The sequence below is a fragment of the Salvelinus namaycush genome, chromosome 21 (assembly GCF_016432855.1).
Source record: "Salvelinus namaycush isolate Seneca chromosome 21, SaNama_1.0, whole genome shotgun sequence".
NCBI lineage: Eukaryota > Metazoa > Chordata > Actinopteri > Salmoniformes > Salmonidae > Salvelinus > Salvelinus namaycush.
Window position 1 is genome coordinate 9,374,790 of NC_052327.1, and position 72,089 is coordinate 9,446,878.

General features: G+C 42.1%; 2 protein-coding genes and 1 long non-coding RNA gene across 6 annotated transcripts; 2 read left to right on the forward strand and 1 right to left on the reverse strand.

The window, feature by feature from the left end:
* Window positions 1-3,074: 3,074 nt before the first annotated feature.
* On the forward strand, window positions 3,075-25,247 carry psma4 (proteasome 20S subunit alpha 4). 4 transcript variants are annotated; one of them, XM_039017147.1, is made up of 9 exons: window positions 3,075-3,147; window positions 3,740-3,764; window positions 3,880-3,922; window positions 7,233-7,395; window positions 7,526-7,603; window positions 12,251-12,339; window positions 12,650-12,780; window positions 19,424-19,547; window positions 24,990-25,247. In XM_039017147.1, the coding sequence occupies exons 2-9, from the start codon at window positions 3,762-3,764 to the stop codon at window positions 25,142-25,144; spliced, it is 786 nt and encodes a 261-aa protein (XP_038873075.1). In that variant the 5' UTR covers window positions 3,075-3,147; window positions 3,740-3,761; the 3' UTR covers window positions 25,145-25,247. The 4 variants fall into 4 exon arrangements, with proteins under 4 accessions (XP_038873075.1, XP_038873076.1, XP_038873074.1 ...); XM_039017148.1 differs by having other exon boundaries at window positions 3,090-3,184; XM_039017146.1 differs by having other exon boundaries at window positions 3,115-3,184; window positions 3,856-3,922.
* Window positions 25,248-27,263: 2,016 nt separating this feature from the next.
* On the reverse strand, window positions 27,264-55,646 carry oaz2a (ornithine decarboxylase antizyme 2a). Its single transcript, XM_039017150.1, is given in 6 exon segments — window positions 27,264-30,360; window positions 32,497-32,582; window positions 35,259-35,431; window positions 46,131-46,211; window positions 46,213-46,279; window positions 55,446-55,646. Coding segments are annotated over 6 exon segments (648 nt in total). The 5' UTR covers window positions 55,556-55,646; the 3' UTR covers window positions 27,264-30,229.
* Window positions 39,564-40,868, forward strand: LOC120066063. Its single transcript, XR_005478728.1, has 3 exons — window positions 39,564-39,808; window positions 40,057-40,185; window positions 40,287-40,868. It is a non-coding gene; the product is annotated as an uncharacterized LOC120066063 (long non-coding RNA).
* Window positions 55,647-72,089: the final 16,443 nt, after the last annotated feature.

The following is a 72,089-nucleotide window of genomic DNA, read 5'->3' on the forward strand; positions in this document are numbered from 1 at the left end:
GGCTAATAGGACCGATGGTAAAGGCAGATTACACACTCGCCGTCAGATCCTTACAAGGCACCCCGACCTACGTCCCCGAAAACTCCATCTCTTTCTCCTGCGAATGTCAGGGAAGTTGGCCTTGTCGGGTGTCGGAAGTAAATCCTTCGCGTCCGACTCGTTAAATGAAAAGATCTTTGTCCAGTACAAGGGGAGTAATCGATGTCCTGATATCCAGAAGCTATTTTTGATCATAAGAGACAGTGGCAGAAACATTATGTACAAAATAAGTTACAAATAATGTGAAAAAACACACACAATAGCACAATTGGTTAAGAGCCCGTAAAACGGCAGCCATCTCCTCCGGCACCTATTATGGCCATTGCACTACTGACGTCATGAACTGCAGTAAGAAATCCATCGCCATTTGCGCCCATTCAACATAGCCTATGTTTATGTTTTATTTACTTCTAAATAAAATAACTTTTTGGGGTTCTCATATGCTTTCACTGATGTTTTGATTTTTGCTTGAACAGTCCCTAAGATTATATTTGGTTGTGATCTTTGCAAAATAATTATTTTGGATGCAGCAGTTGTTAGCTAGAATGCTAACTTGCATAACCTAGGACCTAGGTGCATTACTATCAGAGGTCATAGAGGGGGCGGAGGATACGGACTGTACCTCTCAAAGGACTAAAATAACAAGGGTTACATAAGCATAACTCAGGAAGTGTAGCGGAAATGTTGTTTCCTCAGATGGAGGCACCATAGCAGTAAATGTATATTTTCTATTTGAAGGATTCTTTCTCGATGATGAAAGATAAGGGCCATATGTTTCGAAAGCCGTGTCGCAAGCGATGATTATTGATGTTTCTAAACGTTAAAACATAGCATTGGGATTTTAGTTCACATGAGTCAATCGTGAGCGTAGCCAGTGGTGTAAAGTACTGAAGTAAAAATACTTGAAAGTACTACTTAAGTAGTTTTTTTGGTGTATCTGTACTGTACTTTACTATTTATATTTTTGACAACTTTTACTTCACTACATTCCTAAAGAAAATTATGTACTTTTTACTCCATACATTTTCCCTGACAACCAAAAGTACTCCTACATTTTGAATGCTTAGCAGGAAAAGGGTCCAATTCACACACTAAGAGAACATCCCTGGTCATCCCTACTACATCTTATTTGGCAGACTCAGGAAACACAATTGGTTCGTTTGTAAATGATGTCTTAGTGTTGGAGCATGCCCCTGGCTATCTATAATAATAATAATTATGTCATCTAGTTTTCTCAATATAAGGAATTTTAAATGATTTATACTTTTGATACCTAAGTATATTTAAAAGCAAATACTTTTAGACTTACTCAAGTAGTATTCTATTGGATGACTTTCACTTTTACTTGAGTACTTTTCTATGAAGGTATCTTTACTTTTACTCAAGTATGACAATTGGCTAATGGCTGAAAACTAGGTAGAAGGCAGAATGCCCCTGAGTTTGAGAGCTATGTTCAAAGCAAAGATCTTGAAAATGTAATGTCCAGGGCCCAGTTTTCTATTTTATTTTCTATAGCTATCTATCTGGATTTCGGTTATTGGATGGGATTAAATGCATAGAAATAGAATGAATAGAACGAGAGTCCCCATTAAACTCGATTATTTGTATTTCTATGCACTTAATCCTATCCAATAGGTGAAATCTAGAAATCCAGATAGATAACTTTTGAAAAACTGGGCTCTGGGGTGCGAAACACGTGCCAAGTCCTCCACAACAGTAGGTGGCATAGCCGAGGCAGTTGTTTTTATTATTATTATATTTTTATTTATTTCACCTTTATTTAACCAGTTAGGCCAGTTGAGAACAAGTTCTCATTTACAACTGCGACCTGGACAAGATAAAGCAAAGCAGTGCGACACAAACAACACAGTTACACATGGGATAAACAAACGTACAGTCAATAACACAAAAGAAAAGTCTATATACGGTGTGTGCAAATGAAGTAAGATTAGGGAGGTAAGGCAATAAATAGGCCATAGTGGCGAAATAATTACAATTTAGCATTAACACTGGAGTGATAGATGTGCAGAAGATGAATGTGCAAGTAGAGATACTGGGGTACAACGGAGCAAAAAAAATAAAACAATATGGGGATGTTGGGTGGGCTATTTACAGATGGGCTGTGTACAGGTGCAATGATCAGTAAGCTGCTCTGACAGCTGATGCTTAAAGTTAGTGAGGGAGATATGAGTCTCCAGCTTCAGTGATTAAAAAATATATATATATTATTATTTGTTATTTTTTTTGCATTCGTTCCAATCATTGGCGGCAGAGAACTGGAAGGAAAGGCGGCCAAAGTAGGAGTTGGCTTTGGGGATGACCAGTGAAATATACCTGCTGGAGCGCGTGCCTCGGGTGGGTGCTGCTATGGTGACCAGTGAGCTGAGATAAGGCGGGGCTTTACCTATCAAAGACTTATAGATGACCTGAAGCCACTGGGTTTGGTGACGAATATGAAGCGAGGGCCAGCCAACGAGAGCATACAGGTCGCAGTGGTGGGTGGTATATGGAGCTTTGGTGACAAAACGGATGGCACTGTGATAGACTACATCCAGTTTGCTGAGTAGAGTGTTGGAGGCTATTTTGTAAATGACATCGCCGAAGTCAAGGATCGGTAGGATAGTCAGTTTTACGAGGGTATGTTTGGCACCATGAGTGAAGCATGCTTTGTTGAGAAATAGGAAGCCAATTCTAGATGCTTAATGTGAGTCTGGAAGGAGAGTTTACAGTCTAACCAGACACCTAGGTATTTGTAGTTGTCCACATATTCTAAGTCAGAACCATCCAGAGTAGTGATGCTAGGTGGGTGGGCGGGATCTGTCTAAAGTCAGAGTGGCCGGTCTTTAAGATTGTTGAGTCAATGGGCTGGTAACAACACAACCAAATCACAGATAGAACAATAAAGGAAAGGGAATTTTATGTACGTAGCCCGTGACTGGCTTCATACTCCAGTACAGTAGGTGGCGGTGTATGCACCTTAAATTGGATGCTATCCTCCAACCTAATCCCGAAGAAGAAGTGGAAGGGGGGGGGGGAAGTAGAACAAGGAAATATCTTTGACACAGTCTTCGTTCACGCCGGCTACGTTAGGTCACAACGCAAGAGAAGGTGTATGACAATTTGCGTTGTATATTTAAGCTTTTAGGTATCCCTTTAAAAAATAATCAAAACACGCTTATTGCTTTGCACAGTAATGATATTGTAATTCATGTCATTAGCTAGCTAGCTATTTCTTTTAACATCTGTAATGGTGGATGGAGTGGGGACTGGGAGCTAAAAGTTGCTGCTTCATGGTAGCTCGAGAGCTAGCAGTTAGCTAGCAAGCATCCTAATTGATAGAGCTTGCGCTAGTACAAAAGTTGTAACTTCTATTTCTGCCATAGTTAACTAGCTAGTTCACGTTAACTTGCAATGAATCATTCCATATTGGTGTGTACATATGTTGTCCTTATAGCGAATTATTACCAATTCCTCAGGTACTACTGCACTTTCAGTTTCACTCTGCTGGCGTCCGTACTAGCGCAGGCAAACTAGCTAACGTTAGCCATAGCTATGACAAGCAAGCGCTGTAGAACTAGAATACCGGCACTGATACATTTCAATCTGGCAGAATGAGTTGACTAAGCCTTTAGCAACTTGCTTATCACATAGTGGAGTTGATTAATTTGTTATCTGAACATTATTTGTTTAACCTCCACAGCATTTTAAAGGAAACTACTAAGATGGTGAGTATCAAATCAACCTGAGATTTAAGTTTTTGTAATGGAAGCCAAAGAAACTGATGGAAGCACAACAGCAATTTATGATAGTTTGTAGTGTGATATTGTTGACCTTTTACAGTCTCGTCGATATGATTCAAGAACAACCATCTTCTCGCCTGAAGGTAAGATTGAGCCTCTCAATTTATAGGCAGTAAAGTTATTGACAACTGATGGACATTCATGTTGGAATACTTTTGAATGTATCCTTCATTTGCTCCTTGAAATAAGATGGATCAAATGCAATCGGATAGGTGAAAGCTTATATCCTACTGCAAAGTTTTACAAATCCAATCATGTCAGATCAGTTATTTCTGAATCTTGGGCCAGCCCGCTCATTAGGCAGGCCTAGGTGGCTGCCAGGTGGCAGATTGACAAGGGTGGTATTTTCTGAGCTTAACTGATCAAGACGCACCTCCAAATAACACAAATTCTCACAATTCTACCCCAAAACAATGACAATTTGTCAGCTAGTGTCATATGGGCTATTTAGGTGAGCTTTGATGCCACCCTGTGATAAGCAGTGCCCACTTTGTCAAAGGCAGGGACGCAAATGATTTATATTGTCCATTCAAAGCACGCCTCTCCAGGCTGCTGTTGGAGAGTCACCTCCACCAACATTCTGTCAACAAAAATTATCAAACATAAATCATGTAGCAAATATAGCATATGGTAGAGTATGTGGTCTTCTCTGTAGCCTACAGGCTGGAGATAAATGTATGACAATGTAATGAGACAGAAACCTTTCACATCATGCAGGTTTCTCTGATCATTTAGCCTAACCTAAATTGCGCCCAATCAAAAAAATAAATAAAAATGTGCTGACCTGTTGAACAACATATCCTAAAAACAGGACAGAACAGTCCAAAGTAAAATGTAGAATGTGGAACGGACAATCAGGCTACTCCATGAGTTTCATGGACAGCAGTTGTCATGATCAGTGATTTCAAGTTTTTAACTCAATCTTTTAGGGGCTGATCATAGCGAAAAAGAAAATACTTCTGCATTTCCCGCTGTGTTAACATATTGCAAATAGGTTTAGGAGAACTCCTGATAAAGTTGGGTATCTGATATTCGGAGCTTAAATAGCCACGTCGATTAGTGACAGAAAAGAGGACTAATAAAGCCAATGCAACGGCCTGTTTTAGAAACGGTGGGCCTACCACATAGATGGGCGTTCCTAAAATTACATTTCAGGCGACACTGTAGGCTATACCTCAGTAAGCACGGACCGCCGCTGACGCCTATTGGACATATTTTTTTGGTCCGGATGTCTTTTTTTGGTGCAGTTCGGACCGGCCTTGATTTCCATATCCACGGACTTTGCTTTTTGGTCCGGACCAAATCCGAACCAATCATAGACGTCTAATGTTTGGTTCAGATTTTGTCCGGTCTGTACAGGCCTTGATTTGGCCCAAACATAGGTGTCTTTAAATTATGTATTTTCACCATTCATATCATAACTTCAATGTCTGGTAAATAGGTATTTTCAACATCATTTTGCTTACTGTTCTGGTTCTGTGGGGGAAGGCAATTTTAGTGTCTAGCGTAGGGTGTCAGAACGGCCAGGACCGGCCCTGTCTAAAAGGAAGGGTGCATTTATAAACTCAGTAAAAAAAGAAACGTCCTCTCACAGTCAACCGCGCTTATTTTCAGCAAACTTAACATGTGTAAATTATTTGTATGAACATAACAAGATTCAACAACTGAGACATAAACTGAACAAGTTCCACAGACATGTGACTAACAGAAATGGAATAATGTGTCCCTGAACAAAGGGTGAGGTCAAAATCAAAAGTAAGTCAGTATCTGGTGTGGCCATTAGCTGCATTAAGTACTGCAGTGCATCTCCTCCTAATGGACTTCACCAGATTTGCCAGTTCTTGCTGTGAGATGTTACCCCACTCTTCCACCAAGGCACCTGCAAGTTCCAAGACAAATGGCCCTAGCCCTCACCCTCCGATCCATCAGGTTCCAGACGTGCTCAATGGGATTGAGATCCGGGCTCTTCACCGCACAGAACAAGCAGTATGGCTGGTGGCATTGTCATGCTGGAGGGTCATGTCAGGATGAGCCTGTAGGAAGGATACCAATGAGGGAGGAGGATGTCTTCCCTGTAACGCACAGCGTTGAGATTGAGCTTGTTGTCATTGCAGGCAATCTGATGATACTGTGACACACCGCCCCAGACCATGACGGGCCCTCCACCTCAATCAATCCGGCTCCAGAGTACAGGCCTCGGTGTAGAGCTCATTCCTTCGACGATAAACGTGAATCTGACCATCACCCCCGGTGAGACTAAACCGCGACTCGTAAGTGAAGAGTACTTTTTGCCAGTCCTGTCTGGTCCAGCAACATTGGGTTTGTGCCCATAGGCGACGGTGTTGCCGGTGATGTTACAACAGGCCTACAAGCCCTCAGTCCAGCCTCTCTCAGCCTATTGCGGACAGTCTGAGCACTGATGGCGGGATTGTGCTTTCCTGGTGTAACTCTGACAGTTGTTGTTGCCATCCTGTACCTGTCTCGCAGGTGTGATGTTCGGATGTACCGATCCTGTGCAGGTGTTACACGTGGTCTGCCACTGCGAGGACGATCAGCTGTCTGTCCTGTCTCCCTGTAGCGCTGTCTTAGTCGTCTCACAGTACGGACATTGCAATTTATTGCCCTGGCCACATCTGCAGTCCTCATGCCTCCTTGCAGCATGCCTAAGGCACGTTCGCGCAGATGAGCAGGGACCCTGGGCATCTTTCTTTTGGTGTTTTTCAGAGTCAGTAGAAAGGCCTCTTTAGTGTCCTAAGTTTTCATAACTGTGACCTTAAATTACCTACAGTCTGTAAGCTGTTAGTGTCTTAACGACAGTTTCACAGGTGCATGTTAATTAATTGTTTATGGTTCATTGAACAAGCATGGGGAACAGTGCTTAAACCCTTCACAGTGAAGATCTGTGAAGTTATTTGGATTTTTACGAATTGCCTTTGAAAGACAGGGTCCTGAAAAGGGGACGTTTCTTTTTTTTGCTGAGTTTAGTTGTGCTGAGACACACAGGCAATTCCATGGTAACGGAGTTACTCAGCGACTCAGATTTTTTCACAGTAATGTATACCAAACAAAAACAATGATTTCACAGTTTAACAAACCATAGATCTCTATGCACAAGGACTACTTTTAACAATTTCCACTGACAATTTTACAAAAACACATTTACAGGAACTGTGGAGATGCAGTATTTGGTCAAAATTAAACTGAAGGAGATTTTACCTTTTGTTTACAAACTTTGCATCTGCTCAGTTATTCCAGGAAAGTTTTGTTTTTGTTTCTTACTGTGTAAATTGTTCAAAGTAGTCATTGTGCATGGAGTTATATGGTTTGTTAAACTTTGACATTCCGTTATCATGGAATTGCCCACACTTATCATTTGCCATCTGTCATTGGCAGGCCGCCTATACCAGGTAGAGTATGCCATGGAGGCCATTGGTCATGCTGGCACTTGTCTGGGGATTTTGGCCAACGACGGTGTGCTGCTGGCGGCTGAGAGGAGGAACATCCACAAGCTATTGGACGAGGTGTTTTTCTCAGAAAAGATCTACAAGCTGAATGAGTAAGTTGCTGCATCCTTCTGTGTTTATCTTCAGATAAAAAACCTAGGTACATCATCTAGTGGCAAGCAGAAGTGCCCTTCCATTGCCTCTACTGGCTTGTGTGACATTTCCTCTTGTCTTGTGTTGCAGGGATATAGCGTGTAGCGTGGCTGGAATCACATCAGATGCCAACGTACTGACCAATGAGCTGAGACTAATAGCACAGAGGTGAGCAGGGGACCACCTAACAGATGATTAGAGGGTGGCGCTGGGTGGGCAGAGCTGCGTGTCAATCAAGCACTGATAGAGATATATGATTGATGCGCTTCATAGCTATGATGAAGCATAATAATAAATTAGGGAAACATTTCGGAGAACCGAAAAGACAATTGTTTTCCTTACCAATGACAAATGTCACTGTTCCATTTTACTGTCAGTGACATCTGAAATGCCTCTCTGTGTTCACTTCACACAAGGGTTCGCGCAAGATGCTTAAAGTACTTGAATTTGGCACTCTGAAATTCAAGTACTGGAATACCTTGAAAATCAGACATTTTCTTAAGTTAGCGCTTGAATTGCAATGAGAAATTGCAACAGAAAATTATCAAATATGTTAATATGAAAAATGTATTGGTTTTAAAATGATTTCCTGGCAGACTGACAAGTTTTATTTCATTGTGTGTTTTGTGTTCTGGTTGCCAACCGAGCTCACTCATTCCACCCACAGTGCCACTCAGCCAAGCAGGTACAGAACTGACTGATTAGGCGGTGGAAAACGTCACATCGATAGGTAAAATGACTGGCAAATGTAGATTAAATCCTGCCTTTTGTCCGTATGAAACATTTCTGGGATCTTTTATATCTGCTCATGAAACATGGGACCAACACTTTACATTTTGCGTTTTATATTTTTGTTCAGTGTAGTTTACCCACTTTTTAATATTATTTTTTTTACCTCTATCACTGGACCCAACCAACCCACACCGTGTATGGTGCAAAAAATGCATCAGACTTTGACATTGCGAGCATGGGCGAATCGCCCCTGAAGGGGGAAAGACCCAGTGCTGCATCCATCCTCTTTATGCGACTTTTTTTCTCTCCAGAGATTTTTTGCCTCTTTCAAAGGGGTGCCCGTGATATTACACTTTATCAAGCGTAAGCTCCTGCCGTTCTGGTGGCCGTTCATCTGCCGTTTTCCTCGCACAGCCCACCCGCCCTTCTCCTGACCGGTGATATTAAAGCTGCCAGTCTGATGCAAGATGCTTTTTCGTAGCTATTAAGTAGTAGATTCCCAAATGCCCAATAAAAATACAATACAGTCATTAACCTGGAATTGTGTTGTAATGCCAATAGGAAATGTGTGTTCACCAGTACGCATGTCTCAACTCTGCTCATTACTACTCAAATTACAGTACTGACTTACCACTCATGTATGTATTGAAAGGTAGCGATGAATAGTATGTATATTTTTTCATTAGGTTGTTGAGCTATACTGGCGTCTGGTGGCGACTAGAAACAATAGAAAATAAATATTAGTGCTTAAACTCCTTGAAAGTCCTTGAATTTGACTTGCCACTGTCTGTACGAACCTTGATTAACACTGATAAAGGGCACATATCCCTGTATGAACCGGATCCTGGATCGTTTGGGACCCTGATCCGCACTGAATCAAATGTGAGCTTATTCCACATTTTGTTGTTACAGCCTGAATAAAAAATTGATACAAATAGATTTATTTTCTACCCATCTACTCACAATACCCTGTAATAACATGTTTAGACTTTTTAAATGTCTTGAAAAGGAAATACACTATATGGAAATGCACAATATATACAAAAGTATGTGTACATCCATTCAAATGAGTGGATTCAGCTATTTCAGCCACACCTGTTGCTGACAAGTGTATAAAATCGCGGCCACATCCATGCAATCTCTATAGGGAACATTGGCAGTACAATGGCCTTACTGACGAGCTCGGTGACTTTCAACATGGCACCGTCATAGGATGCCACCTTTCCAACAAGTCAGTTCATCAAATTTCTGCCCTGCTAGAGCTGCCCTGGTCAACTAAGTGCTGTTCTTGTGAATTGGAAACGTCTCGGAGCAACAACGGCTCAGCCGCGAAGTGGTAGGTCACACAAGCTCACAGAACGGCACCGCCGAGTGCTGAAGCGCGAAAAAAATTGTCTGTCCTCGGTTGCAACACTCACTACAGAGTTCTAAGCTGACTCTGGAAGCAACGTCAGCACAATAACTATTCGTCAGGAGCTTCATGAAATGGTTTTCTGTGGCCGAGCAGCCGCACACAAGCATAAGATCACCATGCGCAATGCCAAGGATCAGCTGAAGTTGGTGTAAAGCTTGCCACCATTGGACTCTGGAGCAGTGGAAACACGTTCTCTGGTGTGATAAATCACGCTTCACCATCTGGCATTCCAACGTACAAATCTGGGTTTGGCAGATGCCAGGAGAACGATACCTGCCCGACTGCATAATGCCAACTGTAAAGTTTGGTGGAGGAGGAATAATGGTCTGGGGCTGTTTTTCATGGTTTGGGCTAGGCCCCTTAGTTCCAGTGAAGGGATATCTTAACGCTACAGCATACAATGACATTCTAGACGATTCTGTGCTTCCAACTTTTGGGGCAGGCCCTTTCCTGTTTTCAGATGTTTGAGCAGGTGTCCACATACACTACCTGAGCAAAAGTATCTCATTTACATAAGTATTCACACCCCTGAGGCAATACGTGTTAGAATCACATTTTGGTAGGGCCTCCTGAGTGGCGCAGCGGTCTAAGACACTGCATCGCAGTGCTTGATGCGTCCCTACAGACCCGGGTTCGATCCCGGGCTGTCACAGCCAGCCGCGACCGGAAGACCCATGAGGCGGCGCACAATTGGCCCAGCGTCGTCTGGGTTAGGGGAGGGTTTGGCCGGCCGGGATGTCCTTGCCCCATCGCGCTCTAGTGACTCCTTGTGGCGGGCCAGGTGCATGCACGCTGACACGGTCGCCAGTTGAATGGTGTTTCCTCCAACACATTTGTGCGGCTGGCAACCGGGTTAAGCGCACAGTGTTTCAAGAAGCAGTGCGGCTTGGCAGGGTCGTGTTTCCGAGGACGCATGGCTCTCGACCTTCGCCTCTCCGTACGGGAGTTGCAGCGATGAGACAAGACTGTAACTACCAATTGGCTATCATGAGAATTTGGGAGAAAAAAGGGTTAAAAAGTACAAAATAAGAATAACCTTTAGCAGTGACTACAGCAGTGAGTCTTTCTAGAGAAGTCGAAGAGCTTTGCACACTTTATTATTTTCTAAATTCTCCAAATTGGTTGTTGACCATTGCTAGTCTTGCCCTAGATTTAAAAGCAGATTTAAGTCAAAACTGTAACTCGGCCACTCGAACTTTCACTCTCTTCTTGGTAAGCAACTCAATGTAGATCTGGCCTTTTTTATTTTCGGTTATTGTCCTGCTGAAAGGTGAGTTCATCGCCCAGTGTCTGGTGGAAAGTAGACTGAACCAGGTTTTCCTTTTAGGATTTTGCCTGTGCTTAGCTCCATTCCATTTATTTTGTATCCTGACCAACTCCCCAGTCGTGAATGATTACAAGCGTACCCATAACATGATGCAGCCACCACTATGGTTGAAAATATGGAGAGTGGTATTTGGTAATGTATTGGATTTGACCCAAACATAGCCCTTTGTATTCAGGAAAAAATGTGAATTGCTTTTCCACATTTTTTGCAGTATTACTTTAGTGCGTTGTTGCAAACAGGATGCATGTTTTGGAATATTTTTTATTCTGTACAGTCTTCCTTTACACTCTGTCAATTAGGTTAGTATTGTGCAGTAACTACACTGAACAAAAATATAAATGCAACATGCAACAATTTCAACGATTTTACTGAGTTACATTTCATGGAAGGAAATCAGTCAATTGGAGAAAAAAATATTAGGCCTTATCTATGGATTTCACGTGATGGGGTGCAGCCATCTGTGGCTCTGGGAGTGCATAGGCCCACCCACTTGGGAGCCAGGACCTGCCAATCAGAATGAGTTTTTCAGAAATACTCATCAGTTTCATCAACTGTCTGGGTGGCTGGTCACAGATAATCCACAGGTGGCGGTCCTGGGCTGGTGAGGTTACATGTTGTGAGGCCGGTTGGACGTACTACCAAATTCTCTAAAATGACGTTGGAGGCGGCTTATGGTAGAAAAATGTACATTAAATTCTCTGGCAACAGCTCTGGTGGACATTCCTGCAATCAGCATGTCAATTGCACGCTCCCTCAATTTGAGACATCTGTGGCATTATGTTGTGTGACACAACTGCAGATTTTAGTATCCTTTTGTTGTCGCCACCACATGGTGCACCTGTGTAATGATCATGTTTAATCAGCTACTTGATATGCCACACCTATCAGGTGGATGGATTATCTTGACAAAGGCTAAAATGCTCACTAACAGGGAAGTGCTCAAAACAGGGAAGTGCTCAAAGCTAACAGGGAAGTGCTCAAAGCTTTTTAATGCGATTGAAACATTTCTGGTATCTTTTATTTCAGCTCATGAAACATGGACCCAACGCTTAACATGTTGCATTTTATATTTTTGTTCAGTGTGTTTGCCTGTTCTAAATAAGCTAGCTAGCTAACGTCATGTAGAATGTGTGTCTTGCTAATCGCACCCTGAAAAGTTTTCTGTAAAGTCTCACACGCTCCAGGAATCCAAACCAGAGTAATGCGTTTCATATGTGAAAATGCCCTAAAGGTAGCCTAAATGCCGGTCTGTGCCTTTTTGTTGCTCCTAAATAGTTTATTGAAGCTAGTGATGAAGCAACATTGTGGATACATATGGAATTCCTCTTCTCCCTTCTCACAGATACCTACTGCAGTACCAGGAGCCTATCCCCTGTGAGCAGCTGGTTACAGCTCTGTGTGACATCAAACAGGCCTACACACAGTTTGGAGGTCAGTTGCTGTCTACACCAGATGAGGCTTTATTCAGTAGTACTCTCCAATGAAACGAGAGTCCACCTGCAGGTCACTGTAAGCAACTAGAGGGCAGTGTCAATTGGAAGGCCATTATGTTTAGCTCACTGCTCCTCAATACTGTAATTTCAAGTGTGAAGTTGTAAGTGGCTGGTCCGGCCACCTTCAGTGTAAAAAGCAGTGTCTTCTGAATTCATGATTGCCTTTCATTCTCTGAGGTTGTTCAAAAAGCAAAGTTGACATTATAGATAAAATTCTTTACATTTCTGTTTGTGCGGTTTGACCACAGGGAAAAGGCCCTTCGGCGTGTCTCTGCTGTACATGGGTTGGGACAAACACTATGGTTTCCAGCTCTACCAGAGTGACCCCAGCGGCAACTACGGAGGCTGGAAGGCCACCTGTATCGGCAACAATAGTGCCGTAAGTCCCTCTTAACATTGGATGTGTTTACGTGCTGCATTCTTCATCTGCTGTGGCAAATCACCAGAGATGAACCACGGGTCGACTATGGACTTCAACCACAAATTACCCGTTTTTGTTTTTTTGTCAGCCCTAAATCCCCTTTATATAAAGCAGCCTGTTTCTGTGGTAGATTCTCAGATGACCTGTAGTATACTTTGAGATATGTGTAGGTTATGGAGACATGAACGGTACCATAATACTGGTTCCTACATAACTACCACACCTGATTTCACTTAGTCCACCAAAAGACCACTCATGGCTGCACCTGATTCTCCTGCCCCTCTTTGTCCGTATGCTGTCCTGCAATTAACTGAATGATGAAACTATGCAACGCTTGGGCACCAGAGGGCGGCAGCTGTGCTTCTGAAGGTCTCTGCATGTTGGAAAGGCGCTCACCATTGAACAGATTAAAAGAGTAAACTCAAATGTTTCACCACCCAGGATTGTTGTAGAGGAAGTGTCACCATGATGGCTCAGTCTTTGACTAACCTGAATATCAAGGACATGTTTGCTTAGCCAGATTGTGTGTGCATAAGAGCTCTTAAAGGTACACTATGGAAATGTAGTTGCTTATTGTTTTCCTGAAAATGTTGATTGTGTTGGCTGTATGATTCATACACTTAAAATGGAATGGCATCAAGCACATAGAAGCCATGTGTTTGATACCATTCCACTAATTTTGCTCCAGCCATTACGACGAGCCCGTCCAATTAAGGTGCCACCAACCTCCTGTGCTATACAGTCCCTTCGGAAAAGTATTCAGACCCCTTGACTTTCTAAATCAAAGTTTATTTGTCATGTGCGCTGAATACAACCGGTGTAGTAGACCTTACAGTGAAATGCTTACTTACAGGCTCTAACCAATAGAGCAAAAATGGTATTAGGTGAACAATGGGTAGGTAAAGAAATAAAACAACAGTAAAAAGACAGGCTATATATAGTAGCGAGGCTACATACAGACACCGGTTAGTCAGGCTGATTGAGGTAGTATGTACATGTAGATATGGTTAAAGTGACTATACATATATGATGAAAAGAGAGTAGCAGTAGCGTAAAAGAGGGGTTGGCGGGTGGTGGGTGGGACACAATGCAGATAGCCCGGTTAGCCAATGTGCGGGAGCACTGGTTGGTCGACCCAATTTTGTTACGTTACAGCCTTATTCTAAAAATAGATTAAATAAAACATTTTCCTCAGGAATCTACACACAATACCCCATAATGAAAAAGTGAAAACAGGTTTTTAGAATGGTTTTTCCAAATGTATTAAAATGAAAAAGCATTTACCTTATTTACCGTAATTTCCGGACTATAAGCCGCTACTTTTTTCCCACGCTATGAACCTCGCGCTTTATACAATGACGCGGCTAATTTATGGATTTTTCCCGCTTTCACAAATTCATGCCGCCAAAAAACTGAGCACCGTCACATAATGTGACGTAAATCGAGCGCGCTCAAACTTCCCATCATTCTGATTACGGTAGTCATTTTGTCACCCTCATCATGGCAAAGACACAGAGAAATGCATATGATGCAGCTTTCAAGTTGAAGGCGATCGATCTGGCTGTTGGAAAGGGAAATAGAGCTGCTGCACGGGAGCTTGGCCTTAATGAGTCTATGATAAGACGTTGGAAACAGCAGCATGAGCAACTGACTCAGTGCAGAAAGACAACAAAAGCTTTCAGAGGGAAGAAAAGCAGATGGCCCGAACTAGAAAATGAGCTTGAAGACTGGGTCAACACACAGAGAGCAGACGGCCGAGGTGTTTCAACTGTGCAGATCCGACTGAAAGCCAAAACAATCGCCACCGCAATGAAGTTTGAGGATTTTAGAGGTGGACCATCGTGGTGTCTAAGATTTATGAGACGTAAAGGCCTGTCCATCAGGGTACGGACGAGTCTGTGTCAGCAGCTCCCTCCCGACTACGAGGAAAAAGTTTCAAACTTCCGTAAATTCACTGATGCAAAGATAGCGGAGCATTCCATCGGCCCGCACGACATCATAAATATGGACGAGGTTCCTCTGACGTTTGACCTGCCTCTCACTCGGACTGTCAACAGGAAAGGCGAATCATCCATCACGCTGAAAACAACTGGGCATGAAAAAACGCACTTCACCTGTGTTCTGAGCTGCACGGCATCGGGAGAAAAGCTTCCACCGATGTTGATTTTCAAACGCATGACGATGCCAAAAGAAAACTTCCCGAGAGGAATTGTTGTGAAAGTCAACAAGAAAGGATGGATGACGGAAAGCCTAATGCATGAATGGCATACGGAGTGTTACGGCAAGCGACCGGGAGGATTCTTTCACAAGAACAAGGCATTGCTCGTGTTGGACAGCATGAGGGCCCACGTAACAGATTCTGTGAAAGAAGCCATCAAGAGGCAAACTCAATTCCAGCTGTGATTCCTGGGGGCACAACAAAGTATTTGCAGCCACTCGACATCAGTGTAAATCGTGCATTTAAGGTGGCGCTCCGTGTTCAGTGGGAGGCTTGGATGACAAGTGGGGAGAAATCCTTCACTAAAACAGGCCGCATGCGAAGAGCAACTTATGGTCAAGTCTGCCAGTGGGTCCTGACAGCGTGGAGCATTGTCAAAAGATCCACTATCATCAACGGGTTTCGAAAGGCTGGACTGCTGCGTGTTGAAGAGGGCAGCATGAGCTCAGCGGGGAATTTGCCTCCGGATGAAAGTGACGAGAGCGACAATGAAAACGATCCAACATCGGATGAAGCAATTCTGAGGCTCTTCAACTCCGACACCGAAGGAGATGACTTCAGTGGTTTCAGTGCACAGGAGGAGGAAGATAGTGACCAATGACTTTCTTGGTAGGCTACTGTTTACTGCTATTTTTTTAATTTTTGTTACAAGCCGTGTTTCGTTAAAGCCTATTTATTTTTGTTACAAGCCGTGTTTCGTTTAAAGGCTGTGTAAAGTTCATTTGTTTCAATGTACCGGTAGGCACCTGCGGCTTATAGACACGTGCGGCTTATTTATGTACAAAATACATATTTTTGAAAAATTCAGTGGGTGCGGCTTATATTCAGGTGCGCTTAATAGTCCAGCAATTACGGTAAATAACTATTCAGACCCTTTGCTATGTTACTCGAAATTGAGCTCAGGTGCATCCTGTTTCCATTGATCATCCTTGATGATTCTACAACTTGATTGAAGTCCACGTGTGGTAAATTCAATTGATTGGACAGGATTTGGAAAGGCACACAGCTGTCTATATAAGGTCCCACAGTCGACCAGTGCATGTCAGAACAAAAACCAAGCCATGAGGTCGAAGGAATTGTCCGTAGAGCGCTGAGACAGGATTGTATCGAGGCTCAGATCTTGGGAAGTGTACCAAAAAATGTCTTCAGCATTGAAGGTCCCCAAGAACACAGTGGCTTCCATCATTCTTAAATTGAAGAAGTTTGGAACCACCAAGACTGTACCTAGAGCTGGCTGCCCGGCCAAACTGAGCAATTGGGGGAGAAGGGCCTTGGTCAGGGAGTTGACCAAGAACCTGATAGTCACCGACAGCTCTAGAGTTCCTCTGTGGAGATGGGAGAACCTTCCAGAAGGACAACCATCTCTGCAGCACTCCAACAATCAGGCCTTTATGGTACAGTGACCAGACGGAACCACTCGTCAGTAAAAGACACATGACAGCCGGCTAGGAGCTTGCCTAAAGGCACCTAAAGACTCAGACCATGAGAAACGACATTCTCTGATGAAACCAAGATTGAACTATTTGTCCTGAATGCCAAGCGTCATGTCTGGAGGAAACCTGGCATCATCTCTACATTGTAGCATGGTGGTGGCAAAATTATGCTGTCAGGATGTTTTTCCGTGGCAGGGACTGGGAGACTAGTCAGGATCAAGGGTAAGATTAACGGCGCAAAGTACAGAGATCCTTGTGCTCAGGACCTCAGACTGGGGCGAAGGTTCACCTTCCAACAGGACAATGACCATAAGCACACAGCCAAGACAACGCAGGGGTGGCTTCGGGACAAGTCTCTGAATATTCTTGAGTAACATTTTAATTGAGAAGGTTTTGGGGAAAGTATTTGTATTTTACTATATACTGGTGTTGATGGACGGACTAGGCTGGGTTTTTACTTTACCTTCTGTAACGGCATTTGAATGTTGGTTTGTTAAATGTGATACACCGTGTGTAACATCCATTTTTATAGTTGACTTTGTTACTTGAGTCATCTCTCTCTGCCACTTTCTACACAGACCTAGCCCCGACCCCTGCCACTCAAGGAGGTCAATTTGTTGTTCCTCGAACATGAGACAGAGACACTTGCATTCAGTCTGCATGGTCAATGCGGTACATGCAACAATGCTTCTTACTATAAATCCACTAGTGTTCTATACTGAACAAAAATATAAACACAACATGCAACAATTTCTAAGATTTTACTGCGTTAGTTCATAGACGGAAATCACTCAATTGAAATACATTCATTAGGCCCTGCTGTTTAATCAGCTTCTTGATATGCTACGACTGTCAGGTGGATGGATTATCTTGGCAAAGGAGAAATGCTCACTAACAAGGATGTAAAAAAATATGTGCACAATTTGAGAGAAATAAGCTTTTTGTGTGTATCCTGACTTCTGTCTCGCATGGAAATTCCTAACTTTATTCTGTCATCCATAGGTTGCATTATCAAAAAGCACATCTTTCAACCTATGAATGCCAAAATACCGCCACATTTCACCCTCTTTGCGCTGTCTCGTACTTTCTGCCCGTACGAGAGCTTCGGCAGAGAATGTGAGATCAATCTTGGTATTTTACCTACACTTAACAAAAAATATTAAAGCAACATGTAAAGTGTTGGTCCCATGTTTCATGAGTTGAAATAACTTTCCTTATGCAAAAAAAGCTTATTTCTCTTAAGATTTTGTTTACATCCCTGTTAGTGAGCATTTCTCCTTTGACAAGATAATCCATCCACCTGACAGGTGTCATATCAAGAAGCTGATTAAACAGCATGATCTTTACACAGTTGGACCTTGTGCTGGGGACAATAAAAGGCCACTCTAAAATGTGTAGTTTTGTCACACAACACCACAGACATCTCAAGTTTGAGGGAGTGTGCAATTGTCATGCTGACTGCAGGAATGTCCACCAGAGCTGTTGCCAGAGAATTGAATGTTTATTTCAATTCCTTAAGCCGCCTCATTGACGTTTTAGAGAATTTGGCAGTACGTCCAACCGGCCTCACAACCGTGTATGGCAAGCGATTTGCTGACGTCAGCGTTGTGAACAGAGTGCCCCATAGTGGCGGTGGAGTTAAGGCATGGGCAGGCATAAGCTATGGATGTTTTATTGATGTCAATTTGAATGTACAGAGATCCTGAGGCCCATTGTCATGCCATTCATCCTCTGCCATCACCTCATGTTTCATCATGATAATGCATGACCCCGTGTTTCAAGGATCTGTACACAATTTCTTGAAGTCCCAGTTCTTCCATGGCCTGCATACTCACAAGACATGTCACCCATTGAGCATGTTTTGGATGCTCTGGATCAACGTGCACGACAGCGTGTTCCAGTTCCCGACAATATCCACGAACTTCGCACAGCCATTGAAGAGGAGTTTGACAACATTCCACTGGCCACAATCAACAGCCTGATCAACTCAATGCGAAGTAGATGTGTCGTGCTGCATGAGGCAAATGGTGGTCACACCAGATACCGACTGGTTTTCTGATCCATGTCACAATTTTTTTTATACGTATCTGTGACCAACAAATGCATATTTGTATTCCCAGTCATTTAGAATCCATAGATTAGGGCCTAATGAATTTATTTCAATTGACCGATTTCCTTATGAACTGTAACTCAGTAAAATCTTTGAAATTGTTGCATGTTGTGTTTTTTATATTTTTGTTCAGTATATTTCCACTGTTCATTAACACAATTTTGCCAAATATAGGAGATATTCTGTCATTCGTTGAAGGTTCTCTAGCAAGCTTAGCAACTTTGGTCATTTGACTTTTGTTTGACTGCCGTTACAAAGTTTGTATGATTCGACAGCGCTATACTCTAGGTGCGCTCGGTGCGTCCTGAGAACTCTGTGTCGAGAGAGCCAACTGCTGAATTAAGCAACATGATAACGCTCAGAATTTTTGAACGGCCTGTTTCGTAATTAACAACGTCATTGGCGATCCGGTGGCGCAGCCAAACTCTTATTTGAGGAGAACCCTGGCATAGTGATCATCTCTTGGCTTTAAACACTTTAAATGGGCACTTCTGATTTTTGCGGTATTTCCCGGGAATCTCTGATAAATATGAATGATTACCTGTATTAAAACTTGGTAGATTTTTAGGAAAATATTCATCCCCAGTGCAGTGCATGTGTAATTCTTGATATAGGCCTATTTATTGATGTTATTTCATGAAACCACACAATTCTTTTGTAATATTGTATTTTTCTCACAGGTGTGTGGGGTTGTCTGGACAATATTTCTGGCAATTTAGGGGACTCTTTTTGTCTCACCAGCACCCCCAGTGTCTTCAGTAATATAACTTTAAAGTGTGTTTTTTTTCTTCTCAGTGTTGTGTTTAAGATGTTAAGTGTCTTGTTTGTGTCCTCTCCAAGGCGGCCGTGTCCATGCTGAAGCAGGACTTCAAAGAAGGAGAGATGTCTCTGTCCTCTGCCCTGGCTCTGGCCGTCAAAGTGCTCAACAAGACTATGGACGTCAGCAAGCTGTCTGCTGAGAAAGGTGTGTGTTAGTGAAAGATTGCCTGTGTGTATGAGAGAGCTCTTGAGACCCAATCAGAATGGAATATTACTCAAACGGAGTGTTAATGGACCTTTTTAACTTAAGCCATGTTGACATTGGTAGTTTGAAGTGACTCAGATATTTCAGGCCACATTTCAAACCACCTTCGTAGGTTGTTTTAAACTCTGATTCCTGCCCTAGGGCTGGGTAGGATACCGTATTTTACTATATACTGGTGTTGATGGACGGACTAGGCTGGGTTTTTACTTTACCTTCTGTAACGGCCTTTGAATGTCGGTTTGTTAAATGTGATACTGTGTGTAACATCCATTTTTATAGTTGACTTTGTTACTTGAGTCATCTCTCTCTATGCCACTTTCTACACAGACCTAGCCCCGACCCCTGCCACTCAAGGAGGTCAATTTGTTGTTCCTCGAACATGAGACAGAGACACTTGCATTCAGTCTGCATGGTCAATGCGGTACATGCAACAATGCTTCTTACTATAAATCCACTAGTGTTCTATACTGAACAAAAATATAAACACAACATGCAACAATTTCTAAGATTTTACTGCGTTAGTTCATAGAAGGAAATCACTCAATTGAAATACATTCATTAGGCCCTAATCTATGGATTTAACATGACTGGGGCCCACCCACTGAGGAGGCAGGCCCAACCAATCAGAAATACTTTTTCTCCACAAAAATAAATTCTCCTCAGCACCCCCCCCTTCTCAGACGATCCCGCAGGTAAAGAAGCTGGATGTGGAGGTCCTGGGCTGGCGTGGTTACACGTGGTCTGCGGTTGTGAGGCCAGTTGGACGTACTGCCAAATTATTTAAAATTACGTTAGAGGCGGCTTATGGTAGAGAAATTAACATTAAATTCTCTGTTGACATTACTGCAATCAGCATGCCAATTGCACGCTCCATCAAGACTTGAGATATCTGTGGCCTTGTGTTGTGTGAAAACTGCACATTTGAGTGGCCTTTTTGTTCCCAGCACAAGGTGCACTTATGTAATTATCATGCTGTTTAACTTCTCTGCGCTACGCATCCCTAGTACGGGATCACTTTCCTAAACAACCGCTAAATTGCAGGGCGCCAAATGCATAAATATTACTAAAAATATTTATAATCATGCAATCACAAGTGAAATATACCAAAACACAGCTTAGCTTGTTGTTAATCCACCTATGTCAGATTTTGAAAATATATTTTACAGCGAAAGAAATCCAAGCTTTTGTGAGTGTAGCTTTCAATGCTACATTAGCTTAGCCTTATATTAGCTTGGTTAGCTTGGTCACGAAAGTAAGAAAAGCAATAAAATGAATCGCTTACCTTTGATAATCTTCGGGTGTTTCCACTCACGAGACTCCCAGTTACACAAATCTTCTTTTTGTTCGATAAATATTACTTTTATCACAAAAAAACGCCATTTGGGTTGCGCATTATTTTGAGAGAACAAAAGCTGTGTTTCGTTCGACGTATCCGAAATGTTCGTAGAAACATTTCAAATGTTTTTTAAAATCAATCCTCAGGTTGTCTTTAACAAACAAAATCGATAATATTTCAACCGGACCATAACCTATTCTTTAAGAGAGAAACGGAAAATGGGGAGCCCCTCTCTCGCGCGCAGGAACTATTCCCAGGACACTTGACTAGTTTTTTCAAAACTAGTCAAGTCGGTCAGGCGAGGGGAAAAAACATCACCCAGATAGGCCAGTCGTGTGAGAAACTCGTCATCATGCAAGCAGTCAGACAAGTGAAAATTATGGTCAGTAAGAACTTTAAGCTCGTCTCTCAATTTAATAAAAAAACGTGTCAATACTTTTCCCTTTGATAATCAGCGCACTCTGTATGTTGTAAAAGCATTACATGGCCGCTGCTCATATTGCATAATGCAGAAAATACACGAGAGTTCAGGGGCCTTGCTTTAATAAAGTTAAAGTCCAAAACGTCTTTCAAGCTGTCAGGCATTCCCTTGGCAGCAAGAGCCTCTCGGTAGATGCTGCAGTGTACCCAAGTGGCGTCGGGAGCAACTGCTTGCATGCGCGTTACCAATCCACTAGGTCTCCTTGTCATGGCTTTTGCGCCATCAGTACATATACCAACACATCTTGACCACAAGTCCATATGATATCACAAAGCTGTCCAGTACTTTTTGCAGAAGAGGATGTCTTCCTTAATTGACCCCCATAAACATTTCGGACATATACCAGGAGCTGTGCCAGACCCCCCCCCCCCCCCCCTCCCATCCATGTCTGGCTCATCCAGCTGTAACACACACAATTCACTGGCTTGTATGCGAAGCAGTAATTGTTTCAAAATAGTGTTTGATGAAGGCATTGTCTATAGTTTTTTTGGGCCTTTTCCCCCAGCATTGTCCCAGCCATATCCGCGGCAGCAGGAAGAATTAAGTCGGTAGCTCACCATATAAGACTCTTCTAGCTTCTTCTTATTAATGGTATCTGTTGCTTTTATACATGTCTTACTACTGAAAAGTAGTCTTTATTCTCGCTCAATAAACTCCTGTGGCTTATTTTTCAAATTGTCATATTTCAAAATGTCTGCGCAAGAGTGAAGGTTTCCCACAAGAAAGTAACGGTTAATGTGATTGGATGTTAATTATTTGACTAGGCTACCTGTATTTGACATAGTGTTGTTATTTTGCTGAACACTAGATGGTTTAATTGTATTTTTGGCAGTGAAATGAGGTTCCTCAGGCGAGGGCAAAAAAACTCACCCAAATGTATAGCCCCGTTGGAAAATATAAATGTACTGTTTGAAAATGTGAAGGAAAAAAATATGAATCACATTTTTATTTAGCGTACCCCGACGGCATTGCGCGTACCCCTGAGGAATATGCAAGGCATGAATGGTAGCTACCTGAAGTAGCTAAGAGAAATGATTCCACGTAGCCAAAGATTATAGGGTCACCTAGGAAACACTTTATCAACACTTTGGTTCCTACCCTGTCACAACTTTTATTATTCGACAACATAAAATACTGTCATATTGTCAATTTATTTTCCAATACTGTGATATATTTTGGCCATATCCAGCCCTATCCTGCACATGTGACATCTGAATTAGAGGTCGACCGACTATGATTTTTCAACGCCGATACCGATTATTTGAGGACAAAAAAAAGCCGATACCGATTAATCGGCTTTTTAAATTATTATTATTATTTTTTAAATTTGTAATAATGAAAATTACTGAAAATGAAAATATTGAATGAACAGTTATTTTAACTTAATATAATACATCAATAAAATCAATTTAGCCTCAAATAAATAATGAAACATGTTCAATTTGGTTTAAATAATGCGTTGGAGAAGAAAGTAAAAGTGCAATATGTGCCATGTAAGAAAGCTAACGTTTAAGTTCCTTGCTCAGAACATGAGAACATATGAAAGCTGGTGGTTCCTTTTAACATGAGTCTTCAATATTCCCAGGTAAGAAGTTTTAGGTTGTAGTTATTATAGGACTATTTCTCTCTATACCATTTCTATTTCATTAACCTTTGACTATCGGATGTTCTTATAGGCACTTTAGTATTGCCAGTGTAACAGTATAGCTTCCACCCCTCTCCTCGCTCCTACCTGGGCTCGAACCAGGAACACAACGACAACAGCCACCCTCGAAGCAGCGTTACCCATGCAGAGCAAGGGGAATAACTACTCCAAGTCTCAGCGAATTACGTTTGAAACACTATTAGCGCGCACCCCGCTAACTAGCTAGCCATTTCACATCGGTTACACCAGCCTAATCTCGGGAGTTGATAGGCTTGAAGCACAGCGAAGAGCTTCTGGTAAAACGCAGGAAAGTGCTGTTTGAATGAATGCTTACGAGCCTGCTGCTGCCTACCACCGCTCAGTCAGACTGCTCTATCAAATCATAGACTTAATTATAACATAACACACAGAAATACGAGCCTTAGGTCATATATATACTCAAATCCGGAAACTATCACCTCAAATAAGACGTTTATTCTTTCAGTGAAATACGGAACCGTTACGTATTTTATCGAAGGGGTGGCATCCATAAGTCTAAATATTGATGTTACATTGCACAACCTTCAATGTTATGTCATAATTATGTAAAATTCTGGCAAATTAGCCAAACTGTTGCATATACACTGACTGCGTGCAATGAACGCAAGAGAAGTGACACAATTTCACCTGGATAATATTGCCTGCTAACCTCGATTTCTTTTAGCTAAATATGCAGGTTTAAAAATATATACTTCTGTGTATTGATTTTAAGAAAGGCATTGATGTTTATGGTTAGGTACACATTGGAGCAACGATACGCACCGCATCGATTATATGCAACGCAGGACACGCTAGATAAACTAGTAATATCATCAACCATGTGTAGTTAACTATTGATTATGATTGAGTGATTGTTTTTTATTATATAAGTTTAATGCTAGCTAGCAACTTACCTTGGCTTCTACTGCATTCGCGTAACAGGCAGGCTCCTCGTGGAGTGCAATGTAATCAGGTGGTTGGACTAGTTAACTGTAAGGTTGCAAGATTGAATCCTCTGAGCTGACAAGGTAAAAATCTGTCGTTCTGCCCCTGAACGAGGCAGTTAACCCACCGTTCCTAGACCGCCATTGAAAATAAGAATGTGTTCTTAACTGACTTGCCTAGTTAAATAAAGGTGTAAAAAATTTTTTTTAAACGGCCAAATCGGTGTCCAAAAATACCGATTTCCGATTGTTATGAAAACTTGAAATCGGCCCTAATTAATCGTCCATTCCAATTAATCGGTCGACCTCAAGTCTGGTCAAATCTGATTTATTTGCCCTCAAGTGGTTTTTATATTGTTGATTGCTAGCTACTCTGTTTGACAAGAACATGGTAGCTAACTAGCTTGTTAATTGTTTACAAACAAATTGGTGATTGTGCTAGAAAGCCAAAAAGGTCTAGTTATGAAAGTTATCCTTTTGAGGCTTTAATAGTGTTCTTATCCTATGATTTTGAACATTCAAAGGAAATGGAAAATGTCCATGGCAGGCATTGTCACCTTAGCTTGCTACTTAACTTCTGAGGAATGGGAAACAAGCACCATCATCAATCAGCCTACACACTGCACACACACTGTTGTTACTATGACAACTAGCATAGACTTGTCAGCAAATGACTGCTGTCTGAAAACACACACACCCATTTTGGTCACTTGTAACTTGCTGTTTGGACAGTCCAGTAGTCCAAAATGGATTTGAAAAACTGATTTGAGCATTAAGGCCTGCTGTATGAACAAGGCTTTATTTGTATATGCATGTCTGTTGTATTGCGTTCCTCATTTTCCCCCTTCCAACCACTTAAGTGAAAAATATTCCCCCCAAAAGTTATGTTACTGGTGTACATGCTGGGTGGTAGCCTCCTTTTTGTAACCCTATGTGTCTCCGCTTTGGTGTTATCTAGTGGAGATCGCCACTCTGACCAGAGAGAACGGAAAGACTTGCATCAAGGTGCTGAAACAGAAGGAAGTGGATGAGCTGATCAAGAAACATGAGGCGGAGGAGGCCAAAGCGGAGAAAGAAAAGAAGGAAAAAGAGCAGAAGGAGAAAGACAAATGAGTGGCCCACATTGTTACTTTTCTGTAAAATAAAATAGTTCAGGTTTTCTAAATTGTTCTTTGACTATCTGTTGTATTTCTTTAAATAAAGGCTAAATACTATACATGTCTGGCATCTGCTGAATGATGTTAATTCAGAAAGCTAGGGCTGACCGTGTTGTTACACAGAAAATTTGAGATGTGACAACTCTGTACAAAACTCAAAGCCTCTGCACAGTCTATTTGTCACACCACGTGTGTAGTGTGTCATATATTAAACATATGAGGCATCAAATGAGAACACAGTATGTTTGAGAGGAAATATGTGACTTATGCTGTAAGCAAAATGCTGAGCCATCAGTGCTGAGGAAATGTTCATGAATAGTGTTCTGATCATGTAATGTGGAGAACATTGAAATTCCCTAAATGTGCTTACGCAACATCCATATTCCATGTGCTTTTCTGGTGGAATTAGCAGTTATCAGATGCGATGTAAAAGATGAGTCAGGTCATTTTTAGAAGGGATTAGTCATTGACTCTAGCTTGCTTTAATTCTGCTGACCTGATCCTCGAACCCTGATAGCTGTACATGCAGAAAAGGGACTTCTGCAAAATGCCGTGACTGACATCCATGCGGTAACAGCGTCAATCTGAAGGCTTGTTATGTAAAGTAAAGTGAAGATTAAGGTCAGAAGGGACTGACTGTCTTTTTTTGCCCCGCCAGGGATTAGTGGTGGGAGCCAGAATGGCAGCTGGGTTTCTGCTGTGTCAAAGTCATGTTGCATAAAACATTTTGTGTGGAAAAACTCATTGAAAATGTGTTGTACTGTACATCAGCCTTACAACCTGAGTGTGCACAAGGCCTAAAATACACCTTGTAACCCAGCAACAAAATAGGCCCACATTCAGACTAAATAAATAGCATGTCTAAATGTCTGAGACCATAGTGATTGTGGGACTACATAGATGAATAGGAGTTTTAAAGTCTGTTTCAAGCCATGCTGCTGCTATGAAACCCAGAACAGATGCCTTGGGGGAAGCCTAGGCTAAACAAGTTACTTTCCACTTAGCAGTAAACAGGCCTAACTCTGTCATCTGCACACAACGCCTGTAATGAGGTCAGAGGTCAAGCTCTGTCCTTCGCGCTGCCTTGACACTGGACTGGAAAATGCCTAGGTGAAGTGGACCATAAGGCACAGCACCTTTACTGGCCTGACACCGGAAATAGATGGAAAGATCAACCAATTTGGGACAAAGTGGGCTTGGCAGAACATCAGGAGTGTCGGGACAGTTTCCCGGAAACAGCTTGAAGATTATTGGTTGAATCGGCAAGAGAGCCCAGTGGGAGAAGAGTGTTTTATAGCCTTTGGCCTACTCATTCTGATAAACAACTCTGCATTTGACTCACCTATTCCATTAATCCCAACATCTTTGTCTCTCACATGCACTAGGTTACTGTTTTGTAGATACCTTTTTGAGGTTTTGTAAAGCCTTGTCTAAATAAGGTTGAGGGGGTAGTTCACAATCACACACACAAGTGTAGGCCTACAGACAGCAGACCCTACATGTATTTGTGCTACATCTGAGATAAAGGGAAGGCCCACACATGGTGTATTGCTGTTCCCGATTGTATCATATCATACTGCAGCAATAAAGCAAAGGTTTGACTTCACAGAAGTCTTTGTCAGGGCCAGACCACTGAAGTCTAAATGGTGCAGGAAATGGGGATGATGGAGACTTCTGTGAAATCAACACGTATAATATCATAGTGCAGGAATAACACAGTGCACTTTTTTCTACAATCTACAATTTACTTTTTGTCTCACGTTTTTTATGTTTAGGAGGTGGATATGACCGACCCTATTTAGCGTCACTACTACATCGTCCTAATTACTGCCAATTACAGAAGATTAAATGCTAAATTCGACAACCTGTTTGATGGACCGTTGTCAGTACAGGGTCTGTCTGGCTGTCAAATAATGGTGCTCATGAGTTGGTTATTACCGTTTATTATATTCCTTTTTTTGGTGCCAAAACCCGGGATCAAACCCAGGGACATAAATTCTTACTCAAACACATTCTCTCTCAATTGTCAGCAACTATGCACACACATCCCGATGGATAAACAAACACAAGCCAGATAGATTAAAACAATTTTATTTTTTTTCCGCACAGAAGAAGTTAAAAGGTATACAAGTATGGATTACCATTTCATGATTCTCTGTATGCCACTGTAAACAAAACAACTAAACTAGGCTATAAGAAACAATCAACAAAGAAAGATACATCAAAATATAACTCTGAAGATGAATAGACATTTTTCGTCACTGCTCATTCAACAGCTATAGACGGGTTGGTTGTTTAGCAACACAACTGACGCGTGCGCAACTATGGGGCAAAACTGACTGGGTTGACTTGTAAACTATATTTCTTCAATGTTTATTGAAATCATAAATGCATTTGCATGATGAACACTTGTCTCTCAAATACATCTTTACAGTTGTTGGTTGGTTAGCTAGCTAGCAAAATTTTGCCATAAGCATTGACATGAAATCAGTCAAAACAAGACATAGTATCAAGAACATGATGAAACTAGCTAAAATGAGTCATTTACGATTCCCCACATGGCAGATTCTTGTCATTGTTGGTAGATATCTGTCCAATCAGAATCACAACTCATGGACTTCTGCCCCATTTTGAAGTGTGTGTATAGTTTTCGTGACATCATCTAACCCATCTATGAAGACATCTACACACATGCAAAAATGAAAGCGCCCTGCACATAGGATCCCAAGCACAGATCTCTCTTGACCATGTTCCTCTGAGACAAAATGCTATTGGTAGGGGAATATATTTGTATACTGCTTTCCTGAACAAACCAGGTCACCCTAGCACTGTTTTAGGGATCTTGTTAGTGAGAGAGAGAAAATTAAGCCAGTGTCCTATAGGATTACTGTTGACTGGAACTTTTTAACTATTTCTTTGGCAATTCTGTCTGGTTTGCACGGCAAAACAAAATAGAAGGCGCTGGCCACATCTCCGTAATGGACCCTAATGCAGTTCCACTCGATTTTACGTGTCTACCAAAAGTGCTTGTGTTGTGACTTTTCCCTTCATGGGTTGGTTTCCTTTTTGCCACATTGCTTTGGGTAGCTAGGGATGAATGTGGGAAATGGGGAACATTATACAGTAAGACTGAAGTGTAAAACAGAACATTGCACTCTTTTCTTAGGCGGAAAAGGCCCCACCACAACCCTCTCAAAATAGTTTCAACTGCGCAGAGGTGTTGTTGGGGGTGGTACTACTAGTACAAAAGGGCTCTGGTTGATCAAATGAATATCTTCGTATACAGTTCTAACTGGGATTGAAACCAGGAAAAGCTGTCTCAGCCCATTCTTATATCGCTTCAATGTATTTGCAAAATGATGAGGGCTAAGTCTAGCCATGTCTATGTGGTGACTTATGTTGAGGGCTAAGTCTAGCCATGTCTATGTGGTGACTTATGTTGAGGGCTAAGTCTAGCCATGTCTATGTGGTGACTTATGTTGAGGGCTAAGTCTAGCCATGTCTATGTGGTGACTTATGTTGAGGGCTAAGTCTAGCCATGTCTATGTGGTGACTTATGTTGAGGGCTAAGTCTAGCCATGTCTATGTGGTGACTTATGTTGAGGGCTAAGTCTAGCCATGTCTATGTGGTGACTTATGTTGAGGGCTAAGTCTAGCCATGTCTATGTGGTGACTTATGTTGAGGGCTAAGTCTAGCCATGTCTATGTGGTGACTTATGTTGAGGGCTAAGTCTAGCCATGTCTATGTGGTGACTTATGTTGAGGGCTAAGTCTAGCCATGTCTATGTGGTGACTTATGTTGAGGGCTAAGTCTAGCCATGTCTATGTGGTGACTTATGTTGAGGGCTAAGTCTAGCCATGTCTATGTGGTGACTTATGTTGAGGGCTAAGTCTAGCCATGTCTATGTGGTGACTTATGTTGAGGGCTAAGTCTAGCCATGTCTATGTGGTGACTTATGTTGAGGGCTAAGTCTAGCCATGTCTATGTGGTGACTTATGTGCCGAGTGAGAATGGATTACAACATTTATGTTTAATGCTCTTCCACTCTTCTCGATGTACCTCTACTGGCTCAATAATTCAGGTGTTGTTAGTTTCACAGGCTCATTGCGTAGCTGAGCGACCTCAAGTGAGGGGAACGCACGTCATTGCTGCAGAGAGCTGTGAACTAGATTGCCCTGACCCAACATTCAAAACAACAACCTTCGCTCAGCTTTCAAATATCAGACGAGACTAACATCACGCTAACTATAATCTGATAAGAAAATAAGAAAACCGTAAGCTGAAAGATCATAGCTAGTGACGCAAAAGTAGGAATGATGACTTAATATACCCAAAAGTTTGAGAAAAAATATATATGTTATAGAATGAATGCAATTGTAACCGAAAGATCAGTGTTATACTTGTCCCTATCATAGAAAAAATACAAGCAGAACAATTAATTAATTCATGTTGACCCAACCATACACAGGCAAATATCCCCTTAAGATAATTCCCTTATGCTACCCATTACATTGCTGTCCCTACTAAACAAGCCCTGCTTTGTATAGAAACTGCTGTACATTAAAAGACCCAAGTCAGGCTCTTTGATATTCCGTGCAAGCTGTCAGAGTATAGATATGCTTTTTCTTCCAGCCAAAAAGTCACCCTGTTGGATTGTTGTGGGCAGGCATGTAAAGCCTGGCATGGAGTGGAGCCCATCGGTGGGGCGATTAGTAAAATCTGAACCAATCGGGTGATGACTCGGTCCAAGCTCCGCCCTTCCATGCTCCACCGCTGTGCTCATCAGGGGAAGATGTATCACCACAGAGATCTTAGCATCCCCAAGCAGCACACCCCTCTTATAATAGAGTCTACAAAAGTGTGACAACCCAATCAATGAGAAGGGTAGAGGTTTGGGTGGAAGAGTATCTTTGGGGTTAGGGAGGGGGCACACAGTTTGAGGATGGGGGACAGGGATGAAGGCAGCTGGCGGGAGGGGTTCTGTGGGGGTCATGGGTGGGCTAGGGAGCGGCAGGGTGGTCCGGTGTTACAATGTTTCATTCACTCCTCATCGGAGCTGCTGTTTTCCAGAGAGTAGACCATGAAGATGAGGTCTGTCCGAGCCGGCACCAGAGGGTTGCCGGGTTTCACCACCTCAAAGCCCATGTAGTGGAAAGTCTTTATGATGGATACTGTTCAGAGAGAAAGAGAGACCATACAGAGAAGTTAGTGAACCTAGCAGGACCAGGACAGGATTAACCAGTGTTGTGGCCATTCTGTCTTGGGTAGCAGATTAGAAGCACTATCTAAGCTTAACTTCGCTAGAACATCACTGCCACTTCTAATCAAGATACTTTTGGTCATGTAGTGTATGTGGACACCTGCTCATCGAACATCTTATTCCAAATTCATAGGCATTAATATGGAGTTGGTCTCCCCTTTGCTGCTAGAAGAGCCTCCACTTTCTTGGAAAGCTTTCCACTAGATGGTGGGGTGGCAGGTAGGCTAGTGGTTAGAGCGTTGAACTAGTAACCGAAAGGTTGCAAGATCGAATCCCCGAGCTGACAAGGTAAAAATCTGTTGTTCTGCCCCTGAACAAGGCAGTTAACCCACTGTTCCTAGGCCGTCATTGAAAATAAGAATTTGTTCTTAACTGACTTGCCTGGTTAAATAAAGGTAAATTTAAAAAAAATGGTGGAACATTGCTGCGAGAACTTGCTTCCATTCAGTCACGAGCATTAGTGAGGTTGGGCATTGAAGTTGGGTGATTAGGCATGGTTCACAGTCGGCGTTCCATTCTACCTCAAAGGTGTTTGATGGGTTTGAGGTCAGGGCTTTGTGTAGGCCAGTCAAGTTCTTCTACGCCGATCTCGACAAACCATTTCTGTATGGACCTCGCTTTGTGCATGGGAGCATTGTCATGCTGAAAACAGGAAAAGGCTTTCCCCAAACTGTTGCCACAAAGTTGGAAGCACAGAATCGTCTAGAATGTCATTGTATGCTGTAGCGTACAATGATATCCCTTTACAGGAACTAAGAGGCTTAGCCCGAACCATGAAAAACAGCCCCAGACCATTGTTCCTCCTCTACCAAACTTTACAATTGGGACTAGGCATTCGGACGGTTAGCGTTCCCCTGGCATCCGCCAAACCCAGAATCGTCCGTCGGACTGCCAGATGGTGAATCGTGATTCATCACTCCAGAGAACGCGTTTCCACTGCTCCAGAGTCCAATGGCGGCGAGCTTTGCGCCGACCCTTGGCGTTGCGCATGGTGATCTTAGGCTTGTGTGCGGCTCCTCGGACATGGAACCCCATTTCATGAAGCTCCCGACAAACAGTTCTTGTGCTGACGTTGCTTCCAGAGGCTGTTTGGAACTCAGTAGTGAGTGTTGCAACCGAGGACAGACAATTTTTACGCATTCTGTGAGTTTGTGTGGCCTACCACTTCGCGGCTGAGCCGTTGTTGCTCCTAGATGTTTCCAATTCACAAGAACAGCACTTAGTTGACCGGGGCAGCTCTAGCAGGGCAGAAATTAGACGAACTGACTTGTTGTCAAGGTGGCATCCTATGACGGTGCCAAGTGGAAAGTCACTGAGCTGTTCAGTAAGGCCATTCTACAGCCAATGTTTATCTATGGAGATTGCATGGCTGTGTGCTCGATTTTATACACCGGTCAACAACGGGTGTGGTTCATTTGAAGGGGTGTCCACATACTTTGTATGTATAGTGTACTTATAAGCTATGGTCGTTTGATTTCATGGACGTTATTAATATACAAAAGGATAGCTCAATCAAATGTCATTATCCATTCAATGTTTTTTTTCTCCAATGAAATGTTCTACAGTTGGAAAGGAACTGCAACCCTTGCTTTCCAATGTGTATCATAGTCTAAACATCTAACTGGGACAGTCCAAGTACATTATATGGACTTGAATTAGCATGCTAATGCTAACCACCAATTATGTGCCCATTAAAGCTAGAACTGGCAGTTGCTTCATCCATTTATGACTTATACATTAATGATATATAGCCATTGATTCTTTAAGAATATAACTTATAAATGCCCCATGAGCCTAGTTTAAATGTCATACCTCATCAAAATATAAGATTGTTTACAAGATTAGAGTAACACAATGTAAATGTAAACAAACAGTGTATAGCCTCAACATGTTTAAAACTATACTTTTGATATCATGGATGGTCAGTCCTTGCATCCATCCAGAACTTTTCACCAAAACAGAGGCGGGGTGACATTTTTTTTGTTTCAAATAAGAATTCTAGCTGCACTCCTCTTTTGAATCCAGCACTAAATAGTGGAGCGCTTACATCGATCCTCTCTGGCTCTATCGAACCACAAGAACACGTAGTTGACTTTCAGCTTCTCCTCAGCAAACTCCAGCAGGCTGGTGAGCCTGGGGAGAAAGAGAAGGGGGAGAGAATGAGATGATGCACTGTTTTTACATAAGAGAGTAGACTTACATAATAATGCAGTGGCAGCTGCAGTGCCCCTTAGAATTAGCTCGTTAGCTGAGACGGTGCTGGCACTGTGCCATGGCCGTGCCAAGAGGATATTGACATGACACTGATGACATATTACATGAGGACGCAGCGTAAATGGCTCATTTCTATTCATAAGAGGAGTGGACTAGAGCAGTGTTCCCCAACCCCATTCCTCGAGTACCCCCAACAGTACATATTTTTGTAGTGGCCCTGTTGACAAGTAGAAACATACCTGATTCAACTATTGATCAAACCCTTGACAAGTTGAATGAATCAGGTGTTTTTGTTCTGGACTACAACAAAAATGTGTGCTATTAGGGGTACTCGAGGACCGGAGTTGGGAAACACTGGACTAGCGAGAGAGAATAGCCTCCCTGAAATGCATTGTTTCAAGTTTTATTAGTCATATGTAAGGGACATGCATGCAGGGCCGGATTACCGAACAAGCACACAGGGAATGTGCCCATCGTGACAAAATGTGTAGAATAGCGTTATAAACTGCACATTTTTCTCTTCGCACCATAGCAAAATGCTGTAAATCAGATTTCTTCCGCCGAATATCTTCAGGAGCATTAGGAAGTAGAGGCGCTGTTGCACCCTCTTGACTACTGGTGATGTTGTTGGTCCATGTCAAGTCCTCGGTGATGTGGACTCCGAGGAACTTAAAACTACTGACTATTGGAAGTCCCGTTCATGTGGATCGGCGCAAGTCAACAATCAAATATTTCGTTTTGCTGACATTGAGGGAGAGGTTGTTGTACTGGCACCTCAATACCAGTTCACTTACCTCCTCCCTTTTAGGTTCACTCGTCGTTGTAGATTATCAGGCCTACAACCGTTGAGTTGTTAGCAAACTTGATGATGGAGTTGGTGTCATGCAAAGCCACGCAGTTGTAGGTGAACAGGGAGTACAGCAGAGGGCTGAGGACACACCCCTGGGGGGCCCCTTTGTTAAGAGTCAGTGTGGTGGAGGTGTTGTTGCCAATCCTCACAGCCTATGGTCTGCCCGTCAGGAAGTGCAGGATCCAGTTGCAGAGGGTGGTGTCCAGACCCAGGGCTCTGAGCTTGGTGCCGATCTTGGAGGGAACAATAGTGTTGAATGCTGAACTGTAGTCTATTAACAGAATTCTCACAAAGGTGTTCCTCTGGTCCAGATCAGAGTATGTGAGTGGAGTTGCGAGGTCGGAAATCCCGCTCATTGCTCATGGAGCGGTGGCTTGCACACCACTCTGGCGCTCCACGTCCTTTCCAACTGCTCCGCTAAAAACCGCTCCTCGCCCAAAGGGAAATAAAACTGCTGCTCCAAATTCACTCCATTCATTCAAATCACAATTTAACCAACACACATCTATTCTTTTTGACTACCTGGACCTACCATTTGGTTTTGAATTATTGAAACCAAATCTCCCGAGTGGCGCAGCAGTCTAAGGCACTGCATCTCAGTGCAAGAGGCGTCACTACAGTCTGTAGAGGCTGTATCACATCTGGCCGTGATTGAGAATCCCGTCGGGCGGCGCACAATTGGCCCAGCGTCATCCGGGTTTGGCCGGGGTAGGCCATCATTGTAAATAAGAATTTGTTCTTAACTGACTTGCCGAGTTAAATAAAATATGATTTGAATGAAAAGTATTTCAATAAATAACAGGAAAAAGTGACTGTAAGAAGTGCTTATAATTTCAAGTAGGCTACATGTCATACAGTATTAAACAGCATATAAAACACTCTAAATAGGTCAGGAGCCAGACAGGTAACCGAAGAAGGAACGATTAATTTATTATTTATTATTTAGGTTATATTATTTAAATTATTTCAAGGCTATAGCCTTCAAATAAATAAATAGTGAAGCATTTGAATGTGTGACACACTAGGCAGGGACATGAAGCGCTCAGAATTTAAACATTTAGTTGTATTAAATAATTATAGTTTATAAATTGCACATCAGCTGTGACTTACTTAGAATTAAATATACATTTAAAAAATGCCTTATTAGGCTCAGTCTTATGTGCCTTTTGAATTCATTTTTAGAAACATGAGTTTGGCCAGAGTCTGGTCCCTGGAGAGCAGGCCAGCAGAGGAGAATACCCTCTCAGCGCTTGCAGAGCCACTGGGGACGCTTAACACTCTTTGTGCCACTCTTGCCATGCTGTGCAGGGATGTGTATTTTTTTTCTGTAGGTAGGCCTAAAGGATTTTAGATAAAATAATCCTATCAAAACTGAAAGCTCCTTGAAAGAGGTAATATGCCAGGCCTATTGGGCTAAAATCAAGCATTGCCTATTGTATAGATAATAGAACGAAAATTAGATCAGATTATTTGTTGATAAATACTTTGCTACAATGACAGACTTAGCTAGCTATCCACCTCGTCCTTTCTGTTAGCATGTGCACACTCCATTGTCCTTATACTATAAATGTTGTCAGAGTATAACTTGCATGTGAAATTAGTAACCTAACAGGTCATCCAACATTTCTGTAATGGGTGTCTGCAGGCAAGCTGGTAGGTCTTAACAAGGGGTATGTGTCTCAAAGCTGTATGTAACACCCTGCCTGTCCGTCCGTCTGCCTGTCTGCGTGTGTGCCTATGCTTACCCCTCTTTGCTGCCCTCCGCCAGCGCCCCAGCGGGGATCTCCAGAAAGAGGCTGTCCGAGGAGAGGGCTGTTTCCCAGCAGGCCGTGCGGCACTCGCTCAGTTGGTAGTGGAAGTGCAGGATGGCTGGTGTCCCATTGACAGGAGCTGCCCGCGTCACCGTAAGCCTCTCGTCCTTTAGTGGAGAGGAAGGGAGGACAGACGAAAAGGTACATTTCCTGAAGATAATTTGTGTGCTTGCGTCATACAAACTGTTCACACAGCACTCTGACACCTAGCTCATTTAAGACAACGACAGTGGCCATGGCGTTTTTCAAAAGAGTGGGAATGGGGATTAGAGTATTATATATAAATTCTCTAAACCTTGAAAGAATGCAGATTTTTTTTCTATTGACTGTATTAAATCTCATGAGTTTCCCATGGAATATTTGAGGTAAAACCAACGAAGTACAGTATATAAACCCTGGATTGCTGATGCTATGTATTGGCCAATGAGAAGCTTAAAAGCCACCAGTCAGCCACATTGGTATTCCCCAGTAGGAGCAGTCCTCCATAGGAATGAATGGAATTCTACAGTATTTCAATTAAATGTTTCAAGAACAAAATGACATCTATTTAAAGACTGACTGACACTAAAAAAACAATTAATCCCTTTGAAAACAGCCCATGTGGCATCGATATGAGTCAGAAACATAGATTTGTGTGTCAAAATTTACTACAAAGTGTAAATAGGATCATTTTGGTCATAAAGTCGGTCTATAACTGGTCTATAACTGAGTTTGGAACCTCAGTGCGTCACAACGAGGTTGGGTTTGGATTACAATTATGTCTATTGTGGGTGAAAAGAGACAATGAGATGAATGCGTACTGTCGCCTATCATTGAACATCTGACTGACATGTCGTGACAGCTGCGTCTTAGAAAATAGCATTGAGCTATATTGTTCATCTGCAGGCTATTATAATACCCTAAGCCTCAACTGTGAGAGGGTCTACTCATACAATTTTGAATAGATTGTCTTTTAGGTTCAAAAGATTCGTGTCCTCTTACATGGTAAGCCTACTGCTGGTAACTTTAGACTATATTGTGCTGTTTTATGTAATTATTATCCCAGCATCACTCCCGTAGTGCAGTTTCTCTGGACCACCGCAAGGTCAGAGTCCAGACAGGCTTATTTTAGGAAACTTTCTGAATGGACATAAAGAGAATTAGCAAGCTGATACACACACACACACACACTTAAAAGGACCCATCAACCAAAGCCACCTGCAGCGCATCTCACTCACACATAAGCGAATCAATTTCTCCTTTCCCCAAAAACCTTGCCCTAGCTTTAAATCCTTTCTGTAGGATATCAAAAACTAGTCTACATTATAGGATAATGCTAAATCAATGTAGCCTATCATGTAAATTGAGGGGGAAAGTTAAAATCAAATTGTATTTGTCACATGCGCCGAATACCAACAGGTGTAGACCTTACCGTGAAAAGCTTACAAGCCCTTAACCAACAATGCAGTTTTAAGGGGAAGATCGAGACAGCTGTGATATACAATGCCTTCCGAAAGTATTCACACCCATTGACTTTTTCCACATTTTGTTATGTTACAAAATTGGGATTATAATGGATTTAATTGTATTTTTTCTTGACGATCTACACAAAATACTCCAAAGTGAAAGAGAAATTCTAACACTTTTAAAGATGAATGAAAAATAAAACACTAATATATCTTGATTAGATATACTGTAGTCAATATATGTTAGAATCACCTTTGGCAGCGATTACAGCTGTGAGTATTTTGGGGTAAGTCTCTAAGAGCTTTGGACACCTGGATTGTACAATATTTGCCCATTTAATTTTTTTAAACTCTTCAAGCACTGTCTAGTCGGTTGTTGATCATTGCTCGAAATCCATTTGAAAGTTCTGCCATAGATTTCCAAGCCGGTTTAAATCAAAACTTTAATTAGGTCACTCGATGTTCAATGTCGTCTTGGTAAGCAACTCCTGTGTATATTTGGCCTTGAGTTTTAGGTTATTGTCCTGCTGAAAGGTGATTTGTCTCCCAGGGTCTGTTGGAAAGCAGACTGAACCAGGTTTTCCTCTAGGATTTTGCCTGTGCTTACAGCTGTATTCTGTTTCTTTTTATATATAAAAAAAACTCCATAGTCCTTGCAGTTGACAAGCATTCCCATATGATGCAGCCACCACTATGCTTGAAAATATGAATTGGTACTCAGTGATGTGTTGGATTTGCCCCAAACAACAATGCTTTGTATTCAGGATAAAAATGTTTATTTATTAGCCAGACTATACTGAAAATTATTAGCTCTGGTGTGATGTGATCCCATGGGCTAAATTCATACATTGTCGCAATGATGCATTGCAAAAAAAACATTCATTCACACAACGAACCCACAGACCTGTCAGCGGCAGACTGTCAGTGGCTGGCTATATAGCCTTCCCTGTATTTTTTGTTGTCTTAAAAAGATTCTGACAAAGTCTCCAGTCATATAAAATGTAAATTTTTGCCAGGCAGAGAAAGGAGGAGAAATGTCTCTCTATTTGCCATTTCTAACATAGGCATTGGAAACATTCCATGCAGCTCTCACGCAGTAACGTACGCTACATATACCTACAATAAAGCAATGTTTTGTAAAGTTCTATATAGGCCTATATGCGTTTCTTCAAACAAATTATAAAAACAGGATCATCGAATAGTTTAATTAATTCAGTGCCTGTGTTTGTAGCCATGCGTTCAATGTTAGGCTAGGCTATATGTTGTTTGAGATCAATTGTTTTGTATTGTTTAAACAAAGTTTTACAATATCATGGAAACAAAAATATATACTAAACAAAAATATAAACCCAGCATGTAAAGTGTTGGTCCCATGTTTCATAAGCTGAAATAAAAGATCCCTGAAAATGTCCATATGCACAAAAAGCTTATTTCTCTCAAAAGGTGAGCATTTCTCCTTTGCCAAGATAATTCACGTTTTGAGGGACCGTGCATTTGGTATGCTTACTGCAGGAATGCCCACCAGAGCTGTTGCCAGAGGATTGAATGTTAATCTCTCCACCATAAGTCGCCTATGTCATTTTAGAGAATTTGGCTGTATGTCCAACCGGCCTCACAACCGTAGACCACGTGTAACCACGCCAGCCCAGGACCTCCACATCGTGCTTCTTCACCTGCGAGATCGTCTGAGACAAGCCACCCGGACAGCTGATGAAACGGAGAAGTATTTCTGACTGTAATAAAGCCTTTTTGTGGAGAAAAACGTATTATGATTGGCTGGGCCTGGCTCCCCAGTGGGTGGGCCTATGCCACACACATGGCTTCACCCCTGCCCAATCATGTGAAATCCATAGATTAGGGCCTAATACATTTATTTCAATTGACTGATTTCCTTATACGAACTGTATCTCAGTAAAATTAGTGACATTGTTCCATGTTGCATTTATATTTTTGTTCAGTATAGTTTAAGCAGGGCTCCCCACCCAAGTTCCTGGAGAGCGTCCTGTAGGTTTTGCCTCCAACCCTAATCTAGCACACCTGATTCTAATAATTAGCTGAGTCAGGTTGGTTATAAACTGGGAAAGAAACTAAATCATTGAATAATGTCCTGGACCATAGGCAATATGATAATAGCGAAGCCCAATGTTCAGCAATAATAATATGAGGGCAGCATCACTGCCATAGCCACGGAAAATAAGGGTGCTGAGGGTGCTGCAGCCCCTGAAAAATCTGGAATATATACAGTACCAGTCAAAAGTTTGGACACACCTACTTATTCAAGGGTTTTTCTTTATTTTTACTATTTTCTACATTGTAGAATAATAGTGAAGATATCAAACCGATGAAATAACATATCGAACCATGTAGTAACCCAAAAATGTTTAACAAATCTAAATATATTTTAGATTCCTCAAAGTAGCCACCCTTTGCCTTGATGACAGCTTTGTACACTCTTGGCATTCTCTCAACCAGCTATTAGATTACTCTGCTAATGAAAAACGTATAAATCAACATGTAGATGTGTGTAATGCGTTCATGGTGACGTCTATAATAATAACTACTTACACATCACGTGTCAGTTTATCTTTTGATAAAGCGAGGCAGGCTAGCTAACGTTAGCTAGTGAGGCAGGCTAGCTTACGTTTTTTGCTAAAATTAGCGTAGTTCGCTAGCTAGTTAACTAGCTAGCTAGCTACCTCATTACAACTTAGGTCGTAGCTCATACAAGTTTGTGTATTTTCATTTTGGTTGTGAAGTGCAATTTCAAAATATGTTGTCCTTTCTTTATAACAAAATGCAATTGACCACTTGGCTGTCTATTGGTTCAACTTGTCACAGGCCCTCCCAGTCAACACCACCTCATAAGATGAGGAAGTACATTGTTTATGAGGATTGCCTGCTGCAGTTGTTCGAAAGATGTCCAGTTTGCAGCCGAACATGCAACATAGAGAAGACCAACGCAGGGACCCTCAGCATTACACAGACATGGCCTCGCTGTGAGCATTCCTATACATTAAACGGGGAGGACACTTGAATCAGGTTAGTGACATCTGACCTGGTCAAAACAGTTTTGAGTTTTGTCCCAATTCACCTTCATAACCTAAGCTGGTGGAATCAGCCTGATTGCTGTGTTTTCCCATTCTATTTCACTTCACATATCATGATATCTGAAGGGAAATAGAAAGAAAGGTGAATGCAGCGATCAGGTTGGTTCTACCATGCTAATCATAACCACCATTGATAATGTAATCAGTGCTTTGTGTGTGTGTTTGTGTGTGACTGACCAGTTTCTTTGATGAGTGGCCAGGAGCCGATCTATGCTGCCATGCCCATCAATGGGGCCCTGGCAAAGACCTTACCTCCTGCTTCACCTCTTGCCTGCTCACCAACGTCGTCGATGGGGAGACCAGAATTAGGTAGGTCTAGTCTGACCTGTTCAACATAGTATATGTTTGTCAGATATCACCTATCCTAACTGCCATCGGTAATTGAACAGTGACTGTGAATGTGTTCATAGATGCATCTATGGAGCCGGCAATTGGGAGACTTGCAAGATGATGTGATGGAGTCCTGACCGGCAGACAGGCTTGATTCTGACGTCTCTGAATGGAGAGAGACCTGGCACTTAACACATCCACAATGTGGGACTGAAGGTGATTACTAATAATACAGTACAGCAAATGTCTAGTATTTGCAACACCCTTTTCATTATTTTAATTCCATTGGAAACACCAGTTAGTCCTCTCACTCAAACCCTTGTCATTTTTGTTGTCTTATGTTTCACCTACCACACATTTTCCAGGAATATTCTTATAATGTTCCTGAATGTATCCAGAGTATTTTCAGATTTCGTTGCTGCGAAAAGTACAGTAAATGTAAAATTCACAAAATCAAGCGGAATGTTTGGATTCATTCTTGTGTCAGGTGAGCTGTTGTGTCCTCACCTTTGGTCTAATCATTTTCCCATAATCTCGAAACTGGTCCCTTTCAATTGCTTCCATGCTTATGCTTTTCATATTTCTTCCTTCTATGCCAATTCCCATGAGTGTAAAGGGTTAAGGAAAATGTTTTTATTTGTATGTTTAGCTCACATAATACAATGTAAAAGCATGGCTTCAAGAAAGCGTTTCCTGTCAGTCATCGAGTGTGTATATATATATATATATATATATATATATATATATATATATAAAAATTCACTGGGTAAAACTAATTTCAACGTCAGTCAATTCAGAAATTGAACTGGACACAGTATCCAATACGACCCCACCTCTGTTTTTGTTATTAAATGTGTTTAATGTTGACCCCCCACCTCTCTTTTGCTCTTCTCATTGGTGGTACCTAATAAAACAGTGGGTAACAGTAGAGCTGCGAGCTTTCTGCTGTCAATGAAAGGGCTCTTTCTTTCATACGCGAGGCAAGGATGTTGATATCACAGGTGTGACTGATCTGTTTAAGCCTAACCCTCTTAGCCCACTCTGAGACAGTCACATGTCTGGGGCAAGGACACACGTGTGTGTGTGCAAGTGTGTGCAAAGAGAAGGAGGGTAGAGCAGATTCAGGTGCGAATACACTTGCAAAGAGACTCAAATGTGTGTGCTTGGGGCCTCCCGAGTGGCGCAGTGGTCTAAGGCACTGCGTCGCTGTGCCACTAGAGGTCCTGGTTCGAGTCCAGGCTCTGTCGCAGCCGGCCGCGACCGGGAGACCCATGGGGTGGCGCACAATTGGGTTAGGGGAGGGTTTGGCCGGCAGGGATGTTCTTGTCCCATCGCGCTCTAGCGACTCCTGTGGTGGGCCGGGCGCAATGCATGCTGACGGTCGCCAGGTGTATGGTGTTTCCTCCGACACATTGGTGTGGCTGGCTTCGGGGTTAAGCGGGCATTGTGTCAAATGCGGCTTGGTTGGGTTGTGTTTCGGAGGACGCACGGCTCTCGACCGTCGCCTCTCCCGAATCCGTACGGGAGTTGCACCGATGAGACAAGACTAACTACCAATTGGATACCACGAAAAGTAAAAAATAATAAATATATAAAATGTGTGTGTTCAACATCCACAGTAGCACAGATGGTTATTAAGAACCTAAAGGATATTGTGGTAGAGAGCTTCAAGTTCCTCTGTGTCCAAATCACTAAGGACGTATCATGGTCCAAACAAACCAACACAGTCGTGAAGAGAGCACACCTCTTCCCCCTCAGGAGACTGAAAAGATTTGGCATGAGCCCTCAGATCCTCAAAAAGTTCTAAAGCTGCACTATTGAGAGCATCTTTACTGGCTGCATCACAGCTTGGTATGGCAACTGCTTGGCATCTGACCGTAAGGCGCTACAGAGGGTAGGGCGTATGGCCCAGTACATCACTGGGGCCGAGGTCCCTGCCATCCAGGACCTCTATACCAGGCTGTCAGAGGAAGGCCCAAAACATTGTCACAGACTCCAGCCACCAAAGACAGACTGTTCTTTCTGCTACCACATGGCAATCGGTACCGGATCGCCAAATCTGGGACCAAAAGGCTCCTGAATAGCTTCTACCCCCAAGCCATAAGACTGTTGAACAGTTAATCAAATCACAGATAGACACACTTTCACACACTTCACATACGTTGCTGCTACTCTGTTTATTATCTATTCTGATTGCCTAGTCACTTTTACCCCTACTTACATGTACATACAGTGCATTCGGAAAAGTATTGAGACCTTGACTTTTTCCACATTTTGTTACCTTACAGCCTTATTCTAAAATTTATACAATTAAACATTTCTCATCACTCTACACACAATACCCCATAATGACAAAGTGAAAATGTTTTTGAAATTTTCGCACATTTATAAAAAAACATACATAAATACCTTAATTACATAGTGGGGATAACAAGTATTTGATAACCTGCAAAATCGGCAGTGTTTCCTACTTACAAAGCATGTAGAGGTCTGTCATTTTTATCATAGGTACACTTCAACTGTGAGAGACGGAATCTAAAACAAAAATCCAGAAAATCACATTGTATGATTTTTAAGTAATTCATTTGCATTTTATTGCATGCCATAAGTATTTGATACATCAGAAAAGCAGAACTTAATATTTGGTACAGAAACCTTTGTTTGCAATTACAGAGATCATACGTTTCCTGTAGTTCTTGACCAGGTTTGCACACACTGCAGCAGGGATTTTGGCCCACTCCTCCATACAGACCTTCTCCAGATCCTTCAGGTTTCGGGGCTGTCGCTGGGCAATACGGACTTTCAGCTCCCTCCAAAGATTTCCTATTGGGTTCAGGTCTGGAGACTGGCTAGGCCACTCCAGGACCTTGAGATGCTTCTTACGGAGCCACTCCTTAGTTGCCCTGGCTGTGTGTTTCGGGTCGTTGTCATGCTGGAAGACCCAGCCATGACCCATCTTCAATGCTCTTACTGAGGGAAGGAGGTTGTTGGCCAAGATCTCGCGATACATGGCCCCATCCATCCTCCCCTCAATACGGTGCAGTTGTCCTGTCCCCTATGCAGAAAAGCATCCCCAAGGAATGATGTTTCCACCTCCATGCTTCACGGTTGGGATGGTGTTCTTGGGGTTGTACTCATCCTTCTTCTTCCTCCAAACACGGCGAGTGGAGTTTAGACCAAAAAGCTCTATTTTTGTCTCATCAGACCACATGACCTTCTCCCATTCCTCCTCTGGATCATCCAGATGGTCATTGGCAAACTTCAGACGGGCCTGGGCATGCGCTGGCTTGAGCAGGGGGACCTTGCGTGCGCTGCAGGATTTTAATCCATGACGGCGTAGTGTGTTACTAATGGTTTTCTTTGAGACTGTGGTCCCAGCTCTCTACAGGTCATTGACCAGGTCCTGCCGTGTAGTTCTGGGCTGATCCCTCACCTTCCTCATGATCATTGATGCCCCATGAGGTGAGATCTTGCATGGAGCCCCAGACCGAGGGTGATTGACCGTCATCTTGAACTTCTTCCATTTTCGAATAATTGCGCCAACAGTTGTTGCCTTCTCACCAAGCTGCTTGCCTATTGTCCTGTAGCCCATCCCAGCCTTGTGCAGGTCTACAATTTTATCCCTGATGTCCTTACACAGCTCTCTGGTCTTGGCCATTGTGGAGAGGTTGGAGTCTGTTTGATTGAGTGTGTGGACAGGTGTCTTTTATACAGGTAACGAGTTCAAACAGGTGCAGTTAATACAGGCAATGAGTGGAGAACAGGAGGGCTTCTTAAAGAAAAACTAACAGGTCTGTGAGAGCCGGAATTCTTACTGGTTGGTAGGTGATCAAATACTTATGTCATGCAATAAAATGCAAATGAATTACTTAAAAATCATACAATGTGATTTTCTGGATTTTTGTTTTTGATTCCGTCTCTCACAGTTGAAGTGTACCTATGATAAAAATTACAGACCTCTACATGCTTTGTAAGTAGGAAAACCTGCAAAATCGGCAGTATATCAAATATATACTGTTGTTGTTGTTCTCCCCACTGTAACTATTCAGAGCCTTTGTTTTGAAACTCAAAATTGAGCTCAGGTGCATCCTGTTTCCATTGATCATCTTTGAGATGTTTCTACAACTTGATTGGAGTCCATCTGTGGTAAATTCAATTGATTTGACACGATTTGTAAAAGCACACACCTGTCTATATAAGGTCCCACAATTGACAGTGCGTGTCCGTAGAGCTCGAGACAGGATTGTGTAGAGGCACAGATCTGGGGAAGGGTACCAAAACATTTCTGCAGCATTGAAGGTCCCCAAGAACACAATTGCCTCCATCATTCTTAAATGGAAGATGTTTGGAACCACCAAGCCTCTTCTTAGAGCTGGCCGCCTGGCCAAAGTGAGCAATCGGGGCAGAAGGGCCTTGGTCAGGGATGTGACCAAGAACCCGGTGGACACACTGACAAAGCTCCAGAGTTCCTCTGTGGAGATGGGATAACCTTCCAGAAGGACAACCATCTTTGCAGCACTCTACCAATCAGGCCTTTATGGTAGAATGGCCAGACGGAAGCCATTCCTCAGTAAAAGGCACATGACAGCCCGCTTAGACTCTCAGACCATGAGAAACAAGATTCTCTGGTCTGATGAAACCAAGATTGAACACTTTGGCCTGAATGCCAAGTGTCACATCTGGAGGAAACCTGGCACCATCCCTATGGTGAAGCATGGTGGTGGCAGCATCATGCTGTCACAATGTTTTTCAGCGGCAGGGACTGGGAGACTAGTCTGGATTGAGGGAAAGATGAACGGAGCAAAGTACAGAGATAAACTTGAGTGCTCTGGGCCAGCAAGACCTCAGACTAGGGTGAAGGTTCACCTACTAACAGGATAACGACCCTAAGCACACAGACAAGACAACACAGGACTTGAACCCGATCTAACATCTCTGAAGAGACCTGAAAATAGCTGTGCAGCGACGCTCCCATCCAACCTGACCGAGCTTGGGAGGATCTGCAGAGAGGAATGGTAGAAACTCCCCAAATACAGGTCTGCCAAGCTTGTAGCATCATAGCCAAGAAGACTTGAGGCTGTAATCGCTGCCAAAGGCGCTTCAACAAATTACTGAGTAAAGGGTCTGAATACTTATGTAAACGTGATATTTACATTTTTCAGAAGAACAGTTTTTGCTTTGTCATTATGGAGTATTGTGTGTAGATTGATTTTAGAATAAGGCTGTAACCTAACAAAATGTGGAAAAAGTCAAGGGGCCTGAATACTTTCCGAATGCACTGTATTACCTCAATCACCTACACATTGACTCTGTACCATAGTCCTTGTATATAGTCTCATTATTGTTATTTTATTGTGTTACCATTTTTTTATTGTACTTATTACTCTGCATTGTTGGGAAAGGGCTCGTAAGTAAGCATTTCACTAAATGTCTACACCTTTTGTATTCGGCGTATGTGACATAACATTTGATTTGACTTGATAGTAACTCTTGGACAATGCACACTTTCTAGATCACCATGTACAGAGTCTATGGTTGATAACCTTTCTCAGTTATTTTGACTGCCTCTGTTCAAACCATATATGGCTTCAATATTGTCTGCCAGAGCTATAGATCAGCAGCATTTTCATGTACCATAATTGTACATAAGACACCTTTTTATCAGGTTATTACTTTGACAGTACAATGTGTACATTATACATGCTGACATGGGGTGATCAGGGCAAAATAGGAAGTGCATGTAGGATTCCTGTGTTGTCTCAGCATAAAGAGCATAAATCATTCAATGATATTCAGCTTTTCAGGGCATTCATTTGAGCCCGGCAAGGCTCAGACTCATTTATCATGACCACTTAAGGACTATTTACGGGTTGATGTGATTTGTTGATCAGTGACTGCAATGAAGTTGCCTCTGGGGTTCTCACCTTGTGTAGTAACAGGCCGAGAGAGTGATCCCTGCCAGTCCCTCGCCCACCCGGGATCTTCAAGTGTGGGTGAGGGGCATCAGGAGCACCACAGAGGCCCCGGAGCCTGGTGCCTGGAGCAGTGGAACCTGGAGCCCACTAACAAAGAACTGCAGAGAGGGGATGGAAGGAAAAAGAGAGAGATAGATGAATGACTATGCCACAGGATTCATGAAAGAGACATGAAAAGCAGGAGCACTTGACTGATTAAGGTTCAGGTTTAGATTTGTCGGTTTTTGGAGGTTTGGGGCAAGGTTTGGGATATATACGATTTGCCTAGTCTCATTCACCAGCCTTGTAACTGTTGGCAGCTATTAACTTGATACAATGTTGGCGGAGATACTATTTCCGTAAAACCATTGATTCAGTGTTTCAACATAGGACCAGGATCAATAAGTAGTTAAAAGGGCCCAGGGTATTTCATCTTCTTTCCTAGAGGTACCAGTTCTGTCCCAAATGGCACCCTATTCCCTACATAGTGCACTACTTTTGACCAGAGCCCTATGGATCCTGGTCAAAAGTAGCACACTATACAGGGAATAAGGTGCCATTTGGGATGCAAGCACCGTTACAATAACACTAAGTGGTGCACTGCCATGTCATAAAGTCAACCCACATACTTCCCGTTGCTACTCAACTTGGACATTTATGATTTTAATACAATTAATGGAAGTGGATGGCTAATGGGAACCAAGCACCCAAGTAATAAAAGTGCCCAGTTTGCATTAGATTGATGTCTTTCTTTGGTTGTGTTCAATTTGCCAGCTTGTTGCGTCACTGGCACTATGACAGTCCTACCTTAGTGTTAATCAAGTGCTGTTCCACAAATAGCACCAAATAACAGCACCTCGGTAACAACACCTCTTTGCTCCTGCATATGCCAAAGGCAAAGTAATATAGTTAGGTGTTGAGAAGTCGCAGTGTGCCATCTGCACTGCATCTAATCTCGGCAACCTCAACCTTAACTGTGGCAGGCGATGTCATAGAGAACAAATGGACTTTTACAATAACAACCTGCTGAAGTTAAGTGTTAGCGCTGCCTCTGTCAATGCCTGCCCCCTCTGTGTTATTCATGGTTCACCTCACTGCAGTCCTTGGCTGGAACAGCTTGCCCTATTTTTCCAGAGTCATGTCTAATCAGGGCCTGAAGAATAGTGCATTATACCATGACATGCTGTGCTGTACTTGTCATTGTCTGCTCTCATAAGACGTCTTGTAAACATCCCATAAGACTAAAGCAGCCGCCAAGCCTCTTATCAGATGCAGGTAGTACTGAATGTACAAAATCAGTGGCTTTCACCTTGAGCTTTAAGGCAGGCTGGACAGGCATGACTGGTTTTAACTTTCTCTCTGGGGCAGACAAGTAAACAAGTATGTGTAAACAACTCTTTGGCCTCAGGGCCTATCGACTAGTAATAAATAATACTAACCCAACCTAAACCATAAACAAAGTAAATAATCAAAATGTCAGGGGTGGCCAACTCTGGTCTCCGGTCCTGCAAATATTGTTATGGAACAAATGTGCGCATACACTGTAGCTACTCAGGAAGGGGGTTGTCTATGCTACCCATTGTTGCAATATGGGGAAAAAAATACAAACCGATTTTATTTTCAAAGCTATGAAATTATCAGCACTTAAATCGAAAAGTCACACTACACTGTGGTTTGACTTGAGAGGCTGCTAAGTCTTGTACCAGCAGCAGAGGAACTGCTGTGATGTGAAGAGAAAGGCTCTGGCTTGTGGTGGAAAGGCATGCATCACAAACAAGCGCATGATCTGTAAACACCTCTGCAAATAGCCTCATCGGGGCCCAGGAACACACATCTCGGTCGTTTGGAGTTACGGGGCCTAGTTTCAGGCCAGTAGTAAGAATAGCCCGATGCTCCCGAGGGAGCTTACAAAAACATTGCATGGGCCAGTATTTCCATTAAGAAAATGTGCCGCCGCACATTTGACCGGCAGCATTTTCATTTACCAAAAATTAACCGGACCCATACGCATTGGGTGCATAACCCGATTAGGGCATCCAACCACAGTGCTCAGAATGACAAATCACATTTAGATTATGGTAGTTCATCTTAACAGACCATGCAAGTCGAGGACGCAACAACATGGAATTCTTAACCGAATTCCGATGTGTACTTTGAAGATTTTAGAATAATGCCCCATTCACATTAACCATAACTAGTCCATTACGTTGCCATGGAGGTAATTCATTTGAATGGGGACCGTCCACAACGGAGTGGAATCACAACGCCCCCTTACGGTTGAAGGCTCAGTTCATCAGTAGGTCGAAGAACAGGAAGTTGCCGAACCACTGAAGAAGAAAAAAATATGTGGTTTTGGACGATGGATTTATGGGATAGCTAGCAACTTGTAAACAATTACACATTCCTATAAGTGAGTACTATTTTAATAGTATGTTAAATAATACAAATTTACTGTTATGCCAATTATACTTCATAACTGTTGCCTCCCGTTTTAGTTTGTGATGGTAATGACGTTTGTTTTTTATGATAATTATTAGGTGGAGGTCGCTAGCTACAGTATAGCCTAGATTTTAGCTAGCTAACTGCTCTGTAAGCTAGCTTGACTTGCTATAAAGTTATAGAAACAAGTTCAGGAAAAAGTAAACAAAACATGTTTTATTATCAACTGAAACAATATGTTTCCACCTGTCTTGAATAAAAAGGTCATATTTGACAATCTCACAAAATAAATGCGATCCCTGACAAGACACTAGGCTCTCCTCCATCTTATCTTGCATTGTGAAAACCTCCTTAAACTCTCCGTCCAGTAGCTGAACAAGATTGCATGAAGATGACGTATGGCATAATGAAACACGTTACGATGTAAATGAGGCATAACTGTCCACATTTACTTTTCCACAGCCAACAAGACAAGTAACAAACAGCAAAATCACTAGCCTATGTCAATCTACTATACCCCAAAGTAGAAAAGTTGACCTATTCTATTCGTCACCTTGTAGATAAAGAAATAGCCTATTCCTAACAGACTGTGGGACGATAGATTCCAAATTCATACAACCAGTAGGCCTGGGCTACATAAAACAACTTTAAAAGGCAATGAGGCTGATGCAACAGATTAGAATGTTTAGCTTTACATGTTGATAAACTATTATTTCTTCACATTGTAAGCGCAGCAATGCGCACAAGGTAGCAGGCTACGCGAAAATGTTCATTCCATGATGCAATTAGCACAAAAACACTTGTCAAAAGCGCACCGCACATGCGAGCGGTTCCATGTGACCAAGATGAAAATATCCATTCGAAATTTAGAAAGAGGGAAGATCTAAAGATGCAACGCGATTTAGAATTGTTGCGCAATGATTGGGTTTATAAAAGCACATTTCACTCCAGCAGCAACGAAAGAGCTGTTTGAGGAGCTGAAGCAGCAGATTTTCTGTTCAAAGGTTCTGTATCTGCATGCTGGGTGCATGTGATGAATAAGATACATAACGAATATACACACGCCAATTTATTTCCACAGAATTATGCAAATTAACCGCATAATGTATTTCCATCGATTAATAGGCAAAAAAACGTTATTTCGCAATGGGATTTTTGGTCCTTTTCCCGGACAATTGGCCGTTGCCAATTTTATTAATCTGCTTTTAAAAATAAAATAAAAAAAGATATCGGCCAAAAGCCGGCTATTACTGGCTAACGGAAACCCTGGCATTGGGTCACATTTACTCTGGGGAGTGTCTATGTCTCGCCCGCAGCCAGTGTGGACTGGTGGTTAGCCACGTAAGTTCAGAGGCTTTTCAAATAAATTATTATTTGTCACATGCGCCGAATACAATGGGTGTAGACTTTACGGTGAAATGCTTGCTTACGAGCCCTTCCCAATGATGCAGAGTTAAACACCCTCTGTAGTGCTTTACGGTCGAGGGCGGTGCATTTACCATACCAAGTGGTGATGCAGCCAGTCAAGATGCTATCTATGGTGCAGCTGTAGAACTTTGAGGATTCAAGGGCCCATGACAAATCTTTTCAGCCTCCTGAGAGCATCTTCTCGTGTCCGCTTCACGACTGTTTGGGTGTGTGTGGACCATGTTAAGCCCTTAGTGATATGGACGCCAAGGAACTTGAAGCTCTTGACCCGCTACACTACAGCCCTGTTGATGTGGATGGTGGCGTGCTCTCCCCTCTTTCTCCTGTAATCCACGATCAGCTCCTTGGTCTTACTGATGTTGAGGAAGAGGCTGTTGTCCTGGCACCACACTGCCAAGTCTCTGACCTCCTCCCTGTAGGCTGTCTCATTGCTGTCGGTGATCAGGCCTACCACCTCTGTGACGACAGCAAAATTGATGATGATGTTGGAGTTGTGTGTGGCCACGCAATTGTGGGTGAACAAGTACAGGACGGGACTAAGCACACACACCCGAGGGGCCTCTGTGTTGAGGGTCAGCGTGGCAGTGGTGTTGTTGCCTACCCTCACCACCTGCGACCGGCCCGTCAGGAAGTCCAGGATCCAGTTGCAGAGGGAGGTGTTCAGTCCCAGGGTCCCGAGCTTGGCGACGAGCTTGGAGGGGACTATGGTGTTGAAGGCTGAACTGTAGTCTATGAACAGCATTCTCACATAGTTATGTCCCCTCTTGTCCAGGTGGGAGAGGGCAGTGTGAAGTGCAATTGAGATTTTGTCATCTGTGGCTTTGTTGGGGCGGTATGAGACTTGGAGTGGGTCCAGGGTGTCTGGGATGATGGTGTCATGACCAGCCTTTCAAAGCACTTCATAATTACAGATGAGAGTGCTACAGGTCGATAGTCAGAGGCAGGTTACCTTTGAGTTCCTGGGAACAGGGACAATGGTGGTCAGCCTGAAACATGTTTGGATTATAGACTGGGACAAGGAGAGATTGAAAATGTCTGTGAAGACACTTGCCAGCTGGTCTGTGCATGCTCTGAGAACGCGCCATGGTATTCCGTCTGGCCCGGCTGCCTCACGAGTGTTAACCTGTTAAAAGGTTTTACCTACATCAGCCACAGAGAGCGAGATCACGCAGTCATCTGGAACAACAGGGGCTTTCATACAAGACTGTGTGTTGTTTTCCTCTAAGTGAGCATAAAAGGCATTTAGCTCATTTGGAAGTTCTTCGTCACTCACGGGTGGGTTTCCCATTTTAGTCTGTTTATCGTCTGCAAGCCCTGCCACATATAACGAGCATCGGCGCCGGTGTAAATAGGATTCCACTTCCTATGTCGTTTTTCATTTTTTTATGTCTCGGAGTTCATAGTTGGCTTTTATGTGTCCATATCTGTGTCCCGTTCCTTGTAAGCGGTAGCTCTAGCCTAGTGCGTAAATGTATTGATGAAGTCCGTGATGGATGTGTAAACTCCTCAATGCTATCAGATGAATCCCAGAACATATCCCAGGCTTGTACTAGCAAAACAGTCTTGTAGCCTCGTGTCTGCTTCATCAGACCACGTCCGTATTGAGCATGTCACTGGTACTTCCTGTTTGAGCTTTTGTTTGTAAGCAGGAACCAGGAGGATAGAGTCGTGGTCTGATTTACTGAAGGGAGGACGAGGGAGGGCCTTCTATGTGTTTCTGTGGGTAGAAAAAAATGGTCTAGCATTTTAGCGCCCCTATTGGCGCAGGAGACGTGTTGGTAGAAGTGAGGTAGCACGCTTTTAAGTCTCCCTTTGTTAAAGTCTCCGCCCACCAGAAATGCTGCCTCTGGGTGTGCGGTTTTTTGTTTGTTTATAGCCCCATACAGTTCGTAATTCAATCAAAAGTGGTTTCTAGGAGTTACCTTGGAAAGGCTTTGAGAGAGAATTATCTACCAGTTGCTGTTCTTATAGTTGATTTAGTAAATAAAAAATGTAATAGTTAATCTATTGATTATATTATTCCAAATGTGCAGCGCAAAATCTAGCAGTGTAAAATATGATGCTCTTTGGGCGAATCCTGGAAACTCCTAGTGGGTGACTTGCATTGATTTATTTGTTGTCACTAGCCACATGATTACTCAATGTGTCACGAGATGACGAGAACATTCCAAAAGTTTCAGGAGGGTCACAGCTCCTAAAAAGTTTTGAACCCCCTCAGCATTCTTAGTTGTGCTAACACTTTCTCGGGCACATTCCATTTTTACATTTACATTTTATACATTTACCAGACACTCTTATCCAGAGTGACTTACAGTAGTGAGTGCAGTTTTTTAAAAGCTTTTTTGTACTGGTACCTCATGGGGGGAACCCACAACCCTGCCGTTGCAAGCGCAATGTTCTGCCAACTTCCTAAGGAGGTTACGGTTAGGGTTAAATAATGGTGCCACTGCTAATAAAATGCTGAGAACCAGCACCTTTTTCCATTCCCTTATATAGGAAAGCGCCTGTCCTTGCACGAAATGCCAGCTTGTTTTGAAAGGCAACACTCTCGCCCTCTGACATTCAGACCCCCCCTAGTGCCAAAGGGCGCTAGGCTAAATAACCACAGTCACAAGTTGAAAAACTAACAAAAACAAAAACCACTGCAACCTAGTATAAACATTATTCAAGTCTTGCAGCAGTGACCTAGCTTGCACTGTACTGTATTAACATACTGGTGAGGTATTAATCATATTTGTGTTGCAGGCACAGCACTGGGACACAGGGATATAAGTGCGTCATGCACCATGTATTCTCCCGGGACTTGTGTTAGGAGAGTGTGAGAGAGTGGTTGTATAACCACTGGAACCCAGGCAAGCATACCAAACTCTGCTTTAGGGTTTAATATAGAGTAGTGCAATGAGAGAGTACTGTATGGAAGGTCGATAAGTAATATGGTCTGAAGGTGATAGGTAAATCCAAAACCCATAGTTCTTTTTGTCTGGTCAGGATTTTTCGATTATTTCAAATATCATGAGTTCTGCAATTATTAATATAACTGGTTTCTTCAGTCCATTTCTCTTGGTGCTGCAGTTGTTTGAGTTTCAGCCTTTGGCAGCCTGATTTGAGTTAATTATTCCTTAGATAATGGCTTTGCATTCTATGTTTGCCCTAGTGACTGGTTAAGAGTTTGTGTGTGTGGCACACGTCCAAGGAACACAGGGCTCCAAAACAGGATACTATTCCTCGCAAGTCTTCCAGGAAAGCGCTAACAGACTAGCTCCGAGCGAATGGCCAAACCACCTCTTATTAGCCAGTTAATCTATGTGTCAAACCTGAGCTGCTCCAAATATTTTATAACTAGTTTTATACAATTTAAGTGAGTCAACAATATACTATTAACCATACTATTAACCATTGGCCTACTGGATAAACAAATCCTTGCCTACATAGCAAACCAAAAGTTCCCATGAACTTGATGGGTAAGATTTAGAGCTGTACAGTATAAGTGTGAATGTAGGTTCTCGTTTCTAAAAAAAACCAGGATACCAAACTGAGAAGTTCTGGTAATTCGAGCTGCGTGTGCTCATTGGAGACCACCATGTGTACCCTGTCCCGATCCCCTTTCCACTCTTGACTTGGCTTAGGTCAAGAGTATCATGACCACAGTAAATGTCACCTGACAGCCAGAACCTACTACTTACAAACATGTTTATATGACGTTTGTCTTAACCTACAGTACTGTATCAAGTTACATTCAGGATGCCATTTTAGGACAGAACAGCACATCACAAGGTGATCCCTTGAGGAGATCAGTGTACTGTACAGCATGTCATAGCCTCATATTATCTATTCAAAGGGTTCCCCTATCATCCATAGAAATGAATCGCATTAGACTAGTAAGAAAATCGTACTGTTAAACAGATAGCGTCCATAGCATCCCACACAGGTTTCCACTGGTGCTTTAGCCACAAGCTAATATAATCTAGTCCAAGCCCATTGGGGGCTCGGCTGGTTGTGTAATAGTGTGTGTCTGTGTGATGTAGGGCAGCTGTTGCCTTCTGCGGACAGGGACATAAGCTAGCACGCTAGGGAATGGACCCTGCGCTTGCCACCACACATGTAAAACATGAATGCGCATGCATAGTACACACCCATACTATGTTGTCAATGTAATATTCAATGTAGGCTATTTTGATATTCTTAGCTTCTGCATATCATGTAATGCATACTTTTATGAGACAGGCTGGTGGTATATGATGATGGAATACTGCTGTGGACATTTGACACTCATTCTTGAAAAGGCAGTACCATGTTTACCAAGATTGAGTGATAGGCTATAAACAACTCTCCTGATGGAACATGGAAGAAGATTCAGAAGATGATAGCATTGTGGATGCATCACGTCATTATATAGGCTAGTCTAGGTGGCTACTGTTGCTCTGCTGCTTCGACTACAGCTAAGCAACCCTGTCCTGAGGAGCAATTTCCATTTTGACACAAAGCCGATTTATAGATGAAAGCAAAAAAATCTAAGTAGGTCTAGGCATGGGGGTGATATCAGGTCATCGGTAGGCATGGCACCTGGACAGATTATGGCAACAATAGCCTAATAATAAGAGATGCATCTATATTTTTCCTTATTAACATCTCATTTATATTAAAGGGATGCTAACCCTATTGATTTGACTTTGTAAGAAAATATGCGGTATTAGTGCGACATTTGGGCATCAAGAAAATAGGTTACGTTCACTGACTGCACAAAATGAAATGTCCCGTGCGCAGAAAGTACAAGGCGGAAATGTTTTTGGTAATTCGATCCATCTTCTACGCTGTATGAAAACAACTTCGTAGGACAATTGTTGTAGACTTAGGGGTAAGCATTATAAAAAATATTAAGTATAAGCTAATTTAATTATTGTTGGAGCAATTAAATGCATAGTGCGCAATAGGGTCATTGTTGAATACATTGATACAAAATTGGCTATAACCAATAACAAACAATATGTTGTCTAGGTTATGCATGTAGGCGTACAAATGCTATTAGGACATGTTACATTATATGGGCCTAGTATGTGACGTCGATACTATTCTATTAGTGTTCATAAATAGTATAGAAAATTCACATGCATAATGCTTGTAAATTAATCTAATCAAAAACCTAAAGCAAATCATGAATACACCAGCTATAATTGATAACCTACAGACAGGAATTACAGACAAATATTCAGTGTTATTATCACAACATGAAATATCTGGTTATTATTGTGTTATTCTGAAAAGATAAAGGGTGGAAAACGAATGTATTTAAATATTTATAATCATTTAAATATTCATAATCAATGGTCAGTTTAGCAAATCAATGGAAAAAAAGATTAGGAAAATAAATATCTATAATTGTAGAAATGTATTCGCAAAATCGTGTAAGACATTGCCTACCTTTCCTCGGTATTCAGCATGATACCCTCGAGGAAATCGAAAACGTTATGTCCTTTTTGACAACCAAAGCAATGACTATTTAACAGAAGCTCCACGGAGAAGTGCACCATCCGTAAAAAAACGGAATTAGAGTTAACTCCGGCGCGGTTCTAGCTATATAACGTGAGGCTTCAATTCGCAAAAGGACAAGCCGTAGACGCCTCTGCATCGACTATAGTGTTGATGCTGGAAAGGGGCTATTTATATGCCCGTCCGACACGACCATTGGAATCATGGGTAATTCAAAGCAGGAAGCAATGTACTAGCTATTGACCGATTGGGTAAAGACAGTACAGTATGAAGAAACGCAGAAACAGCTTCTCCAATAGAAATCCCCGATCACGTATGTAGACGATGTTATGGCAACGTTGGCTAGCTAAACTCATGCGCAGAAACACGTAATCGTCTAACGGTCGTCTTGTGCCAAACTGCGCATATGCAGACCGTCAAACCAACGGCACTCTTTCCATATAAAGTTGTTTTTGACGAAAATTAAAACTTGTAGGTTTGTAAATTCCACGAGGTTGGATTATTAACATGTTCAACTACTTAAGACATTGGCTCGAATGTAGGTTGTGCCTTTTAGATTTTGAGAAAATTAACAACTAAGAAATCATTTTTCACTTATTTTATTAACTTCTCACACCCTATCCTAAATCTAACCGTAACCCTTGTCTGCGTGGTCTTCTTCGCAAGTCTCATTATTATGCTGAGCTTCTACGTTTAGAAACTCTGTGATTTGTGTGCGTTTCAAATAGGAAGATTAGTGCTAACTGGAATCCTTGGGAAATCCCTACCCTAAACCTAACCTTAGCCATAACCCTTACCTAAGCCTACCCTTAACCCATACCTTAAATATTTTACAATGGGTTAGGGACCTCTCGAGGACCTCAGATAGCAAGGACTGTTCCGGATACACAAAGGGTCACAGGCTTGAGCTGGTTATCAAATCTTTACAATGCCTGCTCAGCCTGGTCTCATAGACTAGACGTAACATAGTCAACGTAAATTCAGGACACTGAAATTAGTATGACACAGCATGTTACATTTGGTATGATTACATAATCGACGGTTACTTAAGGCAAAAACTAAAGGAGGGTGGTTGGTTAGCCACCTAGCTAATGTTAGTGTTAGCCACCTATTTAAGAAAAGTTTTTCAACAGAATCGGTGGAATGAATAAACACAGTTCATTTTCATAGCAGCCACGTTGTATTCCTTCTCGCATCTATGCACTTTCCTCCTCTCACCTTTTCCCTTTGCTTGTGGACTTCAATACACAACTCATCAGCTGTATGTGATCAGGCAAAAAACCTTTCCAAGCCAAACCATATCATATCCGCTACATACAGCCTACATCATTGTCACCATATTTGCTAAAGTAAGGTCATAGTAAACATAGCTAATAGAACTAACGCGTTAGTAAACACCCTACAATCATGGGGCGGCAGTTAGCCTAGTGGTTCGAGCGTTGGACTAGTAACCGAAAGGTTGCAAGATTGAATCCCCGAGCCGACAAGGTAAAAATCTGTCGTTCTGCCCCTGAAGAAGACAGTTAACCTGCTGTTCCTAGGCCGTCATTGAAAATAAGAATTCGTTCTTAACTGATTTGCCTGGTTAAATAAAAGGTAAAATTACATTTTAAATGCAGTAACGTTACAGTGTACAGCAGTTTAGCACTTAAACTAAATTTCATCAGCCCGTAATTGTCAAGCAAATAACTGTCGGTCTCACGATAATTGACCATTAATTAACATAAACACATTTAGCATCTTCTGGCTTCCACACATAGCCTACCAGCCATTTTAAAAAGTCAAATCCATCTAATATAGCTTACACCTTCACAATGAATCCATTATTTATTTTAGACACGACTAAAGAAGCATGATATGAAGAAAATGTAATCTATTTCAGAAGAAAAGAATAGCATACTCTGAGTTGTCCTTATGTTAGGTCCTGATGTGGCTATGCCAAATGGCTGTGGGCTGCACTAGTTCATTTAGCAGACAAGATTTGCTTATAATTCTGTGGCATTATTTTCTATTATTTTATAGTATGAAGAATACAATTGAACAAAGCTGAATAAAATATAAATATTTTCTCCAAGCAATTTGAGTTAACCTATTCTGTGCGAGAAATAAATATTCCATACACAGTCTGGGACAGTTGTGGGATGCGATAGATCCCAAATTAATACAACCACTAGCATAATTTTTTTTTTTTATGCAATGTGGCTGACACAACAGATCAGAACGTTTAGCTTAAAATGTTGATAAACTATTAGATTATTTCTTCACATTATAAGCGCAGCAATGTGCACATGTTAGTAGGCTATAAGCGTGAATGTTCCATTAGCAGAAAACACCATTATCAAAAGTGACCGCAAATGCAATTATGCATGTAATGCTTTTATTATAAAGGTGCATTTTTTATGGTGAAAATGATCTTCCCCAAACTTGAAACTCACTCGCTGCTTATATATGCCAGTTAAGCTCTACACCCCCTGTAAAGGGGATGAATGTGCTTAATTATAAGAAGATATTTGGCCACTTTACTTGTGATACAACCCTTATTAAAACATATAGGCCTATGGGCTAGGCTACATGAGGTGTGCAAATGTGATTGGAACAAGTCGCAAAAAAAGGCATTGTTTCTTATGCTGGCCGTCATTCACAAGTGATAATATATAATTGACAAGTGATAGGCTAATATTGTCACCCATCAGACTATTCTTGATTTAATCTTGTCTTTACATATACTAAATAATATATGTGTGACATTTTGTTTTGATTTAGAATGGACCATTATCAAGCACCTGTGTCGAAACAGGGGCAAGCGGAAAATATTAAGCACTTATATAGCAAATGGAGGACCCTTTTCCCCATGGTTTATTTTCATGCCAGCCAGGTAGGCTATACTCCTGTTATAAATATAAGCAATGTGCTTAATATTAGGATAGTTGAGAAATAAATATAGTAGACCTAGCCTATAGAAAGCTCATGGGATCCTCCTCTTTTTATTAGAGACAGTCACTCTGTTTTCTCTCGCAATTGCATAGCCTATAGAAATGTTGCGCAACATGAGCTCATGGGCTCTCATGAAGTGTTTGATTAGATTTTCAAATTCATTTGCATTGATGACAGAGTGATTAGAGGGACGATAGAGTGCTGATCACCAGGCAGTTAACACGTTTGGTATGCTACTAATGACCAGCAGCAGCTTCAGAGCTTGGAGAAGCCTAATTACAGTGACCTAACGGCCATGTGGAATTTGACTGCATTCATGACTCGTGACCGCCGGTGTTGCAGTAATACGGTCACCGCAGCAGCCTTAACCTTTACTTGGAAGAGTTCCAGTGTTGTGTTGGATAGTCCAAGCCAGCTAGCTAACATAGCATCCCTCTGTTTTAGCAGGGTGTTTGAGTAGGCTAAACTAGCTAGCTGCATTTGCTAGGTAAGTAAGTGAAACTTAAAGTGGAAAAAAATGCAAAATCTCTCTGTCTCTCTCTTGCTTCTCCTTCATTTTGGAAGTAATGAATTCGTTCACAACTGTTAAACTATTGTCTTTCTCTCTCTTTGGGTCAACTAATCACCACAGTGCTAGCTAGCTGTAGCTTATGCTTTCAGTACTAGATTCATTCTCTGATCCTTTGATTTGGTGGACAACATGTCAATTCATGCTGCAAGAGCTCTGATAGGTTGGAAAACATCCTCTGGAAGTCATCATAATTATTGTGTAAGTCTATGGAAGGGGGTGAGTACCATGAGCCTCATAGGTTTTCTATTGAAGTCACTGTATCCAGAGGAGGATGGAAGCTAGCTGTCTTCCGGCTACACCATGATGCAACCCTACAGAGTGCTGTTGACGCTACTGTAGAGCTTCATTGCAAAACAGTGTGTTTTAATCAATTATTTGGTGACGTGAATATATTTAGTATAGTTCTATCTAATAAGGATAACATTTAAATGTTTTAACATTTTCATTTTTATGAAATTCTGAGGAGGGTGGTCCTTCCTCCTCTGAGGAGCCTCCACTGGTTTGAAACAACATATATTTATTTATAACTGTTTTGGTTGTTTACACCACCAAGTGTATCCCAACATGTAGAACACTTATGTAAAGCCAAGGATGGAAAAGAGCCACTCTGCCAAAACAGATTAAGAGATTAGTAACAAGATACCAACTTTGGTACTTGAACCTGGCACCAAGGTGACTTTAATAATGGTGTCACTCCGACTGGCCTTGATAAAGCTTGCTGTGTGAAGGCTAACAGAACCACAGCCACCTTGTCCCCTCAGTGGAAAATATGTCCATTCCCTAATATGTCTGTTCCCTATATAGTGCCCATGGCTCTGGTCAAAAGTAATGCACTAAATAGGGAATAGAGTGCCATTTGGGATGGACCACATGTGAGACACTGAAATTCTGCTGTTATGCAAATTCTATTTGACAGCTCGTCTCGGACATTGTGTCATCGTTCAGGCCGAGATGTACCGTGGAGTATAAATGCTGAATCATGAGGGGTGCTGATTCTGAATCAAAGGTTAAAGCCCCGGAAGGGAATGCTCTCCCATGTGTGTTATCCCACTGTAACATTGCGATGGGATCGTCTACAGTATGTCCACTCCAGATATCCATGTAAGCATACACTCAAATGAGACCCTTTCCATAAACATAGGGCTCTAGTCAAAAGAAGTGCACTATGTAGGGAATAGGATGCCATTTGGGAAGCAGCCTATATCCCTCCCTCCCATGGGGATGAAATATTCAGGAGCTCTGGGTGGAGAACAAAGCCGTGAAAAATTTGAGCCAAAGAAGGTCTGCGCCTCCTGTTACCAGATGGAGAGGTTAGATAAGAGAACATGGCTAGTCGTCAGGGCTGGGACATCCCAAGGAAAGTACATATCTCATGGAGATGGAGCTGGGCAGTGTATTGTTCATTCTGTGGAGAGTGATAGCCTCCCTCCTATCCATACGGTGCACACACTGTCCTGTCTACCTGGTGTGTGTGCGTGCCTGTCTGTCTGTGTCCAGTGCATGCGTGTATCTCTATGACCGTGCCTATGTGTGTGTGTCTTGTGAGTGAGATGCCGACCTTTTCCACCGCCTCACATTCTCTGGACAGTCTACTTAATCTAATTAAAGGGTCCATTGTATCTCTTCCCCTCTGGCACTCTCCTTCGGTATGTCCGGGAAATGTATATTTACTAGGCCAGGTAATCACAACAAACATTGAGTGCAGGAGAAGTGAATTCCATGCTGGCTTGATTGTCCGGATTGTGTAGCGGGATGACACTGGCAAGGACCCACTGCAACACTCTTGCAGCATCCACTTCCATGGATTTTTGATTTAAGGGCGAAGTTCGGGTACGATCTCAGAATAATGCACTTGACTGGCTTGCTCTCTTTCTCTCCTTCCAAATGTATTTGCTCTATTGTATTCTCTCTTTCTCTCCTTCTAAATGTATTTGCTCTATTGTATTCTCTCTTTCTCTCCTTCTAAATGTATTTGCTCTATTGTATTCTCTCTGATGTGTATGTTTTTTTTCCACTGCAATGCTATGTCAGTAACCTTACTCCATCCATGTTTGGGAAAAATGCGAAACATCTCATCAAATGTTTGTTGAAAACTTTAAACAAACATTTGGATTCCACAATCAATCATCTAGGACATGATCCCAAATTAATCTGTTTTGGGGGGAAGTTTGCAGCTGAGATGATGCTATTTACATTCTCTAGAAATCAGGCTGTTATGGTATGAGAGCTGGTCCCAGATCTGTTTGACATGTTAAGGCTGACGTAACCATGGAGTTGGCAAGGCATCACAAACAGATCTGGTAATAAACGCACAAGCACCTCCCGCAGCATTACATCTCAGCACACAAGGAACTGTCCTGTCTCTTTCAAGGATGAAATCAACACCTTCTTAAGCTGATTGTGTGGCAGTAATACGGCCCAGGTATGTCTACCTCAGAGTTTCCATGGCAGGGATACACACAAACATGCATGCACGCAAACACACACACACACACACAAACATATTAAACGCACGCACACACACGAAAGTACACAAACACATGTATGCATGCACGCAGACACACACATGGTTTAGCAAGGCTAACTGAGATCAAGGCTAACCCAGGATAAATTATGTACTGTAAATAGGTATGTTTTGATTAGAGGCGCTGAAGTAGGTAAGAATGGTAATATCATTAGGAACTCCTTGAAGCTCAAGCACACACTACTCTAAGCCATTGCTAAATTAGAATATCGTGGCTAGCCTCTTAGAAAGGGACACTGCAAATATCAATGCAGAGTAAATCAAATATCTGGCAGCATGCAGTCAGCGTGTGGATCTGTAAAGTCGGGTTTTATTAAACCAAAACTAAATTGAGGACAAAAATAAAAGTGAATTACATGAATGACTTTCAGTAAAACTTCTCCCCTGATCCATTCATAAACTAGATTTCCTATTTGTCTACATCCTAAGATAAGTTTATGTTGCTTGCCTAAAAACGTAATGCTAAGTGGTCATGTGACCATTGTCATCCTGAGGCGAGTGAGGCAGTCTGTGCCACTCTGCACTGTCAGGGCCCATGATCTTTGCTCTGTTACACATCCGTCTATTCACCCCACTACCTGTATTACCAATATGCATTTCTCAACACCCGCAATAACATCTGCTAAACATGTGTATGTGAGAAATACAATTTGATTTGCTCTTATTTTCTCAAAAGGAGAACTGTGCCTTGCTATGTAACCTCCTCCCCTTCTCCACTCATCCTCTCCCTCCCCAGACTACAGTTCAGTCCAATGGAAAATGCTGGAAGTCTAGGTACACACACACACACACACACACACACACACACACACACACACACACACACACACACACACACACACACACACACACACACACACACACACACACACACACACACACACAGTTCACACACAAATGTGCATGTACACACACAGAGAGAAACACACACAGGAACAAAAGTATGCATGGACACACACACACACAAAGTGCAGACTCAAGACGGAACCCGCTCAAGGTCTCCCCTGAGCATTACAGTAAGATTAATATTTAATAAGATTATGCAACCTGGACCCACTGCTTAGCTATCCTTTTAAGTGTCTTGTCACTGCTGTCAAAGCCCTACATGAGACGGCCTGCTAGGGAGGTGTGCGGACTGCTATGTCAGCCTTGTGTTCCATGGGGTGTTGTTGTATGGTACTTATCCCTGAGCACTGACCTAACGTCAGCTTTTATTCAAACTCTCAGTGCTCAAGGGCCAGGTTGAAGGAGAAGTGAACAGATTCTAGAACAGCGCTTAGGGGAGACTCCGGCTTGGAGCTTGTTTAGGGTATTGTATTACTCCTTAGGGTATTGCATTACCCCCTATTGCTAATTCAGGTATCGCTGCCAGACACAGGGGGATAATTTGTGATGACAATTATTGAAGAGAGGGAGAGCGAGAAAAAAATACAACATACACACACACACACACTAGCACATAAAATAATGTGCACACACTAAGATCGCCAGATGATAAGGTTTGCAGCCTGTGCAAAACAAATTGCTTCATGGTTTTCATTACCAAATCAAATTTTATTGGTCACATACACATGGTTACCAGATGTTAATGCGAGTGTAGCGAAATGCTTGTGCTTCTAGTTCCGACAATGCAGTAATATGTAACAAGTAATCTAACAAATTCACAATAACTACCATATACACACAAATGTAAGAGATTAATATGAACATATAAATATACATTTATTACATCCAATTTTCTATTATTAAAGTGGCTAGAGATTTGAGTTAGTATGTTGGCAGCAGCCACTCAATGTTAGTAATGGCTGTTTAACAGTCTGATGGCCTTGAGATAGAAGCTGTTTTTCAGTCTCTCGGTCCCAGCTTTGATGCACCTGTACTGATCTCGCCTTCTGGATGATAGCGGGGTGGACAGGCAGTGGATCGGGTGGTTGTTGTCCTTGATGATCTTTTTGGCCTTCCTGTGACATCGGGTGCTGTAGGTGTCCTGGAGGGCAGGTAGTTTGCCCCCGGTGATGCGTTGTGCAGACCGCACTATCAATCAAATCAATCAAATTTATTTTAAAAGCCCTTCTTACATCAGCTGATGTCACAAAGTGCTGTACAGTCCCCTACCCTCTGGAGAGCCTTGTGGTTGAGGTCGGGGCAGTTGCCGTACCAGGCGGTGATACAGACCGGTACGGCCCGGTACAGGATGCTCTCTATTGTGCACCTGTAAAAGTTTGTGAGTGTTTTAGGTGACAAGCCAAATTTCTTCATCCTCCTGAGGTTGAAGAGGCGCTGTTGCACCTTCTTCACCATGATGTCTGTGTGGGTGGACCATTTCAGTTTGTCCATGATGTGTACTTCAAACTTTCCACCTTCTCCACTACTGTCCCGTCGATGTGGATGGGGGGGCACCCAGTCAACAATTTTTTGGTCAAGCTCATGTGAACCAAAAACAGTGGCATTTCTTTGATGACTTTATTTACCATTCCCATCCTGACACTCAATATCTATTTCAGTTGAGCTTCTGAGAAAACCCCCAGATATGATCAGATCCTTTTGGTAATTCCCATGGGAGAGAGAGAGCTAAGGATGACCAGACCTTGCCCTGCAGCTTCCATCGCCCTCTCTGTTTGTTTGACTAAATTAGCCCTGCGGTGCTCTCTGAATGGACTGGAGGCCTTTGTTGACTTCCTGTTTCGAGCCCTCAGCGAGCAGTAAAGGTGAAGGAAGTGCAGGGGGTCGTGGGAACTCGCTCTGTGCCATAACACACCACATCCATGTCCCAGTGAAAGCTCTTTCCAGAGAACAATATCACTCTGAAAAAACACCACATAAAGAAAAGAAAAAAAACAGAGGAAGCTTGATAACAATGAAGTTTCACGTCGAAGCAAGGCAGTTTAGTGATCTTGGGTGGGAACCCGGAGCCTGCGGCCCTACGTTACTGTGCTGTTAACCTAACATTGTGGACGTAAAAGAAATGCCTGAACAGGGTATATGCAACCGGTTTTCAGTCTTCCCCTCTTCCCCTGAAAACGGATGCTTCCTGTTTCTACAACCCAGCTGAGGGTGCTGTGCTGTAGCCTAGCCTACATCTGGGTCTCTGCATAGTCGTGGGAAAATGTTTGGGGGTGGTGGTTCTGAGAGAAGGAGGAGGGGGGCTATATCAGTCCTCTAATCCAGGACTGGTAAAGGCCCAGTCCACTACTTTTGTAATAAAAAAATGTAATGTATTATTAATATTATTTTTAAATTCAGATTTTTCAGGGGGTACTGCAGCACACTCAGCATCCTTACTTCTTGTGTCTGTGGGTCTCTGGCCATCCAAACTCATTGACCCAGAACCTGACCTCAGTTCTCACAGTGACCGTTCCCACGGTAGTTGCAAGTCTTCTATTTACATGTGCCTTGTTGATCTACTTCCCCTCTGACTGGGCAGAGTCACAGCACTTTCTTGATGAAAGTATTACTGTTGTATTTGACCCTGTGTGATCTAAGTTTTTCCATTTTTCAGGCAGATATGTCTGGATTTTGTTGTTTGAGTTGAAAAAGATAGCCATGGCACTGACCAGAGAACTCATATTTTAGACCATATTAATTTCAAATGTGACACGAGTTGTCATGAACTGTCATTCTGTGTTAGGTCAAGTTCCAAGTAGAGTTGTTTATGACAACGTTATGTAAGCAATTCTGAAACAATAATGCATGTTTTTTAGTTCAACCTGTCTTGCCAATTTACAATTTACACAGGGAAATAAACCAGTACAGATAGATCTTTGGAATCCATCTGTAACTGTGGCCTAGTATACACTCAGCTTGTACTGATGTAGGCTACAATGCATTTGACACCGGTTGTGATACAAGTTTTTCTGCACAAATATTTTTACACAACCATTGTGTGGAACCATTCCTAGCAAAGATAACTGCAGAAATGTGTACTACAGTGCAGTACATTGCAGTTATACTGTGGTTATACTGCAGCTACCGTTTCCTAAAAACGAGGCACTTTCGTAACAGCAATGTTATTTCAGTATGCAGCATGTCTGCAGTGCAGTCATTTTGCATTCAACTGCAGTTCAACTGTGTTTACTTTGCAGTAAGACTGATAATTATGATATTTGACACTGATAGGATCCTTGCTTGATATTATTTTGCGGTGATACTGCAATTTCTAGGTCCACAAACTTAGTTACTTTCGCAACGGCGGTTTCAAAACTGCAATAATATTTTTGCAATGGGTGGCACAGGAAGAACAGACATAAGAGCTGTACGGGCCATCGGTGTGACAGAATGCATTTATGGGCATCCAAGCTGGTGTGTTGTGATTCCCTCCGCGGTCTTTAATCTCTGTGATTTCGTAACAAAGCCACTTGCAGGAAGCTATGCCAGATATGTCCGGCCCGTCATGCCCTTCCCAGCAGAGCCGCTTCGTGAACAATAACACTGTTTCACTGAACAATCCCAATCGACACAAACAAGGCCAAGCTTCACAACAGGGGATTTAGCCAAGTCCACGTTTGTGCCGACTCCGGGGAATTCTTTCCATACTTCCCTCCCGGTGAGCCACCGTATGCCTGACTGCACCTGGGCAAAACAAGGACCATAGCAGTTATGAGATAGGTCTGACCTGGTCTAGTAGAAAGCCCAGTGTTTCTGTCAGAACAACACAATTCAGTTTTTTTTCCGAGCTGATGGATGGACGTTTAGACAATCCACAGCAACCAGGTCGAAGGAATTTTGGGGTCAGTGCAAAACAACATTCTTCCACAGCAACAAATCATGTTTGAATGGAGGGCCTTCTTTTCTACAGAGTTCCCATTTGTTTAATAGATTCGCTGAATGTAAAAGCAAATTCACAAAGCTCACATGGTATCCAGATCCCTGAATATTGCTTTTCATTGAATAGTCCCATCAGTAATAATAATTTATTTCATCACACGGTTGTATTTAGCCTCATTGGACTCATCGTCACTTTATAATAAGGTAGAATGATGTGTGTGTCTCTAACTGTTAGAAACTGGAGTGGAGTTTATCGCTGCACACAGACCCAGTCATAGTGGGTGTGTCTGTCGGTCCGTCTTGGTCGGTCCACCCGTCCGTCCCTCTGTACGTGTGCGGGTGCGGGTGCGTGTGTGTGTGTGTGTGTGTGTGTGTGTGTGTGTGTGTGTGTGTGTGTGTGTGTGTGTGTGTGTGTGTGTGTGTGTGTGTGTGTGTGTGTGTGTGTGTGTGTGTGTGTGTGTGTGTGTGTGTGTAAGAGACATTTACAGAATGGTTACCTGGAGGAAAATGGGAAGGGTCATGCTTTTTCAATTTCAGTCAAGGGGAGGTTTTAGTATTTTTTTATCTAAATTTAGTTGAGGGGAGTGTCATGTAATTTGCAATTGATGAAATGTCAATATTTCTGATTTTTTTTTAAATTAGCTTATTAGGCTATGCTGTATATATCAATGTGTGCCCAATGCCGCCGCTCATCTCTAATTCTCCGCTGGGCGCGGAATATCAATTGCACATATAGGTTATTTAGTGTGGTCTCAATCAAATGATCCATATCCTGTAGGCTATAAAGTGCATGCTCGGAGAAGCACAGAGCAAAGTTCTATTCCTAAAATAGCTGCTGGGATGATGTAAATAAATCACACTGCAATAGATATTCCAACCCTGAGCCCCGGCCTGGTCTGCTCTTGCTGATCATAAACGTTTTGTGTGCTGCTTAACCAATGGCTGTTCTGTGTAGAGCCATGGTGGCAGTTCAGGAAGAGAGTCAAAGGTTTCTTCTGAAAATGTTTTTTTTATTGGGCTTAGTCCAAAAAATGCACTATCATGCACGCAGATCAGCCTATGTTCTGTTCAGTTTGAGAAGGACAGCACAAAGACGAGGAGGACCGGAGGTCAACTTTGATAGCTTGCTATTACTATAATTGATTTTATTAAAAACAATATGTTTCTTGCCCATGATATACAGTATTTATCAGAGTTACTGACTTCACAATATAAGCCAGATTCATTGACACAGCAGATGCGGCACAATCAATTGGAAATGGACAGCCCATGGTGCTGAAAGTAGGCAAATTCGAGTAGGCATAATTCATTTCAACCGTCTTCATTTTAGTAAGACTTTACTAACTAACAACGAGGTCTTAGTGTTGGAGCCTATTTCTTTCTATTTAAGAAATAAGAGGTAGGCCAGTGGAGGCTCTTCAGAGGAGGAAGGGGAGGACCATCCTACTCAGTGGGTTTTAGAAAATGTTAAATAATGAAACACTAAAAAACATACTTTTTAGATAAAACTGTACTAAATATATCCACATGTCACCAAATACCTGTTTTTGCAATGAAGGTTTACAGTAGTCTCAACAACACACTCTAGGCTAGCACCTTGGTGTAGCTGGAGGACAGCTATTTCCCGGCCTCCTCTGGCTACATTGACTTCAATACAAAACCTAGGAGGCTCGTAGGCCTTACCCCCTTCCATAGACCTACATGGTAATTATGACCACTTCAGGAGGATGTCCTACGACTAATCAAAGCTTTTGCAATATGAACTGACATGTTGTCCATCCAATCATAGGATTAGGATCAGAGAAGGAACCTAGTGTGGTGTATTGGGGTTGTGCCACAGAGCATTATGGGGGTTCTATGTGTTGAGAAGCTTGGTGAGTTGGTGACATATTGGATTGAGAGTGAAGAGTGCTAGTTGAGCATTTTTAGGATATTATTCAATTCAAATTAGTTTCTTCAAACTACAGGAGACTGAGGAGGTAGATTATATATTATTTTCTTGGTTTTAGAATTTTTTTTGTGTGGAGTTAGTGCAATTTATTTCAATTTGCCTTGCTAACTTTAGTAACAAGTAGCTAGCTAACGTTCGCTAGCTACCATAGAATGCCAAGAGTGTGCAAAGATGTCATCAAGGCAAAGGGTGGCTACTTTGAAAAACCTAAAATATAACATATATTTTGATTTGCTTAACACTTTTTGGTGTACTACATGACTTCATATGTGTTATTCCATAGTTTTGACGTCTTCACTATTATTATACTATAAAGAAAAACCCTTGAATGAGTAGGTGTGTCCAAACCTTTGACTGGTACTGTATATATTCCAGATTTTTCAGGGGCTGCAGCACCCTCAGCACCCTTATTTTCCGTGGCTATGGCTGTGATGCTGCCCTCATATTATTATTGCTGAACATTGGACTTCGCTATTATCATATTGCCTATGGTCCAGGACATTTAGACAATGATTCCACGGAAATTAATGAACAATGGACAGACAATATACTGAAGTGTCATGTAGACTGGGGTTGCGTCCTTGTGGGGCTACAGCGCATTGCATCCCTATGGGCTAAACTGTTTAGCATAGATGGCCAGTCCCATATAGGCTACCACACAACTTTTTTTATTTTATTTTTTAAATGGCTGTTTTCGCTGCTGAATTTATCTCCCAGGGAGGTCTTTTCCTACAAGCCATGATTCATTATTGTGAAGATCTGGATTATAGGCCTAGACTGCGTGTCTTGCACATACCCTCTTCTTTTTGATTTTTTTGTACATAGTATAGAGCACCTGTATGCTTAATACAAATTGAGGGGACATTATGTTTAGGATAATTTACACCAAATTGCTAATGAAAATGGATCAGGAGCTATTGTTCCTACAGCCATCCCGTTTGGCTGTTTAGGCTTGAATTTCTGTTGTTATATTTAACTTTCTTTTTCATTTTCTCGTCCTTTTGTCCCTCATTAACCACCCTAATTCATCAAGGGCCCGATTCCGACTTAGGAAATTCCGCTTTTCTTATGCACACCTTTCCTACGCACTTCTCAGTAGTTGGTATTCAGACTTACTTTATGAAGGTGCGTATTGGGCTTTACAGGCGTGGTTCCCTTGCACACACGGAATAAGTGCAATTCAACTGCTGAAAACCCTCCCACTTGCTGGCCAGCAGATTTTCGTGGAGTTTTCATTCAATAGGGCATTTATCTTAAGCCATCCCTTTAAATACGGTGTACATTTTAGTTATAATTTTGTCAACAGACTCAATAGAATATATTGAGAGAACATATAAGAAAAAACATAAAATAATGTACAGTACCAGTCAAAAGTTTGAACACACCTACTCATTCACTGGTTTTTCTTTATTTTTACTATTTTCTACATTGTAGAATAATAGTGAAGACATCAACAATATGAAATAACACAAATGGAATCATGTAGCAACCAAAAGAGTGTTAAACAAATCAAAATATATTTTATATTTGAGATTATTCAAAGTAGCCACCCTTTGCCTTGATGACAGCTTTGCACACTCTTGGCATTCTCTCAACCAGCTTCAGGTGGTAGTCACCTGGAATGCATTTCAATGAACAGGTATGCCTTGTTAAAAGTTAGTTTGTGAAATGTATTTCCTTCTTAATGCGTTTGAGCCAATCAGTTGTGTTGTGACAAGGTAGGGGTGGTATACTGAAGATAGCCCTAAAAGACCAAGTCCATATTATGGCAAGAACAGCTCAAATAAGCATGGAGAAACAAAGGTCCATCATAACTTTAAGACATGAAGGTCAGTCAATCCTGAAAATTTCAAGAACTTTGAAAGTTTCTTCAAGTGCAGTCACAAAGACCATCAAGCGCTATGATGAAACTGGCTCTCATGAGGACCGCCACAGGAAAGGAAGACCCAGAGCTACCTCTTCTGCAGAGGATAAGAACATTAGAGTTAACTGCACCTCAGGTTGCAGAGTTCAAGTAACAGACACAAACATCAACTGTTCAGAGGAGACTGTGTGAATCAACAACAATTTCACTTGCACTGTACAATACACGTTTTCTACACTCAACCTATCAATTTTCTAAACCTTAAATGCACATTGCCCTGACCTTGAAGATCCTGGCAGTGGGGACTGCTCTGGAACATGATCTGGACTTTGTGGAGGAGTGGTCAAGTTCCTCAGTGCTCTCCAGATCTTTTTCTTTTTCCCTGCCTCAACATTTCTTTACCATCTCTAACGCTCTCCCTCAAGGTATTTTTCCCCTTTTCTCTTGGTCAGCATTTTGATGTGCTCGACACTGCCTTTGTCTTTCTGCTGCTGATGTGGGTGCCATCATTCCATAGATGTTTCAATGGATAACGTTAAATCAAAGATTCTTAGAATATATACAGTTGAAGTCGGAAGTTTACATACATTTAGGTTGGAGTCATTAAAACTCGTTTTTCAACCACTCCACAAATTTCTTGTTAACAAACTATAGTTTTGGCAAGTCGGTTAGGACATCTACTTTGTGCATGACACAAGTCATTTTTCCAACAATTGTTTACAGACAGATTATTTCACTTATAATTCACGGTATCACAATTCCAGTGGGTCAGAAGTTTACTTACACTAAGTTGACTGTGCCTTTAAACAGCTTGCAAAATTCCAGAAAATGATGTCATGGTTTTAGAAGCTTCTGATAGACTAATTGACATAATTTGAGTCAATTAGAGGTGTACCTGTGGATGTATTTCAAGGCCTACCTTCAAACTCAGTGCCTTTTGCTTGACATCATGGGAAAATCAAAAGAAATCAGCCAAGACCTCAGAAAACAAATTGTAGACCTCCACAAGTCTGGTTCATCCTTGGGAGCAATTTCCAAATGACTGAAGGTACCATGTTCATCTGTACAAACAATAGTATGCAAGTATAAACACCATGGGACCACGCAGCTGTTATACCGCTCAGGAAGGAGACGCGTTCTGTCTCCTAGAGATGAACGTACTTTGGTGCGAAAAGTGCAAATCAATACCAGAACAACAGCAAAGGACCTTGTGAAGATGTTGGAGGAAACAGGCACAAAAGTATCTATATCCACAGTAAAACGAGTCCTATATCGACATAACCTGAAAGGCCGCTCAGCAAGGAAGAAGCCACTTTCGGTATCGTTTAGTTACTGTATTACACTAAGCATTGATGATGTTGAAATGTTTAAGTTGAAATGGTGCAGGAATAGTGGAGGCAGCTCCTGTTTTCTTTGCGACTTGCGTTAACTCTCTGTGGTTCTAAATCAAAAGTTGTTTAGTAGTCCCTAACCCTAAACATGTTGAAAACGTTAACTTGCTTGACCATTCTTTAGGTCATGTAACTGTATGTTACATGCAATATGCTTTGTGTACTTCAACGGACAGAGGCTGCTCTCAGGATTTGTGATGGAAAAGGAGGAGTGGTTGAATTTATTCTGACACTGTCTTCCTATTGTCTCGGCCTTAAGCCTAAATATCATGGTCACAAGGCATATGAACTAACAGGTTATAGAGCAAACAACGCAATTATCACAACACATAGGTTGTAATTTGGCTTTTTTTTAATGGCTTGACTTCCCCAGTGATATTACCCACGCATAGCTACTGACCTAAATATATGCATATTTGTCTCAGTTTTAGCACCAATTGGTAGATTTAAAAATACTCTGATCTTGTAGATTATTTAGGGTTAGGAAAGTATTTATGAATCATAAAAAACAGGGTGGGGAACCACATTGGGTGGGTTTCCCTGTGGGTTTCCCTGTGGGTTTCCCTGATTTTGGTT

What these genes read in the sequence shown, in the direction of transcription:
- psma4 (XM_039017146.1), top strand. An exon ending in AAGATCTACAAGCTGAATGA is followed by an intron (nt 7,396 to 7,525) that starts GTAAGTTGCTGC and finishes CTTGTGTTGCAG; the next exon opens with GGATATAGCGTGTAGCGTGG. An exon ending in CAAGCTGTCTGCTGAGAAAG is followed by an intron (nt 19,548 to 24,989) that starts GTGTGTGTTAGT and finishes GGTGTTATCTAG; the next exon opens with TGGAGATCGCCACTCTGACC.